Genomic DNA, 72,089 nt, shown 5'->3' with positions numbered 1-72,089 from the left:
TCACATCCCTGCTCTTATATTCTATACTTCTAAAAATGAATACCAACATTGTATTCGCCATCTTCACCACTGACTCAACCTGGAAGTTAACCTTTAGGGTATCCTGCTGTGTTCACCAGCAACTTTGATGTGTGTTGCAAGGATTCCCATGCCCATTTGCATCTCTGCATTTTGAATTCTCTCCCCATCTAAATAATAGTCTGCCCATTTATTTCTTCCACCAAACTGCACGACTTTACACTTTCCAACTTTGTATTTCACTCTTTGCCCATTCCCCTGAACTATCTAAGTCTCTCTGCAAGATCTCTGTTTCCTCAACACTACTCGCTCCTCCACCTATCTTTGTATCATCGGCAAATTTAGCCACAAATCCATTAATCCCATAGTCCAAATCATTGACGTACATCGTAAAAAACTGCATTCCCAAAACTGACCCCTGTGGTACTCCACTGGTAACCGGCAGCAGTTAGAATAGGATCCCTTTACTCCCACTCTCTGTTTTCTGCCAAACAGCCAATGCTCCACCTGTAACTTCCCTGTAATTCCATGGGCTCTTATCTTGATAAGCAGCCTCATGTGCGGCACCTTGTCAAAGGCCTTCTGAAAATCCAAGTACACCACATCTACTGCATCTCCTTTGTCTACCCAGCTTGGAATTTCCTCAAAAATTTGCAGTAGGTTAGTTAGGCAGGATTTTCCTTTCAGGAAACTATGCTGGCTTTGGCCTATCTTGTCAAGTGCCTCCTGGTACTCCGTCACCTCATCCCTAACAATCGATTCCAACAACTTCCCAACCACTGATATCAGGCTAACAGGTCTATAGTTTCCTTTCTGCTGCCTCCCACCCTTCTTAAATAGCGGAGTAACATTTGCAATTTTGCAGATGTCCAGTACAATGCCAGAATCTATTGATTCATGAAAGATCATTATTAATGCCTCCGCAATCTCTCCAGCTACTTCCTTCAGAACCCCAGGGTGCATTCCATCAGCTCCAAGAGACTTATCCGCCCTCAGACAATTCAGCTTCACACGCACCTTCTCAGTCGTAAATTTCACTGCACATAATTCACTTCCCTGACACTCTAGAATGTCTGATACACTGCAGATGTCTTCCACTGTGAAGACTGATGCAAAATACACATTCAGTTCCTCTGCTATTTCTGCGTCTCTCATTACAATATCTTCAGCTTCATTTTCTATTGGTCTTATATTTACCCTCAACTCTCTTTTACCATTTACATACATAAAAAAGCTTTTTGTATCTTCTTTGATATTAGTCTCCAGGTTCCTTTCATAATTCATCTTTTCCTTCCCAATGACCTTCTTAGTTTCTTTCTGCATGTTTTTATAAGCTTCCCAATCCTCTATCTTCCCACCAGCTTTGGCTTCCTTGTATGCCCTCTCTCGTGCTTTAACTTTGGCTCAGACTACAGCCACCACAGTGTTCTTCTTCCATTAGAAAACTTCTTCCTATTTGGAATATATCTGTCTTGCACTTCCTTCATTTTTCACAGAAACTCCAGCCATTGCTGCTCTGCTGTCCTTCCTGCAAATGTCCCTTTCCAGTCAACTTCGGCCAGTTCCTCTTTCATGCCATTGTAATTTCCTTTATTCCACTGAAATAACGACACATTAGAACATAGTTTCTCCTTCTCAGATTTCAAAGTGAACTCGATCATATTGTGATCACTGTTCCCTAAGGGTTCCTTAACCTTGAACTAGCTTATCATATCCGGATCATTACACAACACCCAGTCCAGCACAGCTGATCCCCTAGTGGGCTCGACAACAAGCCGTTCTAAAAAGCCATCACTTAGACGTTCTACAAATTCTCTCTTTTGAGGTTCAGTAGTGGCCTGGTTTTCCCAGTCTACTATCATGTTAAAACCTGTAACGATTATCATGGCATTGCCCTTCTGACACGCCTTTTCTATCTCCTGCTGTAATCTGTAATCCATATCCCGGCTGCTGTTTGGAGGCCTGTATACAACTACCATTATGGTACTTTTACCCTTGCCGTTTCTTAACTCAACCCATAGAGACTCTGGACCTTCGGATCCTATGTCATCCCTTTCTAATGATTTAATATCATTTTTTATACACAAGACTACAACCCCCCTCCCCCACTGCTTATTAACCTGTCTTTCCGATGCACCGTATATCCTTGGGCATTCAGCTCTCAATGGCAGCCATCCTTTAGCCAAGTTTCACAGACGGCCACAATGTCATACTTGCCAATCTGTAGCTGAATTCCAAGATTGTCCATTTTATTCCTTATGCTGCCTGCATTCAAATACAGCACTCTCAGTCCAGTATTTGTTGCTTTCTGTTTTCATTGCACCACACCTCTATTGCCCTGTAACTCATGCCACTGGATTTGATTAAGCCTCATCTCTTGCCCGTTCTTTCTATAATCTGTTGCACGCTATATTTGATTTATTTCTGTTTTCCCCTTCCTCAACTCTATCACTCTGGTTCCCATCCCCCCTGCCAAATTCGTTTCAACCCTCACTAACAGCTTTATTAAATGTGCCCGCTGGGATATTGGACCGCTTTGGGTTCAGGTGTAACCCGTCCTTTTTGTACTGGTCGTACCTCCCCTGGAAGAGGCTCTAGTGATTCTGGAATCTGAAGCCCTGCCCCCTACACAAGTCTCCTAGGCACACATTAATACGTCTGATCATGCTGTTCTTTCATCGCTAGCACGTGGCGCAGGCAGCAATCCTGAGATTACTACCCCAGAGATCCACAGGGGTCTGTTTTGGCAACGTTTCTTTTTATGTTCTATGTCAATGCATCGAATGACAGTATTGACGGCCCTGTGGCAAAATTTATGCATGAAGTCGAATATTTAAAGGACTGGATAGAGAGGTTGTGGAGGGCTATAGTATCTGGTTATCACAATGCCATAAATACAACTTAAATATACAAATGATAGGCTTGCTCCACAGCTTGAGATTCTAAATTGGAGAATGGCGCTTTATTCACAAACTTCTCATAGCCCACAGTGACTGTGCACTGATTCCAGTAATGGAACTCGCCACTGCAGCCCCACAGTGCACTATGTACTGATTGCAAAGCTATGAAATTGCATGTGAATAGCCTCCTCACCCCCAACTCCACTATTTCTGTATCATCAGCAGACTGGGACATCTCACATCTTGCTGCCTCCACCAGGCCATTAAACTGTGAACAACTGTGGTGAAGGACTGATCTCTGGAGTACTCCAAATGCTACCTACTTCCACTCTGCACTCATCCAGCCACACACTACCAGCAGTTTATTGATCTCCAACGAAAAAGCCTAATCAGCTACTCTTGAGGTTCAATACCATTGCTAACTCTGGGTTTACCACAGTCAAATGCCAAGAGGATATAATAATCAGAAAGTCTCTGGTCGCAGCCGTGTAAGTAAGATGTGAGCTTAGTAGGTGTGTGGCGCACGTTCAGAATGTGAAGGAGTCAGACAAACTGAGCGAAGTCACAGGCTGATGAAGGGTAGGTGTAGTGTTCTCATGCAGTGTGTTGAAACTGTGACCAAACACCAAGTTAAACCGGAGCCAATGAAAACAGAGTCGTAGTAAGGTTAACCATTTACTGTGCACTCTTCCACATTAACATCGTATGGTGAAAACGGTTGATAGAAAATACAAACATATACAGCGTCTGTTTCATTCTGGAGACCAGGCGTGCTGTCTCCTTTTAGCGAGTGTCTCCAGCCGCCCCGAGTAGCGGGCGAGGGGGTCGCGTCAAACCGCCATCGGGCTCGAGCCCACCCCGCGTTTGAAATTGAAAAGCCGGCACGCGCGCCGCCCCAACCGCCGCTTCCTTAACAGAAACCGCGTTAATATTTTTACTTCAAATACATTCCTATGAACTTACGGCGTTGCTTCTATAATGTTTCTTTGTGGGTAGAAACGGAGCTCTTCACGATCATGCCGCACACATGGCATCCACCTTCACACCTTCTCCGAACCAGACAAGACGCGGCGAAACCGGAGATGACGTCATCACATGCCTGCACCGTAGACAATGAATTTACCTTTGTTAAACTGTAACTTAATTATCAACCTTTAACTTTAACGAGAAAATTTACAAACAAATCATTTAAAGCGTAGACCCAACAAAGTCAAATAAATGCCTTAAGGGCAACACAGTAGGATTAATCCATTTTGATACAGAGAGGGAAACGGAGAGTTTGATATTGTCCCTGATGCCGGAACTGTAGCCAGTTAGAAGATGAAGTCTTGTTCCCACTAATTGTTTTGAGCTGTGACAGTGTTTTTATCAGAAGGCACCATGGAGACTAAAATTATCTGAGTTGAAATGTTGTCCTTCACCCACTGACGTGTTCTGTAAACTTTTAACAGTGTAGAAAAGTCAAAGGATCTGTGTATGGGAATCTCAAACACAACATCACGTTAGTTCCGCTGTATCTGTCAGTTCACCAGCGCTTGAATGCTGCCGATGCTTGAATATGGAGGTGGAGATGCTGGAGAAGACAGCGTCCCACTCTCTACAAGGAGAGCCCGAACACATGTCCGTGGCCGTGATCTGATTGGATACATTGCCGTGATGTTGATAGCAGTGAGATGTCATTCACTGGCTCTCATTTTGGAAGCGATTCAGTCGGCCATCGCACATACATCAACAGCTTTGCACTGGGAAGCGGCTGTTCACCTGCTCCGTGTGTGCAAAGAGACTCATTCAGTTAACCTACCTTGTGATGCTCCGATGAGTTCACGGTAAGTAGAGGCCACATTTCCGTCTGGAGTTAGCAAAGAGTTTTACTCAATCATCCCAGCTGCTGCAGCACCAGAAACTTCACAGCAGGGAGGAAGTTCAAATCAGCTCTGTGTTAAATGTTTAACCATCATGGTGACTGAAGGCAGCTGCAGGATCATGAGGGACTGTTACTGTCAGATTTTTGAAGTTCTTGCGGCTGCTCATTGCACCCAGGACCGAACCCTGGTCACTGAGCATTGGAGGAGTCTGGTCTGCTGATGTTAGCTTTAAACTAGACTGGTGTTTACTATTGTGGATCTGTGAAAGATCCATCAGTTCTGTATCAAATGCCATGTCGCAGGTACTCACTGTCTCTACCACACTCACAGTGTACACTAGTCCATCCGGTCCCTGCCCAGTCTCTGTTCCATATCAGTATTTTACAATCTATCCCTGCCATTCCCCTCTCACTCTCCCTATGATGACGAGTTGCAACTAGTTATACTCCGGGGGAGAAGATATTTCCCTTGACTTTCATAGAATATGTCATGTGACTGGCAACAATGAATATACTAATGAGTCAGGTTCTATAAACAAATAAACATTTATTAAATTGAGCTCAAAATTAGTAAAATGATAAACAAACGAAAAACCTCAACCGGAAGTAAACTGCTATGCGGCCATTTAACAAACCACCACTCAGTACTAGTTCTTAAAGCGGTAAATGCTAAAACAGTCCTAAACTGGTAAATTCAAACACAGTTCTTCGAATGGTAAATTTGAAAGTCTGAGAGATTTATACAGTCAATTAGGAGAGACTTTCCTGAAGTAAAGAAATCCTCGAATTCACGATGTTATTGCTGATCCCAGCCAGAACCTGCCTTGTCCACAGGATTCACGACGACGGAAATAAAATGGTTTAAAGGCACTGACCTTTTTCTCTGTAGAATAGACTAGATACTGCACAGCCTTTTCTGCTTCTTTTGGCAGAGGTTATCTCATGCAGATCACTCTTACTCGAACGAATTCAATAATGGTCGATCCTCTCCAAAACCGCCAAATGACTCCTTCAAGTCCTGTCTTCACTCTCCAATATTACTGAAAAGGTACATCAACAAATCTGGCAGCTATTGGTGAAACTGCCAGCCCAACACTTCTGAACCTGATGATAGGCAGTAAAACTCTGTTTTAAAATTAAACTGCGTCATAAGATTAATACGCAGCATAGCGGAGTATCTGACTGATGACCTAACTGAAAACTAACTGCGTCACCAGGGGTCTACACTTATACTCCTGGTGAGAACAGGTCATCATGTGACCTCAGATCAGCGGGAAAATTACACCATGTGACCTCCGCAAGACCATTACATCATCCTCATAAGACAATCACAAGATCCATGAAGTATGTAACACCATCCTCCAAAAAAATTTGGTCTTTTTAGAACAAAATTTTAACAATTAACCATTTACAAAAAAAATCAAATGTGTAAAATTTACAACATACACAGTATACACAGTATTATCATACAGCATTTTGCAAACTAATATACAGTAGGAGTGTTACAAGTATTAAAAGACCACTCCATAAAAATCTTTACATTGTACATTTAACATCTAGATAGACAATCAGCGATCACATTATCTTTACCTTTAATATGAGTTATCAAAATATTATACTCCTGTAACATCAAACTTTATTGCTAAATTGGAGTTTGATTTATTTCCTTAACCATTTTCTTTAACTGAGCCCGGACCTACATCATAACCAAGGTGAGTCACAGTGGCATGACCAAATTCACTTTTAGCTAAGTTAACAGTTAAGTTAGCTTTTGAAAGTCTCTCAAATAGTTTCTCTACCGCAGTAATATGTGCTTTCCAAGTATTGTTTCCTGTCACTAAATCATCAATATAGGCATCTGTATCTTTTAACCCATGAATCACACTAATAATCATCCTCTGGAAAGTACCTGGTACATTCTTCATCCCAAAGGGAAGGACATCATATTCATATAACCCAGATGGGGTTATAAATGCAGAAATCTCTCTACCTCTATCCGTCAATGGAACACACCAATAACCTTTTAACAAATCAATCTTTGTAAGGAACTTTGCTTGTCCAACTTTATCCACACAATCATCTACCCTAGGGATTGGATATGCACCAGTTTTTGACACAGCATTCACCTTCCTGTAATCTGTATAAAACCTAATACTATTGTCTGGCTTAGGCACCATAACACAAAATGAACTCCAATTCGAATTAGAAGCTCTAATAATACTATTCTCTAACATATACTTAATTTCTTGTTCAGCAAGTTCACATTTTCCCAGTTCATCCGATACGGATGTTGTTTTATGGGTTTTGCATCTCCAACATCTACATCGTGTGAAGCTACGGTAGTTCTTCTCGGAACGTCTGGAAATAAATCCCTATCTTTAAAAATTAACTGTTTCATCTGCTCTCTCTGCTCTGGCTGTAAATGAGCTAATATTTTCCAGAATTGTTGAATTTGGTAACCTGGCTGAAATAATGTTGGGTTTAAAATGAGTTTCAGATGAATCATCCATTAAGTTTTTATAAAGATCAGACTCATTATTGACCACAACAGTCATAGTAGCAGCCTCTTTCTCATAATACGGTTTTATCATATCTATATGACACAGCTGTGTTGGCTTTCTTCCATCTGGGGTCTTTATCACGTAATCCACATCATTTACTTCAGATTTAATCTCATAAGGACCATGAAATTTATCTTGTAATGGGTTCGTTTGTACCGGGAAAAGAACCAACACCTTATCTCCAGGCTTAAGTTACCTCATTCTAGCTTCCTTATACAGAAGTTTTCATCTTCTCCTGAGCCAATTTTAAATTTTCCTTGGCCAGGCTACAATCTTTATGTAATCTTTCCTTGAATTTTAAAATACAATCCAGTAAATTAGTGTGTATCTCTTTATTAATCCACTGTTCTTTCAACAAGGCCAAAGGTCCTCGAACTCTATGCCCAAACACAAGTTCAAAAGGACTAAAACCTAATGATTCCTGTACTGCCTCTCGTACTGCAAAAAGTGGTAAATGTACACCTTCATCCCAGTCCTTTTCATTTTCCACACAATACATCCTAATCATAGTTTTGAGGGTAGAATGAAATCTCTCCAAGTCTCCTTGCAATTCTGGATGATATGCAGATGAGGTAATCTGTTTTGCTCCCAGTTTACAAACTATCTGCTGAAACAATCCAGACATAAAATTACTACCTTGATCCAATTGTACTTCCTTAGGCAACCCAAAATAAGTGAAGAATTTTATAAGAGCCTTCGTCACAGTTTTGGCTGTTCCTAAGAGGTATTGCCTCTGGAAACCTAGACACTGTGCACATAATGGTCAGCAAATATTGTTGTCCAGTTTTAATTTTTGGCAATGGGCCTACACAATCTATAATAATTTTGGAAAACGGCTCACCAAATGCTGGAATCGGTTGCAGTGGGGCCACTGGAGTAACTTTATTAGGTTTACCCACAATTTGACAAATATGACACGCCCTGCAAAATGTCACCACATCTTTTCTTAAACCAGGCCAGTAAAAATGTTTAAAAACCTTGTTCATAGTTTTCTTTACACCTAGATGGCCACTCAAAGGCATACTATGAGCCATAGTTAAAATCTCATTTTGATAAACTTTAGGAACTACTACCTGGTGATTAACTTCCAGGTATATAAGTGTAGACCCTTGGTGACACAGTTAGTTTTCAGTTAGATCGTCAGTCAGATACTCCGCTATGCTGCGTATTTGTCTTATGACACAGCTTAATTTTAAAACTGAGTTTTACTGTCTATTGTAAGGTACAGAGTTGTTGGGCTGGCAGTTTCACCAAAAGCTGCCAGATTTGTTGATGTATCTTTTCAGTAATATTGGAGAGTGAAGACGGGAACCTGAAAACTCCTTTTTCTCCTGCTCTTTTCAACCTTTTGGTTCATTTTGACTAATTTCAAAAGACTGTGCCTCAGACAACTGGGTCGTTGCAATGCACAGCAGACTAGGTAGGAAGTGAATCTTTGATGGAGCAGATTCTGAAGCCAAAGAGTTGCCAGCATGAGTCAGGGCCTTGGGGCTCCAGAAAGAGATAAAGCCTAGAGTTTACAAGGAGGAGGAAGAATCAGACCAACAAGATATGGCTACAAATGAAAGATCAGAAACATTTGGAAATCGGTTGATTGAAAATGGGTGGTTAATTTCTGCAAAATACTGCAGGAAATCAGTAGATCAGGCAGCAAATGAAGAGAGGAAAAAATAGACAACTGTTGGGCAGAGCCTCTTCAACATGCCCAGACTGGGTACTCCTCTTTTTAGTTGCTGCCTGAACTGCAGAGTTCCTCCAGCATTTTGTGCGTATGCGTCCACATTTCCAGCAACAGCAGAATCTCTTGTGTTTTATATCTGCATTTGTAAGAAGGTTTTACTTTGGCATTAAACACGCGGAAAGTTTGCTGATATTAAGTGCTTTGTTTATGGAAGCTGCATTCTGCGTTAAAAGCTTTCTAAACAAAAACAAACTGTGGTATGTACTTGAACCGGTGGTTGCAGAGACTTTTAATGGCACCGTGATTACCCAGAAAACTCTGCGTGGCAATTTTCGCTGTCGCTGAAGCACCGATCGAATGCGCAGGCGTCAGGGTCGCGAATGTTCTCGAATATCGCGCATGCGCGCAGTACTCAAAGGCCTCGGAAGGATCGGTAAAGGTGAGAGTTGAATTCCGGGTGTGAGTTTTCAACACCGACTGATGGAAAATTGCAAACTCGGGACAGGCTGGGTCTTTTCCCTCTCTCTTAGCACCGTCCACGGGCCGCGGGGAGCTTCAAGCTGATGAGGGAATGGGAAATGATGGATCTTTCAGACAGAGCTGAGCTCCAGCTGTCTAAATGCAAGGATTAGGAACTCGGAGAAAGGGAACAAAATCTTTTACATCAGCTGTTAAGAAAATCACCTTTGTTGTACCAATCACAAACGAGAAAATCTGCAGATGTTGGAAATCCAAGCAACATACACAAAATGCTGGAGGAACTCAGCATTAGTATTCTTTTCCATAGATACTGCCTGGCCTGCTGAGTTCCTCCAGCATTTTGTGTGCGTGGGTTGTTCCACCCCCTCCTGTTCTGATTTTTTCTATCTGTGAGAACATGTTTTGTCCCATTCTCTCTGGGTACATACACCTTTGCCCTGGGCAACAGGTAGTTTTCACATCACAAATGTGCCAGACTCCAATAAGACAGACTACTGCCCTTCCGTTCATATTCATTGGCATTGCCATCAATGAGTTCACCACCATCAGTCACCTGGGGGAGGGTTCAGGGGAAATATTTGTGTACAATACCTGTTACCTGTGTGTATTGTGGCAATGCGAAAGTTGCTGGAGAGGTTGCAAGTGGGAGTGGGAAGAAGTGGAGTAACATTTGGAAATTTGACTTTTTAAAGCGTCATTTAGCAAGCAAATCAGACATGGATGGTGTACAAATGCTCTGGCGAGAAACTCCTTCATTATCTGCATCAGGCCTGCTACATAGGTTGTGTGAGAGTGTAGATGAACTCGATCAAACCCAGAGGAGATAAAAGTTCTTATTGACAGTGGTTTGCTAGCTGTTAAAGTGAATACCTCTCTATATAAAATACAGTGTGCACATGTTGTCACTGGGTCAGAATTGCACAGCACAAGATTTTTGCACACACTGGTCATTACAAATTAAAGGGGACATTGGTGGGAAGGTGGGGAGACTTCTAGTGTCCCTGACACCCTCACCTACAAGATGTGCATCCAGCTGCAGCTTGTAACCCTTCGCTTTAAGGAGTTGGAGCTGGAAATGGATGAAATCCGGATCAGCCAGGAGTCGGAGGGGGTGATAGATATGACATGAAGAGAGGCGAGTTACACCCAAGGTACAGGACACAGGAAACAGGGTGAGAGTCAGGAAGGGGAATGAGGTTCAATAGCCATTGCAGAGTACTCTTGTGGCCGTCCCACACAACAACGGGTAGTCCACTTTAGAAACTGTTGGGGAGAATTAGCTGGCAGTGGAAAGTGAAAGGGGTGATACAGTATTTGTCGGTTAGGGGAACAGAACTAGAAGGGGACTAATATTCTCGTGGTAAGGCTTGCTAGTGGGAGGGGGAGGGGGTTAAACTAAATTTTCGGGGGGGGGGGGATGGACCACAATGCCAGAACAGATAGTGGAGAGGGTGAATTTAATTGAATTAACTTTATTACTTATATTCTTCATATATGTGAGGAGTAATAATCTTTACGTTACATCTCCATCTAAATGTGCATTGTGCAATTTATAGTAATTATAAACTGTATGTACAACAGCACAGTCAATATAACATTGAAATATAATTGTTTCAGCGTTGAATTAATCAGTCTGATGGACTGGTGGAAGAAGCTGTCCCCGAGAGGTTGTTTTATTGACACCAGACAGATGTTGTTCAGACCTCAGACAAAATCAGCAATCAAAAGGTTGAGCATGGTGTGACGACTGTTGTGAGCTGTGTATATCACAATGTAAGAAGGTTTGTAGGAAAACCAGATAAGCTCAGGACAGGGAATTAAGATATTGTAGCCATTACTGGGACTTGGTTGCAGCCAACAGTGAGGGATTGAGAGGAACAAATTGTAGAGAGATTGCAGACTATGTCAAGAAATAAAGGTTATTGTTGTAAGTGATTTTAAGTTTCCAGCTATTGACTGGGACTCCCATACTGTAAAAGGACGAGATGGGGTAGAGTTTGTCAAACGTGCCCTTAATCAGTACATAGAATTCCTGATGTAGAAGAGTGCAATAAGCTATCAGGAAATGATCCAGGGCTGGTGACAGAAATTAGTGTATGGGAACACTTTGTATCTAGTGATCATAATGCCATGAAATTCCAAGTAAATTTGGAAAAAGAGAGGTCAGGACCATGGGTTGAGATTCTAAGTTGGAGAAAGGTCAATTTTGATGGTATCAGAAAGGATCTGACGTGTGGATTGGGACAGGCTGTTTTCTGGCAAAGGAGTGCTTGGTAACTGGGAGGCCTTCAGAAGTGAAGTTTTGAGGGTGTAGAGTTTGTATGTGCTTGTCAAAATAAAAGTTGAAATGTAACTGGTGCAGGGAACCTGGGTTTTCAAGAGATATTGAGGCCCCGGATATTTTGTTCCTCTAAATGCCTCAGACTGTTGGGTGCTACCAAGACTCATTAATAACTACAATATCATAATTTCACACCCTGAGCTCATCTGACTTCTTTATAGTCATCTTCTGTTGGTTTCTAAAAGCTTCCCAATAGTTTTCGCTCTTTTGTTTGCCCTCTCGTTGGCTTTTATGTTGGCTTTGGCTTCTCATTTCAGCCATGGTTGTGTCCTCCTGCCTTTCCAATGCTTCCACTTCTTTGGGATGTATCTATCACTCAGCTCCCAAATTGCTCTCAGAAACTCCAGCCACTGCCACTCTATTGTCACTCCTACCAGTTTTCCCTTCCAAACAAGTTTGTCCAGCTTCCTTGTCATAGAAATATGGAGAAGTTCAGTTCGGAAACAGGCTATTTGGCCCATCTAGTCAATGTTGAACAAACATTTAATCTGTCTAATGCAACTACCTGCACCGAGACCATTGCCCTCCATACTCCTACCATCCAGGCTCCCATCCAAACTTCTTTGAAATGGTGAAACTGTGCTCATATTCACCACTTTTGCTGACATCTCATTCCACACTCTCATGACCATTTCAGTAAAGAGCTTTTCCACATGTTCCCATTGAATTTTCACATTCCCCACTTACCCATGACCTCTGGTTGTCATCCCACCCAACCTCAGTGGAAAAAGCTGCTTGCATTTACCCTATCTATACCCTCATAATTTTGTATACTTCTAACAAATCCTCAAAGCAATGTGTAATTTCCTTGTTTATGTTTAGAGCCGTTTTAGGTATATAAGATGATGAGGGGCATTGATCATTTGGATAGCCAGAGGTTTTTTTCCCAGGCTGAAATGGCTAACATAAGGGGGCATAGTTTTAAGGTGCTTGGAAATAGATACCAAGGGGATGTCGGGGTAAGTTTTTCTACACAGAGAGTGGTGGGTGCGTGGAATGCACTGCCAGCTATTTCAGTGAAAGTGTGTCAGTTACTGTGGGGCCAGGAACCCATGCAGCTCAGTGGGAACAGGGAATAATAGCAATGCAGAGAGTCAGACTGAGCCAGGTCACAGATTGGAGATGGCAGAAATGCCCCATTCTTATAGAAACGGGAAGAGCATCAGAGAATTTGATGGTCATTCCAGATACCAGCACTGTGCCCAGTTAGAAACGCAAACACCAGGAAATCTGCAGATGCTGGAATTTCAAGCACACACACAAAAAATGCTGGTGAACGCAGCAGGCCAGGCAGCATCTATAGGAAGAGGTACAGTCGACGTTTCGGGCTGAGACCCTTCGTTAGTCCTGACGAAGGGTCTCGGCCCGAAACGTCAACTGTACCTCTTCCTGTAGATGCTGCCTGTCCTGCTGTGTTCACCAGCATTTTTTGTGTGTGGTGCCAAGTTAGAAGATGATTTCTCTCTCCAACTTGGGTTGAACTTCGCTGTAACAGTGTGATGCCGGATCACACCTTGACAACTCAAGTGATCTCTTCTGAAATGTTGTCCTACACATGGATTTTGTAAATCTTTTTACAGGTTAAAAATGACAAGCAATTTGTCTACGGGAATCTGGAGAACAACACGCCAGGTTTGCTGTCTCTGTGCAGATATTTAAGAAGTGGAGCAAGGGATTCATTCGATCATCCTTCCTGCTCAGACTGTGGGAATGGTTCACTCGGTCATTTTAACTGAAGGTACGTCAGCAAGTTCCCACTGGAAGAAAGTCATTCACCTGTTCTGTGTGTGAGAAAGGATTCAGTCGGTCTTCCCATCTGTGGACACTCCAGTCAGTTCACACTGAGTGGAGGCTGATCACCTGCTGAATTTATGGGGAAGAATTCACTTGGTCATCTGACCTAATGGCTCATGAGCGAGTTCGCACTGGGGAGCGGCCTTTCACCTGCTCGGACTGTGGGAAGGGATTCACTTGCTCATCTAAACTGAAGGTACATCAGCGAGTTCACACTGGAGAGAGGCCATTCACCTGCTCGGACTGTGGGAAGGGATTCACTCAGGCATCTCACCTACTGAAACATCAGTCAGTTCACACTGCAGAGAGGGATTTCACTTGCTCAGATTGTGGGAAGAGATTCCCTCACTCTTCCAGCCTACAGAGACACCAGTCAGTTCACACTGGGGAGAGGCCATTCACCTGCTCAGTCTGTGGGAAGACATTCACTCAGTCATCCCACCTACAGAGTCACCAACGCATTCACACTGGGGAGAAGCCGTTCACCTGCTCAGACTGTGGGAAGGGATTCACTCGGTCATCTCAACTGAAGGTACATCAGAGAGTTCACACTGGGGAGAAGCCATTTACCTGCTCAGTCTGTGAGAAGACATTCACTCAGTCATCCCACCTACAGAGTCACCAACGAGTTCACACTGGGGAGAAGCCGTTCACCTGCTTGGACTTTGGGAAGGGATTCACTTGCTCATCTCAACTGAAGGTACATCAGGGAGTTCACACCGGGGAGTGGCCGTTCACCTGCTCAGACTGTGGGAAGGGATTCACTTGTTCATCTAAGCTGAAAGAACATCAGCGAGTTCACACTGGGGAGAAGCCGTTCACCTTCTTAGACTGCGGGAAAGGATTCACTCAGTCATCCCACCTACAAGCACACCAGTCAGTTCACACTAGGGAGAGGCCGTTCACCTGCTCAGACTGTGGGAAGAGATTCACTCAGTCATCCACCTTAATGGCTCACCAGCGAGTTCACATCGGGGAGTGGCCATTCACCTGCTCAGACTGTGGGAGGGGATTCACTTGCTCATCTAAACTGAAGGTACATCAGCGAGTTCACACAGGGGAGCAGCCGTTCACCTGCTCAGACTGCGGGAAGTGCTTTGCTCAGTTATACACCCTAGTGGCTCACCAGCGAGTTCACACTGGGGAGAGGCCATTCACCTGCTCAGTCTGTGGGAAGGGATTCACTCGGGCATCTCAACTGAAGGTACATCAGCGAGTTCACACTGGGGAGAGGCCGTTCACCTGCTCAGTCTGTGGGAAGGGATTCACTTTGTCATCCCAGCTACTGAGTCACCAGTCAGTTCACACCGGGGAGTGGCCATTCACCTGCTCAGACTGTGGGAAGGGATTCACTTGCTCATCTAAACTGAAGGTACATCAGCGAGTTCACACCGGGGAGAAGCCGTTCACCTGCTCAGAGTGTGGGAAAGGATTCACTCAATCATCCACCCTAATTGCACACGGGTCAGTTCACACTGGCGTGTGGCCGTTCATCTGCTCAGTGTGTGGGAAGGGATTTGCTCGGTCATCTCAACTACAGAGACATCAGTGTTATTTACCAGCAGCAATAGATCACAACCGGAGTCAGGTTTTAATGTTAAAACCACTATTTTTATTAGTGTCTATTCAAAATATAAAAGATTAAACGAATAAACAGGGTGTTAACAGTGTTGTGCGTGTGCGTGCCCCTAACCGTCAAGCTTAGGAACACTTCTTAAGGTCTTAAGGTTGTAAAGTAGAAAGGCCCAGTAATCCACAGAATAGGTGAGCGAGGGGAGAGATTTGTAAATTCATGTTAATATGTAGAGAGAAGGCGATTACGAAGACTTTCACAGAGTCCACCCTGAAATGATGTAACAGTCGCTGAAGATCATATCTGTCGAGTCGTCCCAAAATCCACACAGAAACATCACAAAGTGACAGTCACTGGAATATTCATCAGCACGAGTGGTTACCACATAATACTTTCTTTTTAAATCTTTATTAATTATTATTGGAAATCAACAACAGAGAAAAATACATCAAAATAATCAAGATAAAATATCCATATATAGAGTAAAAGTTAAACTATCAACCAGGCTAAACAGTCTATCAATAATAATCAAAAAACAAAGTATTAAAGCTTTTTTTATGGAAAAAAAGAAAGAAGGAAAAAAAAGAACCCCAACTAACTAAAACGGAGAAAACCGCCTAATAACTAAAAAGAAAAAGGGGGAAAAAAACCCATTTGGAGCACAAACCCGGAGCTATGTGCCATACAAGCTTCCATGAAAAAAAGACATCAAACCGCCAACCAAATTCATATAACCAAGCATCAGAAATGGACCATCTTAATTAACTCAAGTCAAATGATAATAACAGGCAAAGGAGCCCCACCTTTTCTGAAAGTCAAATTTAGGATCAAAAGTTCGACTTCTAATTTTTTCCAGACTAAGACATAACATCACCTGAGAGAACCATTGTATCAAAGTGGGAGCAGAGGCATCTTTCCATTTTAATAAAATAGCCCTTCTGGCCAATAATGTGACAAATGCAATTACATATTGGTCAGATATAGAAATACCGTGAATATGTTGAGGAATTATACCGAACAAAACTGTCAATTTATTAGGTTGTAAATTGATTCTTAAAGCTTTAGAGATTATAGAAAAAATAGATTTCCAAAATTGTTTCAATACAGAACGTGACCAAAACATGTGTCAATGTAGCTATCTCAGTTTTGCATCTATCACACTGATTATTTACATTAGGAAATATTTTAGATAATCTCTCCTTTGTCGAATAATAACGATGTACAATTTAAAATTGAATTAGAGAATGACTGGCACAAATTGAAGAAGAGTTAACCAGCTTCAAAATTCGCAACTAATCCTCTGTTATCAAGGTCATATTAAGCTCTCTTTCCCAATCTTACGTGATCTTAAGTAAAGGATAATTGTCCTGTTGTAATAGTAAATTATAAATTTTCCCAATAAAGCCTTTCACTGAAGGGTTCATTTTTAAAATGATGTCTAACAGGTCAGAATCTTGTATATATGGAAAATTACTTAAATATTCTTGTAAAAAATGTCTGACCTGAAGATATTGCAAAAAATGTGAATATGAGACAGAGTATTTAGTTACTAATTTCTCAAAGGACATCAATCGACCTTCTTGAAACAAGTCCATAAAGGAAAAAATTCCTTTATTCCTCCAAAGAGAAAAGGTAGGATCATTAAGTGAAGGTTTAAATAAATAGTTTCGATAAATTAAACTAAGAAGGTTAATTTTTTTAAGATTTAAAAACTTATGAAACTGATACCAAATTCGTAATGATTGATTAATCATAGGATTTATATTTAGAATAGAAACTTTGGCTAATTGTACAGGTAAAGGAGCTCCTAATAACGAAGCTAAATGAAATTGTTTCACAGTTTTCAATTCCAAGTCAACCCAAGATGGTCGTTCCTTTTTATCGGTCCAATACGACCAAGAACATGCATAACATATATTAACCGCCCAATAATACATTCTTAAATTAGGCAAAGTAAGACCTCCATCGTTTTTTAACTTTTGTAAATGACATTTTCCAATTCTTGGTCTTTTATTATTCCAAACAAAAGATGAAATAATAGAGTGAACTTGATCAAAAAACTTCTTAGTTAGAAAAATAGGAATGTTTTGAAATACATATAAAAATTTTGGTAAAATCATCATTTTAACTGCATGAATTCAACCTACGAAGGAAAGTGTAAGTGGATTCCATCTAGAAAAAAATTGCTTCATAAAATCCACTAAGGGAACTAAATTAGCTCTATAAAGGTCTTCATAATTTTTAGTGATGATAATACCTAAATATTTAAAAGAATCCATAACTTTTAAAGGAATGTTGTCATATATAGAAGCGGAATCATTTAAAGGAAATAATTCACTTTTATGCAGGTTTAATTTATATCCTGAAAACAATCCAAATTCATTTAATAATTTCAATAAGCTAGGAATAGATCCTTCGGGATTCGAAATATAAACCAAAAGATCATCTGCATAAAGGGAGATCTTATGAATAGTCCCATTTTTAGAAATTCCTTGAATATTTTTAGCTTCATGAAGTGCAATAGCCAAGGGTTCCAACATCAAGTTAAATAACAGAGGACTTAACGGACATCCTTGTCTCGTACCCTGAGAAAGTTGGAAAAAGGGGGATCTACAGTTATTAGTGATAACAGTGGCAATAGGGCTTTTATATATCAATCTAATCCATTTATTAAAATTAGTACCAAAGCCAAATTTCTCTAAAACTTTAAATAGATATTTCCATTCAACTGCCTTTTCAGCATCTAGAGAAACAACACATTGGGGAGTCTTAGAGAGGGATGAGTATATAATATTTAACAATCTCCGAGTATTAGAAAAAGAATAACGGCCTTTTATAAAACCCATTTGATCCTGAGAGATAATTTTAGCTAGTATTTTCTCCATCCGATTAGCCATTATTTTTGAAAGAATTTTGGCATCCACATTTAATAATGAAATGGGTCTATATGAAGCACAATCAGTAGGATCTTTATCTTGCTTAAGGATTAAGGAAATAGAAGCTTCATAAAATGTGGAAGGTAACTCTCCTGTCATAAAAGAACCTTTAAGCATTTCCAACATATAAGGAGTAAGCAAATGTTCAAATTTTTTATAAAATCTTACAGTAAAACCATCCAATCCAGGAGCTTTACCAGATTGCATTGAAAGAATAGCTTTCTGAATTTCTCTTTTAGTAAAAGGAGCATCAAGAATTTGCTGATCTTCAACAGATATTCTAGGAAAATCAATCTTTTGTAAAAAGGCATACATATTGGAAGGGTCAGCTGGAAACTGAGATTTATAGAGTTCACTGTAATGGTCTTGAAAAATTTTATTAATATGTTTATAATTACAAGCTAAACTACCATCTCTCTTACAAATTTTTAAAATTTGTCTTTTAGCTCTAACTGCTTTAAGTTGAGATGCTAATAGCTTGTTACTTTTATCTCCAGATGTATAAAATCGACTTTTTAATTTAAGCAAATTTCTTTCAATCTGATAAGTTAATAGTAAATTATATTGAAATTGAAGTTCAACCTTTTGTTTAAATAGATCAACATTAGGAGAAACTGCATAAGTATTATCTAGATCTTTAATTAGTTTGAAAATTCTATCTAATTCTATTCTTGTCTGTTTCTTAAGTTTAGCCAAATAAGATATTATCTGATCTCGCAAATATGCTTTGAGTGTATCCCATATAATCAATTTCGAAACATCTCCCGTATTATTAAAAGGAAAGGAATCTTTTATCTGAATCTCTATAAATTTAACGAAGTCTGAACTTTGTAATAAATTTTCTGGAAAGCGCCAAGGCAAGTTTACATTACTAACATCATTTAACTCAAAAGTTAAACTTAAAGGCGCATGATCCGAGACTGCAAAAGCATCATATTCACATTTCTGAACTTTGGACAAAAATCGGAAATCAGCTATAAAATAATCAATTCTCGAATACTTATTATGAACGTGTGAATAAAAAGAATAATCTCTGTCATTAGGATGTAAATTTCTCCAGATTTCTATCAAACCATAATCAGTTAATTAATAAGTGTTGCCGAACGACTCAGAAGCTGCTGATTGGCTGAACTTTTGTCAATCAAAGGATTTAAGCAACAGTTGAAGTCACCTCCCATCAGCAGCATATATTCATTTAAATCTGGTAATAAACCAAATACATTTTTAAAAAAAAGAAGGATCATCTACAGTAGGTCCATATAGATTAACCAGGACAATTTTTCTATTATAAATAGTTCCTTTAATAATTAAAAATCTACCATTATTATTTGAAACAATGTCTTCTTGAATAAATAAAATATTAGATTTAATAAAAATAGATACTCCCTTTGTTTTATTATGACAAGTAGCATGATATTGAAGGCCCTTCCATGTTTTAAAAAATCTATTTTGATTGCCCGTTCTGATATGCATTTCTTGAGCAAAAATTATATCGGGCTGGAATCGATTAATAACTTTAAATGTCTTTCTTCGCTTAATAGGGTGATTCCAGCCACGTACATTCCAACTAATAATGTTTGTCTGTTTAAGTACCATTGGATATTATTCTGAACACGGCAATACACGCATACCATCGCGGGCTAATCAAAGATGACGGTGATGAACATAACCAAATAGAAAATGCGCATGCTCTGGAACTCCATAATGGGGAAAAATACAAAAAGTGTGGGGTGTGAAACAAAAATCCCACAATAAACCCCAAGATACAAAAATACCCCCAAACATCCCACCATCCCCAAGGAAGAAAATCCGGCGAAAGAAAGAAAAAGCCGGAACGCATCCCCAAGAAAAAAGACATAAGAACGGGGTTCCGCGTGCTGCTCAGTTTAACTAATGATTAAAAGTTTTTTCTCCCAATTCCCCCCTCCCCCTTACAAGGAAAATACATAACCTTAAGATAAAAAAAAGCCCAGCAAAGAAAAAAAAATGTTTATACTTAATCAATAAACATAAACTAAAGGAATGCAACGACAGTCTCCAAAGGCGCCAAAACAATACTGTTAACCCAAACAGTTTAATCTCTAAAGAGAGAAAAGCCGCGCCATTATTCTTTAACTTACTACCTTATTTAACAAAAGAATTAAAGCTAATTATCTATTACTAAACACTCCAAAAAATAAAAAAAGATCTATATAAACTGCAAGCAACTTATCACTTAATTAATAAAGAAAAGGAAAAGCAGAAACAGATATTCAAACCAGTTCACAATCTATCCATTGTATTAATTCACTCCGTGTACTAAACAGTCTTCAAAAAAAAGTCATTCTTTAATTAAACCAAGAAGACCACCTCTTCTTTAAGTAATCCATCGATCAAAAGATATCTTCAGCATACCAAGATCTTCAAAACCCTATTTTCTTTCGGAGAATTATTCAGAGACTCTAATATCCTTCATACATCAGACGATTCCACGATAGAATTGACAAAATCCAATGCCGCTTGGGGATCCAAGAAGACAGGAGGAGTTAGAGTCTTTAGGGAATAGTTTAATCTCGCTGGGTATCTCAGGGATGGAAACAGAGTTTTTTCGTAAGCAATCTTCATGACCGGTATGAATTTAATCCATTGTTGCATAACTTCCCAAGGATAATCTTCATAAAAACGGATCTTGGAACCGTTAAATTTAAAAACTTTCTGTTTTCTTGCACATTTTATAATTTGGTCTTTAACTTTAAAGCGAAGAAAATTGACTAAAATTGGTCGAGATTTACCTGATGCAGTAGAAGTTCTGTGAGCTCTTTCAATATCGGGAGGCTGAGATAGAATATCCAGGAACAGAGATTGAAACATATTGGCAAAATAATCCAATAGATCTTCTGATTCTGAACCTTCCGGAAGATCTAAAATGCAAATGTTGTTTCTTCGAGACTTTGCCTCTAAATTGACAATTTTGCGTTGAGCCTGTTCCAGTCGGGTTGAAATATCCGCAATCTGACATTTCGATTCTTTAAGCTCAGTGTTCAGGGAAAGAATATTTTCCTCAATAGTCTGTAAATTCTGCCGGAATGACTTCAACTCAGAAGTGTTATTATCCATTTTATTATAGAGATCCATCAACATACGTTCCAAACGCTCAGCCCAGACAGGCATGTCTTCTGATTTTTCTTTCGAAGTTTTCCCCTTTCCATTACTGGGTTCAAAAGACTGTTTTCCACTTCTTAAAGGATACAACATTATAACCGCTATTTCCCTCCAAGATCCAGAAATAGAAGTTGAATAATTCAAGGATTAAACTGGGGAAAAGGAGGAACTAAAGGCAACCACAAATCCATGGAAGGGTTAACGAAAGTGGTCACCCACAGGATACTCCAGCAAAATCCACGAAGGATCAAAGTGACAGTCAAACATTCTATGTGCACAGTGCCGTTGATCAATCCAAAACCCGTAGGGACATAACACTTTCCCCCAAAAAAGGAAAATTTTGATCTGTAAGAGCAAAATTTTTACTGCAAGCTAGAGCATGTGAAACAATACATATACCGTTATCATATAGCATACTACAGACTAATACAACATCTCGCAGGAACGTATAGAAATAGTAAATTCCACTCCACTAATATAAAAAAATACATTGCAAGCTTAACATCTAGAAAGACAATCAGCAATTATATTATCCTTGCCTTTAATGTGAGTTATCATGAAATCATACTCCTGCAAAATCAAACTCCAATTTAATATCTATTTTTGGTTTTCAGCCTACTCAAGAACACCAACGGATTATGATCTGTATAAACCACAAGTGGTTTCTGAGCTGTGCAAGCATAAACATCGAAATGCTGCGAAGCTAAAATAAGTGATAGTTCTTTCTCTATGGTGGAATAATTTCTCTGGTGCTCATTGAACTTCTTTGAAAAGTAAGCCACAGGATGGTTAATGTCATCATAATCATCCCTTTGTAGCAACACTGCTCCTGCAGCTTCATCACTAGTATCCACGGCTATAGAGAATGTCTTTCCAAAGTTAGGTGACCTGAGCACAGGTTGATGACATAAGATGGCTTTCAATTTATCAAATGCCTCCTAACAAGGCTCTGTCCAAACAAACTTTTCACCCTTCTTCAGGAGATTAGTCAATGGGAGAGCAACATCAGCAAAGTTCTTATAGGACTTGCAATAATATCCAATCATTCCCAAGAATCTTCTAAGTGTCTTTTTACCAGTTGGAATGGGAACCTCAGAAATTGCCTGAACAGGAGCCAACCTGCCTTGACCTACAACGTAACCAAGATAGATCACAGTAGCATGGCCAAATTCACTCTTAGCTAAATTAACTGTAAGGTTGGCCTTGGAAAGCCTTTCAAACAGTTTTTCCACTGCAGAGATATGGACTTTGCAAGTGTCATTCCCCGTGACCAAATCATCAATATAGGCATCTGTGTGTTCTAACCCTTGAATTACGGAATTAATCCTCTGAAATGTTCCTGGAGCATTTTTCATTCCAAATGGCAGAACATTGTATTCATACAACTCAGAAGGTGTTACAAATGCAGAGATTTCTCTACCTCTATCCGTTAATGGAACACACCAATACCTTTTTAACAAATCGATTTTTGTGAGAAATTTAGCTTTTCCAACCTTATCTATACAGTCATCCACTAAAGGGACTGGGTAAGCATCTGTTTTTCTTACAGCATTCACCTTTCTTTAGTCAGTGTAAAACCTGATACTACCGTTTGGTTTAGGTACCATGACACAAGGTGAATTCCAATCTGAAGTAGAGTGCTGCTTAATACTATTTTCTAACATATACTCAATTTCTTGTTCAGCAAGTTTACATTTCTCAATATTCATGTGATACGAATGCTGTTTTATGTTTTTTTTTAGCAGCACCAACATCTACATCATGCGAGGCTACTGTGGTTCTTTTTGGAACATCAGGGAACAAATCCCTAAATTTCATAATTAACTGCTTCATTTGCTGCCGCTGCTGGGGCTGTAAGTGAGCCAACTTCTCATCAAGGTTTTCCAAAATAGTTGAATTTGTCAATATAGTCAAAACAATGTTTGTTTTAAAATGAGCTTCAGATGGATCAGCTAATACATTCTCAGAAAGGTCAACTTCATTATTATTGACAACAGTCACAGCTGCTGTTTGCTTTTCAAAATATGGCTCAAGCATGTTTATATGACAAAGCTGGGTTGACCTTCGTCTGTCTGGTGTTTTGACTATATATCCACATCATTGATTTTAGACACAACCTCATAAGGACCATGGAACCGAGCTTGTGTGGGAAACAACACAAGCACTTTATCTCCCACCTGGTATGATCTCATTCTAGCCTGTTTATCATAACAAATTTTCATTTTTTCCTGGGCTGAATTTAAATTTTCTCTTGCTAAGTTGCAAGCGCTTCTCAATCTGTCCTTGAATTTTAAAACATAGTCCGACAAATTAATATGCAGTTCTTTGTTAATCCACTGCTCTTTTAACAATGCCAAAGGTCCTCGGACCTGGTGTCCAAACACAAGTTCAAAGGGGCTAAAGCCTATAGGGACTCTTGCATTGACTCCCTTACTGCAAATAAAAGCAAGTGAACTCCCTCATCCCAATCCTTTTCATTTTCAATATAGAATGGCTTAATCATAGTTTTGAGGGTAGAATGAAATCTTTCTAAGGCCCCTTGGGATTCTGGATGGTACGCAGACAACATAATCTGTTTGGCTCCCAGCCCATAAACTACCTGCCGGAATAATCCTGACATAAAATTACTTCCTTGATCAGACTGGATTTCTTTAGGCAAACCAAATAGAGTGAAAAACTTTATGAGCACCTTCGACACAATTTTAGCTTTTATATTCCTGGGAGGTATGGCTTCTGGAAATCTAGTTGCTGTATACATGATGGTTAGCAAATACTGATGGCCAGCCTTAGTCTTTGGCAATGGGCCAATACAATCCGCAATAACTTTAGCAAAAGGTTCACCAAATGCAGGAATAGGCTGCAGTGGGGCCACTGGGGTGACCTGATTATATTTACCCAAACCTGACAAGTGTGACAAGTTCGACAAAATGTCACAACATCTTTCCTCAACCCAGGCCAAAAGAGCCACCCATTTTAATTCCAGGTCCCATTCCCATTCTGATATGTCTGTCCACAGCCTCCTCTATACTGTCAAGATGAAGCCACACTCAGGTTGGAGGAACAACACCTTATATTCCGTCTGGGTAGCCTCCAACCTGATGGCATGAACATTGACTTCTCTAACTTCTGTTAATGCCCCATCTCCCCTTCGTACCCCATCCTTTATTTATTTATTTATTTTTATTATTTTAATTTTTTCCCCTTTTTTCTCTCTTTCTTCTCCCTCAGTCCCTCTCACTATAACTCCATGCTCATGCTCTGGGCTCCCCCCCCCCACTTTTCTTTCTCCCTAGTCCTCCCGTCCCATGATCCTCTCCCTTCTCCAGCCTCGTATCCCTATTGCCAATCAACTTTCCAGCTCTTAGCTCCATCCCTCCCCCTCCTGTCTTCTATCATTTCGAATCTCCCCTCCCCCTCCCACTTTAAAATCTCTTTCTATCTCTTCTTTCAGTTAATCCTGATGAAGGGTCTCGGCCCGAAACGTCGACTGTACCTCTTCCTATAGATGCTGCCTGGCCTGCTGTGTTCACCAGCATTTTTTGTGTGTGTTATCAGGATCTTATCCACAGTTTTACTCACACCAAGATGGCCACCCAAGGGCACACTATGAGCCAAAGTTAAAATCTCATACCTATAGACCTTAGGAACCACAACCCAGTGAAAAACTACCCATTCTTCACTTGCAGGAATATCAGGTGGTCTCCACTTCCTCATTAACACTCTATCCCTAATATAATATCCCGCTGGCACTTACACAATCTCATCACCTGGGAGGGCTTTTTCTCTCAAGGCTGCAATCTCAGGGTCTTTGCTCTGTTCTGCTATAAACTCCTTCCTAGACAGAGACAGACCATTATAGTCAGACCTAATACAAGGATCCTGGTCAAATAGTGATGGCATTAAAGTCCCTGACAGTTCATCAAAACTCGAGTCCTGACTTGGGCTATCATGGGTAACAGAACCATCTGCAAACTTCTTCATCATAGCTCGAGTCACTGCGCAGGAGGAATAAACGTTAGAATCTATCTTTGGATCATCAGTAATTGGTATAGTCGTCAACTGCACTGCAGGAACAACCCTGCCACCTTCTAGGTCATTTCCTAACAACAAAGAAACACCTTCCACTGGTAAACTGGGTCATAGCCCTGTCTTAGCAGGTCCTGAAACTAACTCCGACTTCAAAATTACATTGTGCAGAGGTACAGAAACAATGTCTTCTCCAATGTCCTGTAGAAGATTCACTTCACCAGTAGCACTCTCATTACTAAACTCTAGAACATTGTCTAACAGGAGTGACTGAGAAGCCCCAGTATCTTGAAGAATTTTCACTGGCACCAGGGATGACCCCTCCTTCATTGACACAAACCCATCTGACATAAAAGGACTAAATCCTTTCTTAACCGGGTCAGACGCCTTAGCCTTTGACAGAGGTTTTTCAGAATGTCCGGAAAGCTGTGGGTTCACAGGTGTTTCAAACTGCTGAATACAGGCAGCAGGAACTACCTCCTTTTCCTTCTTTTTCTTTAGGATGGAACAATTAGCCATGACATGACCAGGTTTCTTACAATAGTGACAAGTAAGACCAGAATGTTTTTCCTTTAATTCCTTCCCTTCATCCTTACCTTTGTTACTAGTCCCGGATTTGAATTCTGGTCTACCCTGACTATCAATACTATTCTTTTGGAAGGTCTTACTCAGGGTAGACTTAACCTTGTGGGTGAGAGCAAACTCATCTGCTAATTTAGCAGGTTCTTGTAAAGTGACAGCATCCTTTTCATCTAAATATGTCTTTATGTCATTATGAATGCACCTTTTAAACTCTTGAATTAAAATCAACTCTTTCAGTTTGTCAAAATCACCATCTACATTTTTAGATGTGCACCATTGTTCAAAACACACAAACTTTTAATAAGCAAATTCCACATGAGTCTGGATCACAGATTTTCTCAAATTCCTAAACCTTTGCCTATAGGCTTCTGGTACTAGTTGATAGGCTTTAAGCACAGCCTGTTTTACTGTCTCATAATTAGCTGCATCATCAACTGATAGGCCAGAATAAGCCTGCTGAGCCTTACCCTTAATTACACTCTGTAACAAAAGAGACCAATGCTCTTCTGGCCACTTAAGACTCCAAGCAACTTTCTCAAAATGCTGAAAGTATTTATCAAATGCGGCCTCATCAAATAGAGGGACCAATTTAACTTCCCGACTGGCAACAAACCTCTCACCGGAGTCAAACGTTGGACACCTTTGCTGCAGCTTCTCTAACTTCTCTCACTCAAACTGCCTTTGTCTTTCATTTTCTCTTTCAGCAGCCTCTAGCTGTCATCGTTGTTTTTCAGTCTCTAGTCTAAGTTTCTCTAAACTTCTGTGTGTCAGACAGAGTGATCAGCAGCACTGGGGCTCCACAGGGGACTGTCTTGTCTCCCTTTCTCCTTTCTCTTCACCATTTACACCTCGGACTTCAACTACTGCACAGAGTCTTGCCATCTTCAGAAGTTTTCTGATGACTCTGCCATAGTTGGATGCATCAGCAAGGGAGATGAGGCTGAGTACAGGGCTACGGTAGGAAACTTTGTCACATGGTGTGAGCAGAATTATCTGCAGCTTAATGTGAAAAAGACTAAGGAGCTGGTGGTGGACCTGAGGAGAGCTAAGGTACTGGTGACCCCTGTTTCCATCCAGGGGGTCAATGTGGACATGGTGGAGGATTACAATAAACTGGACTGGTCAAAGAACACTGAGGCTGTCTACAAGAAGGGTCAGAGCGGTCTCTATTTCCTGAGGAGACTGAGGTCCTTTAATATCTGTCGGACAATGCTGAGGATGTTCTACGAGTCTGTGGTGGCTAGCGCTATCATGTTTGCTGTTGTGTGCTGGGGCAGCAGGCTGAGGGTAGCAGACACCAACAGAATCAACAAACTCATTCGTAAGGCCAGTGATGTTGTGGAGATGGAACTGGACTCTCTGACGGTGGTGTCTGAAAAGAGGATACTGTCCAAGTTGCATGCCATCTTGGACAATGTCTCCCATCCACTACATAATGTACTGGTTGGGCACAGGAGTACATTCAGCCAGAGACTCATTCCACCTGAGATGCAACACAGAGCGTCATAGGAAGTCATTCCTGCCTGTGGCCATCAAACTTTACAACTCCTCCCTTGGAGGGTCAGACACCCTGAGCCAATAGGCTGGTCCTGGTCTTATTTCCTGGCATAATTTACATCTTACTATTTAATTATTTATGGTTTTATATTTCTATATTTATACTCTATTCTTGGTTGGTGCAACTGTAACGAAACCAAATTCCCCTCGGGATCAATAAAAGTATGACTATGACTACTATCTAACTTCATTTGTTCCAGCTTTACCAGGAGCTCAGGGTTATCTGGTTTACTTCCAGGAAACCATTCTAACACATTCTCTTCAAACTCCATCGTAGATACATAGTACGCAGCTATTCTCCTCTGAATCTCTACCTTCCTCATAGCCTGCCTTACCACAGTAAGTTTCAGCTCTTTAGCAATAGCCACCAAATCATCTTTTCTGGTTTCCACTAATGCCTCAGGGTTTGGCAATGCCAGAAATTCATAGATATCTATTGCTGCTGGTTTCCACACACGTCGATCAAAAGGGAAATAACCAATCAGATCGATAATAGATCAATAAGCTCCATTTGTGTTCATACCTTGGACGAGCCCCCAATTATGTTATGTAGGAGCAGCAATAGATCACAACCGGAGTCAGGTTTTAATGTTAAAACCACTATTTTTATCAGTGTCTACTCAAAATATAAAAAATTAAACGAATAAACAGGTGTTAACAATGTTATGCGTATATATGTGTGTGTGTGTCTCCCAAATTGTCAAGTTTAGGAACAATTCTTAAAGTCTTAAGATTGTGAAGTGGAAAGGTCCAGTAATCCACGGAATAGATGAGCGAGGGGAGAGATTTGTAAATCCACGCTAAGATGTAAAGAGAAGGCGATTATGAAGAATTCCACGCTGAAATGATGTATCAGACGCTGAAGATTGTATCCGTCGAGTTGTCCCGAAATCCACGCAGAATCATTACAAAGTGACAGTCACTGGAATATTCATCAGCACAGGTGGTTACCATATAATACACCCGAATCCATGGGAGGGTTAATGAAAGTGGCCGCCCACAGAATACTCCAGCAAAATCCATGAAGGATCATACAAAGTGACAGTTACACATTCTATGTGTATGGTGCCATTGATCAACCCAAAACTTCGGGCATTACACACACACACACACACACACACTCTCTCTCTGTCTCTCTCTCTCTCTCTCTCTCTCTCTCTCTCTCTCGCTCTCTCTCTCTCTCGTTCTGAAAGTTCCAGCGCAGCTTGAAGTGACACTCACAGTAACTGAATCCCATAGGGACGTAACACCAGTGAGTTCACACTGGGTAGAGGCTGATTACCTGCTTAGAGTTTGGGAAAAGATTCTCTCAGCCAAATCAACCAAATGTGCATCATTGAGTTCACACTGGGGAGAGGCCATTCACCTACTGTGAATGTGGTAAAGGATGCATTCAGTTATCTATCCTTGTGACACGCTACCAGGTTCACACTGGAGAGAGGCTGTTCACCTGCTGTGAAATTGGGAAGTGATTCCCTCAGTCATCTTACCTTATGTAACACTTGGTTCCACTAGCAGCTGAATATAGGGGGTGATAGACCCCCAGTCTGGCCAAAGTTAAGAAATTTCGTTTGGGTGGATGCTGCGCAATGTGTCCCCTATTACAAATCAGTACCCCAAAATAACAAACAGTACACAATATGTGTTTACACAATTGAGGTCCTCTTATTTCCCAGATACTTATATTTTTCTAGAAAGAACAAGCCAAGAAGAAGCTGCTCGTGTGGTTGTGTGGCTCTGTTGGTAAAATATTAAATAAAATCATTAGAAAGAGGTGGCATAGGGTTGGAATGTGTAGAATCTGTGGGTAGAATTAAGGAACAGCAAATGTAAAAAAGAATTCCCTGATGAGAATTGTATAGAGATCTTCAAACAGTAGTAAGTATGTGGTCCACAAATTACAATGGGAGATAGAAAATGTGCACCAAAAGGGCAACGTTACAATAGTCATGGGGGATTGCCATGCAGGTGATTAGGAAAATTAGGATGGTGTTGGTCTCAAGCGGAGGAATTCCGAGAATGCCTACAAGATGGTTTGTTAGAGTAGCTCGTGGTTCAGCCCACTTGGGGATCAGCTACTCTGGATTGGGTGTGGCAATGAACTGGAATTAATTAGGTCACTTAAGTTCAAAGAACCCTTAGGAGCAAGTGATCTTAATATGATCAAATTCACCCTGACATCAGAGAAGGAGAAGCTAAAGTCAGATGTGGAATAAAGCGAATTAGAGAGGTATGAGAGAAAAATTGGTCAGAATTGATTTGAGAAGAATACGGGCAGGGATGAAAATACAGCAGCAATGGCTGGAATTTCTGGAAGCAATTCAGAAGGCACAGGATATGTACATCACAAAGAGGAAGTAGAATTCTAAAGGTAAGGTGACAAAACCGTGGCTGATAAGAGAAACCAAAGACAACATAACCAAAGAGAGGGCATGGAGCAAAAATTACTAGGAAGTTAGAGGGTTGGGAAGCTTTTAAAAACCAACAGAATGCAACTAAAATAATTAAGAAGGAAAAGATGGAATACACAGGTGAGCTAGACAATAATATTAAAGAGGATACCAAATTTTTCTTCAGGTATATATAGTGTAAAAGAGAGGTGGAAGTGGATATTGGACCACTGAAAAATGATGCTGGAGAGGCAGTAATGGGGTGGGGGTGCAAGGTGATGGCAGATGAATTGAATAAGTATTGTACATCACTCTTATCTGTCGAAGGCACTGGCAGGAATATGGAAGTCCCAGATGTCAGTGGTCAGAATGTGTAAAGTTATGTTACTTGGGAGAAGGTTCTTGGGAAACAGAGATGGTCTGAAGGTAAGTAGGTCACCTGGGCCAAATGGTGTACACCCCAGAGATCTGAAAGAGGTGGCTGAAGAGATGTGGAGGCATTAGCAATGATCTTTTGAGAATCGTTAAGGAAATTATATCCTAAGAAGTTTTTTCCTTCACTACTCCCCCTCTCCCAATTTCACCTATCACCTACAACTTCTTCCACCCCTTTCACCCCCACACTTCTTCCTCTGACGTCTCATCTTTTTTCCCCAGTCCTGATGAAGGGTCTCGGCCCGAAACATCGACTGCTTTCTGTTTCCCATATATGCTGCCTGGCCTACTGGGTTCCTCCAGCATTTTGTGTATGTGTTGCTTGGATTTCCAGCATCCACAGATTTTCTCCTGTTTTTGACAAAAGCAAAAGTGGGGTCAGATAATATAGCAAGAAAATAGTGGGAAGTTAGAGGATTGGAAAGCTTTTACATAACCAACAAGAGACAACTAAAAAAAAACAGAGGAAAGACGATGAAAAATTAAGGTAAATGAGCCAATAATATCAAGTATCAAAAGTTGTTCAGATATATAAAGAGTAAAAGAGAGGCAAGAGTTGATATTGTACGGCTGGAAGATGATGCTGGTGACTTAGTAATGGAGCAAAGAAATAGCGGCCGAAAGTAATAAGTATTTTGTGTCAATCTTCACTGTGTAAGACACAAGCAGTATAAGACCATAAGACATAGGACCAGAATTAGGCCATTCAGCCCCATCAAGTCTGCTCTGCCATTCTATCATGTCTGATCCTGGTTCTCACTCAACCTCATGCACCTGCCTCCACAACATATCCTGTAATGACCTGACTGATCAACAAACTATTAGCTTCTGCCTTAAATGTACCCACAGATTTGGCCCCCACCACCATCTGTGTCAGAGAATTCCGCAGATTCACTGCTCTCTGACTAAATAAAATCCTTCTTAACTACTCTAAAAGGTTGCTGCTCAGTTTTGAGACTGGGACCTCTGTTACGGCTACACCCACGATACGAAAAGTCCTCTCCTCATCCACCCTATCTAGGCCTTTCCACATTTGGTGGGTGTCAGTGAGATTTAACACCCACCCCTCCCCACCCGCATTTATTAAATGTAGGTCAGTGCAGGAGTACAGGCCCAAGGCTGGCAAACACTCCTCATATCTCAACCCCTGCATTCCTGGAATCATCTTCTTGAACATCCTCTGGACTCTCTCCAACGACAACACACCTTTTCTGACATATGGGTCCCAAACACTTTAAGTGCGGCCTAGTAGTATTTTATAAAGTATCAGCATTATCTCCTTGCTTATATGTTCTACTTCACTTTGAATTAATGCCAGCATTGCATTTGCCTTCTTTACCACAGACTCAACCTGTAAATTAACCTTCTGGAAGTCTTGCCCGAGGACTTACATTTCCTTCTGTACTTCTGTTGTTTGAACCTTCTCCCCAATCAGATAATAGTTCACTATTGTTCCTTTTGCCATTATCGTACATTTCCCAATATTGTATTCCATCTGCCACTTTTTTGCTCATTCTTCAAATTTGTCTGTGTCCTGCTGCAATCGCTTTGCTTCCTCAGCACTACCAATGCCTCCACCTATCTTTCTATCATCCGCAAACCTTGCCACAAAGCCGTCAGTTCTATTATCCAAATCATTGACAAACAATGTGAAAAGTAGCAGACCAAATACTGACCCCTGAAGACCACTAGTAACCGCTAGCCAACCAGAAAAGGCTCATTTTATTCCCACTCGCTGCCTCTTGGCTGTCAGCCATTCCTCCATCAATACCAGTATTTTTTCTGATTTTTATCCTGTTGAGCAGTCTCATGTGTGACACCTTATAAGATGCCTTCTGAAAATCCAAGTAAATGATATCCACTGCCTCTCGTTTGTCCATCCTGCTTATTACTTCCTCGAAGAACTCTGACAGGCTTGTCAGGCAAGATTTCCCTGTACAGAAGCTATGCTGTCTTTGACTTATTTTATCATTAGTCTCTGAGTACCCCAAAACCTCATCTGTTATAATAGACACAAACGCTTTCCCAGCCACTGAGGTTAGGCTAAATGGACAATAATTTCTTTCTTTTGCCTTCCTCCCTTCTCAAAGAGTGGATTGACATTTGCAATCTTCCTGTTCTCTGGGACTATGCCAGAGTCAACCTCTCTCAGTACTTTGGGATGTAGTCCATCTGGTCCAGGTAGCTTATCCACTTTAAGAACCTGAATTTGACTAGCACATTTTTCTTTGTAATAGCAATGGCACTCACTCCTGCTCCCTGACACTCACAGATCTCTGGCACACTGCTAGTGTCTTCCACAGAGAGGACGGATGCAAAGTACTTATCAAGTTCATCTACCATCTCTTCCCCATTTCTACCTCGTGAATATCATTTTCCAGTGGTCCAATATCAACTCTTGCCTCCCTTTTGCATTTTTTATAATGGTTTATATTATTGTCTAGTTTGCTCTCATATTTCAGCTTTCCCCTTCATATAGCTTTTTTTTTATTTGCCTGTTGTTGGATTTTAAAAGCTACCCAATTATCTAACTTCCTGCTCACTCTTGCTACCTTATAAGCACTTTCCTTGGCTTTTATACAGTCCTTAACTTCCTTTGTCAGCCACAGTAGCCTAGCCCCGCTGTCTGAGAACTACTTCTGGAGGACATATCTATCCTGTACATTATGAACTATTCCCAGAAACGCCAGCCATTTCTTCTCTGGCGTCATTCCCACCAGTATCCTTCTCCAATCCACCTGGGGAATCACCTCTCTCATGTCTCTGTAATTCCCTTTATTCCATTGCGATACTATGCATGTGACCTATGCTTCTCCCTCACATATTGCAGTAGGAATTCAATCAAATTATATTCACTGCCTTCTAATGCTTCCTTTGCATTAACCTCCCTAATAAGATCTGGGTTATTATATGACACCCAATCTCAGATAGCAGTTCCCCGAGTAGGCTCAACCACCAGCTGCTCTAAAAAGCCATTTCGTAAGCATTCATTACATTCCCTCTCTTGTGATCTCACTCCAATCTGACTTTTCCAGTCCTCCTGCAGATTGGAGTCACCCACTACAATTGTGTCATTAAATTTATTACATAAATGCCAAACATTCAGGAGTATCTGGGCAGAAGTGAGGATAAATGTTTTTATCAAGGAGAGAAGGTGTTTTGGAAGCTGAAAGGCCTGACGGTGGATAAGACTCCCGGACCAGAAGGTGAACACCCCAAGGTTCAGAAAGTGGTAGCTGAAGAGATTGTGAAGACATTAGAGTCATAGGACACCAGGTGGCATGGATCTGTGCCTGGAAAGTCTTGCTTCAGTCTATGTTGGTAGAGCAGCGGCTGTAGAGGCCCACACAGGAGTGACAGTCTTGGCTGCAGTGACTGCACTTGAAGGCACTGTCCTCTGGTGTTGTCTTGGTGCTGTTTTTTTGGCAATCATGCTTTTCTTCAGCAGCAAGCCCTAGCTTCTCTTTTTAGACCTCTGCGTAGTTCCAGCCTCCAGCAAGAGTGATCGCTTACAATGTCCTCCCACCTCTCGACGTTCATGTTCAGTGACTTCATGTCTCTCTTGCAGAAATCTTGGAAACGAAGTTAGGGCTGTCCTTGTGCTCTCTTGCCGGAGGCCAGTTCCCTGTACAGCAGGTCTTTCAGGATCCTCCTGTCTGACATGTAGTGTACGTAGCGCAGCCAGCGGAGACAGCATTGTTGGAGCAGGGTGAAGAGGCTGGGTATCTGGGCATGGGCCAGGACCTCATTGTTGGTGACTCGGTCAGTCCACTGATGTCCAGGATGCGTCTCAGGCTGCGAAGGTGGAAGGAGTTGAGATGCTGTTCTTGTCTGGAGTAGAGGCTCCAGGTCTTGGTGCCGTAAAGCAGTGTGCTGAGGATGTTGGAAAAAGAACGTTAAGCTGGAATGAGTGTAGTGGAGATTTACGGGAATGGTGCCGGTACTCAAGGCACTGAGTTCTGGAGAGAGGTTGGGCAGGTTGGGACTTCACACCTTGAAGTGCAGGAGATTGAGGGTGACATTACGCAGGTGTTCCAAACTCTGAAAGTACAGAAACGGGGAATGTGCAGTGTCCTTTTCCCCACTTTTGTGGAATCAACAACCAGAGGACATCGCTTTAAGGTGGGAGAGGTTTGATTTTATAGGAATGCCAGGGGAAAATTATTAATCCACTCTCTGTTCTGGTTCATGTATAACTAACACGGTGAGTGCACTCTCAGGTTGGAGGAGCAACAACTCATATTACATCCGGGTAGTTTACAACTCGATGGCATGAACATCGTTATCTTTAACTTCTACCTCCACCTTTTCTTTTCATCGACCCACACGCCCGTCTCCTCCATTCTGTCTCTCCACTTCTCTCTCCTCCACTGCGGATCGTCTTCCTCTGGCTCCTCTTTTACTTCCTTTTTTCCTCATGATCCCCTCTCCTATCTGATCTGATTCCTCCTTTTCAGTCCTTTGTATTTTCCACCTACCACCTCACAGCGTCTCACTTCATCTCCCTCCTCCCCCACCCACTCACCTTCACTCTAATCTGGCTTCCAGCTTGGACTCTTTCCACTCCCCGCACTAACTTATTCCGGCTTCTCCCCACTTCCAGTCCCGATGGAAGGTCTCGGTAGGAAATCTCTGTTTTGCTTTATTCCCCTCTATAGAAGCTACCTGACCTCCTGACTTCCTGCAACATTTTGTGTATGTTACTCTGCATCTCCTATATCTGCAGAATCCCATCAAGACAGACTGCAGAATGCAGACACTACATCAGATCTCACTAATGTCGAGGAGGCCACACCTGGAAAACTGGAAACAGTAGATGACTCCAACAGGCACGACGTTGAAGCATTGCCTCATATGGAAGGAGTGTTTGGGACGCTGACTATTGGTGAGGAGAGTGGTTTGGGGCAGGTCTGGCACTTCATCCACTTGCAGTTGGCTTCCAGCCCGCTACACCCCTCCTCATCGCTGTAAACCTCTCCCTTTTGTGGACAACACTGCCAATTGGTGGTGATTTGCCACAATAACAGGGCCCCCTGATTTGTGGACTCCATTGTCACCAGGTGGTGCTGTGCCACAGTAACGCTGAGAGACAGAAATGTGACGCAGCAGCCTGCTGAAATGTTTATTCAAGATTCAGGGTTGTTTAATTCCATTTCCAGCAGACAACTGTAAATGAGGTTGAAATAATTATTAGTCCGGCTGCAATGCAACACAAAAGCACAACAGCAAAAACATATACCCACAGCTTATATACTGTGCACGGATTGATTGTATGTCCATAAAGTGACGCTCGGCAAAGGATGTCTGCATGTAAGATGACAGACAGGAAATTATAAACTAGAGGTGTTTGGTGGTGTGGAAGGGTGGGTTAGTGGGAAGAGATATTTATCAGCCTTACTGCTTGGGAGAAGTAGCTGTTCTGTAGTCCTGGTGAGGATGCTGCGTAGTCTACCCCTGATGGGAGTGGGACAAACAGTCCATGAGTGGGATAGGTGGAGGTAGATTTTGAAAATCAGGTTGGTGCTTAATTTCAAGAGAGGGAATTTGGAAAATACCAATGAGATGCCTTTTAGAACAGTTTGTAATTGTGCCCACTTCTCAGTCGTAATTTTCACTGAACAAACTTCACTTTCTTGACACTCTTGAATGTCCGGTATATTGCAGATGTCTTCCGCTGTGAATACTGATGCAAATTACGTATTCAGTTCCTTTGCCATCTCTGTATCTCTCATTATAATATCTCCAGCGTCATTTTGTATTGCCCGATATCTACTCTCGACTCTCTTCTACCCTTTATATACTTAAAAAAACGTTTAGTATCTTCTTTGATATGAGTCACCAGAGTCCTCTCATAATTCATCTTTTCCTTCCGAATGACCTTCTTAGTTTCCTTCTGCAAGTTTCTAAAAGCAGCCTAATCCTCTATCTTCCCATTAGCTCTGGCTTCCTTGTACTGTGTGTCCTCTATTTTGCTTTTACTTTGGCTCTGACTTCACTAGTCAGCCATGGTAGTGTCCTTGCTCCCTTTGAAAATTTCTTCTTATTTGGAATATACCTGTCTTGCACTTCCCTCATTTTTCGCAGAAACTCCAGCCTTTGCTGCTCTGTCGACCTTCCTGCAAATGTCCCTTTCCAGTCAACTTCGGCCAGTTCCCCTCTCATGCCATTGTAATTTCCTTTATTCCACTGAAATAACGACACATTGGAATTTATTTTCTCCTTCTAAAATTTCAAAGTGAACTCGATCATATTGTGATCACTGTTCCCTAAGGTTTCCTTAACCTGAAACTTTCTTATCACCTCCAGATGATTGCACAACACCCAATCCAGCACAGCCGATCCCCTAGCGGGCTTGACAACAAGCTGTTCTAAACAGCCATCCTTAAGACATTCTACAAATTCTCTCTTTTGAGGTCCAGTAGTGGCTTGTCTTTCCTTATCCACTATCATGTTGAAATCTCCAACGATTATCATGATGTTGCCCTTCTGACACGCCTTTTCTATCTCCTGCTGTAATTTGTAATCCACATCCCAGCTGCTGTTTGGAGGCCTGTATACCTGTGGTCCCCAACCATATATGTCGGCTCAGATCAGAGGCGATGCAATCGACAATCGCCTCTGATCTGGGCTGACTTTTACGTGCCGGGCGGCACTTAATTAATTAGCTTGTTTATTTCGGCCTTTTTCTTAAAGGTGTGCCAGGTGCGTTCCGGCCACAGCTGCATTCTTCGCTGCAGTGTATCGGTCTGTGGCCCAGGGTTGGGGACCACTGTTATAATTGACTTATCACTGTATTCATGTGAGGAAAATATGTGCTGTGTGTTTAATATTAAATTTGTTAGATAAACCCTTTCAGAAATGAAATTGAGTGTATTAGCCACTTATAAGTGACTTATAGTTATATAATCATATAACCATATAACAATTAAAGCACGGAAACAGGCCATCTCGGCCCTTCTAGTCCGTGTCGAACGCTTACTCTCACCTAGTCCCACCGACCTGCACTCAGCCCATAACCCTCCATTCCTTTCCTGTCCATATAGCTGTCCAATTTAACTTTAAATGACAACATCGAACCTGCCTCAACCACTTCTGCTGGAAGCTCGTTCCACACAGCTACCACCCTCTGAGTAAAGAAGTTCCCCCTCATGTTACCCCTAAACTTTTGCCCTTTGACTCTCAACTCATGTCCTCTTGTTTGAATCTCCCCCACTCTCAATGGAAAAAGCCTATCCACGTCAACTCTATCTATCCCCCTCATAGTTTTAAATACCTCTATCAAGTCCCCCCTCAACCTTCTATGCTCCAAAGAATAAAGACCCAACTTGTTCAACCTTTCTCTGTAACTTAGGTCATGAAACCCAGGTAACATTCTCGTAAATCTTCTCTGTACTCTCTCTATTTTGTTGACATCTTTCCTATAATTCGGTAACCAGAACTGTACACAATACTCCAAATCTGGCCTTGTACAATTTCAACATTACATCCCAACTCCTGTACTCAATGCTCTGATTTTTAAAGGCCAGCATACCAAAAGCTTTCTTCACCACCCTACCCACATGAGATTCCACCTTCAGGGAACTATGCACCATTATTCCTAGATCCCTCCGTTCTACTGCATTCTTCATTGCCCTACCATTTACCATGTATGTCCTATTTTGATTAGTCCTATGAAAAATGTAGCACCTCACATTTATCAGCATTAAACTCCATCTGCCATCTTTCAGCCCACTCTTCTAACTAGCCTAATTCTCTCTGCAAGCTTTGAAAACCTGCTTCATTATCCACAACACCACCTATCTTAGTATCATCTGCATACTTACTGATCCAAATTACCACCCGATCATTCAGATCATTAATGTATATGACAAACAACATTGGACTCAGTACAGATCCCTGAGGTACACCACTAGTCACCGGCCTCCAACCTGACAAACAGTTATCCACCACTACTCTCTGGCATCTCCCATCCAGCCACTGTTGAATCCATTTTACTACTTCCATATTAATACCTAATGATTGAACCTTCCCAACTAACTTTCCGTGTGGAACCTTGTCAAAGGCCTCACCGAAGTCCGTATAGACACCATCCACTGCTTTACCCTTATCAACTTTCCTAGTAACCTCTTCAAAAAATTCAATAAGATTTGTCAAACATGACCTTCCACACACAAATCCATGTTGACTGTTCCTGATCAGACCCTGTCTATCCAAATAAGTATATATACCATCTCTAAGAACACTTTTCATCAATTTATCCACCACTGACGTCAAACGTACAGGCCGATAATTGCTAGGTTTACTCTTAGAATCCTTTTATACAGTGGAATAACATGAGCAATTCGCCAATCCTCCAGCACCATCCCTATTGCTAATGACATTTGAAATATTTCTGTCAGAACCCCTGCTATTTCTACACTAACTTCCCTCAAGGTCCAAGGGAATATCCTGTCAGGACCCGGAGACTTATCTGCTTTTATATTCCTTAAAAGCGCCAGTACTTCCTCTTCTTTAATCATCGTAGTTTCCATAATGTTCCTACTTGTTTCCCTTACCTTGCACAATTCAATATCCTTCTCCTTAGTGAAGACCGAAGAAAGTAAATTGTTCAAAATCTCCCCCGTCTCTTTTGGCTTCACACATAGCTGTCCACTCTGATTCTCTAAGGGACCAATTTTATCCCTCACTATCCTTTTGCTGTTAATGTAACTGTAGAAACCTTTTGGATTTATTTTCACCTTACTTGCCAAAGCAACCTCGTATCTCCTTTTAGCTTTTCTAATTTCTTTCTTAAGAGTCTTTCTACATTCTTTATATTCCTCGAGTACCTCAGTTACTCCATGCTGCCTATATTTATTGTAGCTATCTCTCCTTTTCCGAACCAAGTTTCCGATATCCCTTGAAAACCATAGCTCTCTCAAACTTTTATCCTTTCCTTTCAACCTAACAGGAACATAAAGATTCTGTACCCTCGAAATTTCACCTTTAAATGACATCCATTTCTCTATCACACCCTTCCCATAAAACAAATTGTCCCAATCCACTCATTCTAAATCCTTTTGCATCTCCTCAAAGTTAGCCCTTCTCCAATCAAAAATCTCAACCCTGGGTCCAGACCTATCCTTCTCCATAATTATATTGAAACTAATGGCATTGTGATCACTGGACCTGAAGTGCTCCCCAAAACATACCTCCATCACCTGACCTATCTCATTCCCTAACAGGAGATCCAACACTGGCCCTTCTCTAGTTGGTACCTCTAAGCAGTGAATATGTTTACTGAGCATATAAACATGTACCATAGCATGTCTGTAGGGTTAGTACTTTGCTCTGGGTGTAAGATGTGGGAATCCTGGGAATCTTTCAGTCTCCCAGATGGCCTTATCTGCACCAAGTGCACTGAGGTGCAGCTTATAAGAGAACGTTTTAGGGATCTGGATTCGCGGCTTGATGACCTATAGCTTATAATGGAACGTGAGGGGGAAATAGATAGGAGCTACAAGGAGTTAGTCACTCTGAGGCTGCAGGAGTTAGATAAGTGGTTGACTGTCAGGGTACGGGTGGGAAGAGCTCAGATAGTAGAGACCACCCCTGTGGCCATCCCCCTCAGTAATCATTATCTCGTTTTGGATGCTGTTGAGGGGGATGACCTTGCAGAGGACGACCACAGCGATCCAGTCTCTGGCACTGAGTCTGGTTCCGTGGAGCAGAAGGGAAAGAGGAAGATGAGGAATGTGGTATTCATAGGGGATCCCATAGTGAGGGGAACAGACAGGAGGTTCTCTCAGCCTGATAGAGATACCTGCTTGGTGTATTGCCTCCCAGGTGCCAGGGTACAGGATGTCTCAGATCGGGTGCAGAGTATTCTGAAGGGACAGGGTGAACAGCCAGAAGTCTTGGTACACGTCAGTACCAATGACATAGGTAGAAAAAGAGAGGAGGTCCTGAAGAGAGAATTTAGGAGTTAAGTTGAAAGCTGAAAAGCAGGACCTCCAGGGTAGTAATCTCAGGATTGCTGCCTGTGCCACCTGATCAGGCATATTATTGTGTGACTGAGAGACTGGAGTAGGGGGCAAGGTTTCGGGTTCCTGGATCCTTGGGGCATCTTAGGGGGAGATACGGCCTGTACAAAAAGGACGGATTACAGCTGAACCTAAAGCGGTCCAAAATCCTAGCAGGGAGCTTTAATAGATCTATTAGGGAGGGTTTAAAGTAATTTGACAGGGTGATGGGATCCGAAGTGATAGGACTGAGGAAGTGGAAAACAGAAATAAATCAGAGATAGCATGCGACAGAGATGATAGAAAGGAAAGGCAGGAGATGAGGCTTAATCACAGCCAGTGGGATGAGTTACAGGGTAATAGAGGTGTGGTGCAGTTAATACAGTAAATACTGGACTGAAAATGTTGCATTTGAATGCTTGCAGCAGGAGAAATAAAATGAATGATCTTGAAATTCAGCTACAGATTGGCAAGTATGATGTTGTGGCCATCTCTGAAACTTGGCTAAAAGATGCCTGCCATTGAGAGCTGAATGCCCAAGGATATATGGTGTATGGGAAAGATAGGTTAGTAGGCAGAGTAGGTGGTGTAGCCCTGTGTATAAGAAATGATATTAAATCATTAGAAAGGGATGATATAGGATCGGAAGGTTTAGAGCCTCTTTGGATTGCATTTAGAAATGGCAAGAGTAAAAGTACCCTAATGGCAGTTGTATACAGGCCTCCAAACAGCAGCCGGGATGTGGATACAAATTACAGCAAGAGATAGAAAAAGTGTGTCAGAAGGGCAACGTCATGATAATTGTTGGAGATTTTAACATGATTGTGGATTGGGAAAACAAGCCATTACTGGACCGCAGAAGGGAGAATTTGTGGAATGTCTAAAGGATGGCTGTTTAGAACGGCTAGTTGTTGAGTCCACTAGGGGATCGGCTGTGCTGGATTGGGTGTTGTGCAATCATCTGGAGGTGATAAGAAAGTTTCAGGTTAAGGAAACCTTAGGGAACAGTGATCACAATATGATCGAGTTCACTTTCAAATTTTAGAAGGAGAAACTAAATTCCAACGTGTCTTTATTTCAGTGGAATAAAGGAAATTACAATGGCATGAGAGGGGAACTGGCCGAAGTTGACTGGAAAGGGACATTTGCAGGAAGGTTGACAGAGCAGCAAAGGCTGGAGTTTCTGTGAAAAATGAGGGAAGTGCAAGACAGGTATATTCCAATAAGAAGAAATTTTCAAAGGGAGGAAGGGCACTACCATGGCTGACAAGTGAAGTCAGAGCCAAAGTAAAAGCAAAATAGAGGACACACAGTACAAGGAAGCCAGAGCTAGTGGGAATATAGAGGATTAGGGTGCTTTTAAAAACTTGCAGAAGGAAACTAAAAAGGTCATTCGGAACGAAAAGATGAATTATGAGGGGAAGCTGGTGACTAATATCAAATAAGATACAAAGTTTTTTTAAGTATATAAAGGGTAAAAGAGAGTCGAGGGTAGATATAAGACAATACAAAATGATGCTGGAGATATTATAATGAGAGATACAGAGATAGCAGAGGAACTGAATATGTATTTTGCATCGATCTTCAAAGTGGAAGTCATCTGCAATATACCAGACATTCAAGAGTGTCAAGGAAGTGAAGTTTGTTAAGTGAAAATTATGACTGAGAAGGTGCTCAGGAAGCTTAATGGTCTGAGGGTGGATGAATCTCCTGGACCTGATGGAATGCACCTTGGGGTTCTGAAGATGTAGCTGGAGAGATTGCGGAGGCATTAACAATGATCTCTCAAGAATCGATTGATTCTGGCATTGTACCGGATGACTGGCGTATGGAAATGTTACCCCGCTATTTCAGAAGGCTGGGAGTTAGCAGAAAAGAAACTATAGACCTGTTAGCCTGACATCAGTGGTCGGGATGTTGTTGGAATTGCTTGTTAGGAATGAGATTACGGAGTACCTGGAGGCACATAGCAAGATAGGCCAAAGCCAGCATGGTTTCCTGAAAGGAAAATTCTGCCTGACAAACCAACTGCAATTTTTTGAGGAAATTAGAAGTAGGGTAGACAAAGGAGATGCAGTAAACGTGGTGTACTTGGATTTTCAGAAGGCCTTTGACAAGGTGCCGCACATGAGGTTGCTTAGCAAGATAAGAGCCCATGGAATTACAGGGAAGTTGCTAGCGTAGGTGGAGCATTGGCTGGTTGGCAGAAGACATTGCTAGCTGGTGTGGTTTTCTTTCAGCCAGATGGCAGAGCAGAAAACAACAATCAACCAACGTCAGTCAGAGTCAGAATGGAAACAGGTATGCTCACTGGGCTCTTTCGCCTTGAAGCTCTGTCCTTATGGTACACGTGCAGTCAAATCATCAATAGTTCAGAGGAATAAACTTGGGCGATAAAGGGGCAGAGATAAAGTGCCATCAAACGGGGTCATTAATCCTCCTGGTAAAGCGACCTTGAGCAATGGAACAATTCACCCGGTCCAGCACAGGGACCTAACAACGGGAATGATTGAATCACTCTGCTCACCATGCAGATCTTCACCTGAGTGAAAGGAGAAGGAGCTCCTGAATACGGTGGATGTGGGCGAATCTCAGACAGGAATACAGTAGCGGGCAATATTACAGTCCAGGGAACAGACAGAATTTCTGTCAGTATTTCATACATCCTGACATGGGAAATGCCTCCATCAGCCGGTGAGAGAAACAGATGTTTTCTCTTTTGCAAGGCCAGTGGTGAATGCTCACTCTGAACAGAAATGTGGCCTCCACTTATTGTGAACTCACTGGAGCATCACAAGGTGGGTTAACTGAATGAGTCTCCTGGCACACATGGAGCAGGTTATTTTTTTTCCAGATCTGTTGGAAAATTGCATGCAACACATTTACAGCATCACCTTTTAAAGTTTTAAACAATTCAACTGGACTCCTGTCACATCCTGCAGCCTTATTATTGGCAATGTTTTCTATTGCCCATTTGAATTCACTTTCCAGAATGTCTGGCTCTAGATTGACGAGGGAGTCTTCACTGTTGGGATCGTTCTGCAATTCTTCTGTGTGGTCCTGCCAACTCCTTTTGATGTCTTCTGTTTCTGTAAGGTGTGAGGGGATCCTGAAGTACCCCTATTAACTGTGTTTTGGAAAAGAGAGAGAGAGAGAGAGAGACAAAGATTAACAGTTGGAATGTCACTTTAAGGCACTGGAAGGAACTTTGGATTTCTACTGAGTTTGGAGTTGGAGACAGCACCGAGCAGCTCGTAAGTTGCTATGGTGACCGAAGGCGGTGTTATTTAATGGACACTCGATGTTAATGATTTTTGGCAGGTTGTTGATACATCTTCAAGGATTTTTGCATGCTTGTGCATTTCTTCACAGACAATGGAAGGAGGGAGTATTTGAGTGACAGTTGATGCTCAGTACGGTGAGATAAATAGGAGGTCAGATGATACAGACCTCAGACACATGATCTGGACACTAAATGAGCATTGTTGTGCCTGCAGAAAAGGTGGGTTTTGGAGGATCGATCAGGCGGATCGATCCAATCGTTCTTGCAGTGGAAGGAGGGAAAAGGGGTTGACCGATGGGGAGTTGTCCACATGTCCACCCTCGCCTGGGGGATAGCTCCACCACAGAAAACCGGTCCCCTTTGTTAAAGTCACAGTTGGTGACTTTGAAAGTATTTCGGAGGACGACGAGAAGATCAACGGCATCAGCTCACCTGAAGACTCAAATCTCTCCCTCTCTCTCTCTCTCACTCCATCACTACTCAACTCAATATCATGAACTGAACTGAACTTTACCTATCATCGTAAGACTGTATCTTTTTACCCCTAAACTTATAGAAGCTTGGTTTTTCATACATATATTTCCACACTGACTGATATACTTATGTATATGATCATTGCTAACTTGTTTGATTTATCTACATTTATATTACTGTATTGTGTAGTTACTAATAAATATTATTAGTTTATAGCAATACTGGACTCCAAAGTGTTTTCCATCTCTGCTGGTTCTTTATTCTCGTCATGGGGTACGTGACAAAGGTCCTTCCCTTCTTTGTCTTTTCCTATACTCATTTACATGAAATGTTCCTTTGATTTCAACAATCTTCTTCAACTGAACTCTTGTTTTTTTTCCAATTCTGTTGGCTTCTTCAGCTTCAATGCATTGCTCCTTCGTGAACATTGCGTTCAGTTGAAGATATTTGTTCCAATCTCCATTTACTCCCTGGAATGTAGGAGAGTAAGCAGTGACCTCACAAAAGTGGTTTAAGTTATGACGTATCACTCTTTTATTGACGTAGTGGGAAATTGTGTACAAGGCAAGTTACAGCAGTGGTTTGCCATTGCCTTCTGCCAGCTGAGTTTGTTTTTTTTAAAAAAAGAGATCACCAGCTCTTAACCAGGGGAGCCGGTTGGATTTGAACTCGGGACGTCCTGCCCCACAGTCCAGCACTGATGCCACTACGCCACCAGCTGGGTCTATGCCAGTATATCTACAACACATTACATACCCTTCGGCCCACAATGTTGTGCCAACCATGTAACCCACTCTAGAAACTGCCTAGAATTACCCAACCACATAGCCCTCTATTTTTCTAGGCTCCATGTACCAAGCTAAGAATCTGTTAGAATACCCTATTGTATTCGCCTCTACCACCGTCACTGGCAGTGCATTCTACACATCCACCACTCTTTGTGTAAAAAAAACTTACCTCTGACATCTCCCATGCAACGACTTCCGAGCACTTTAGAACCATGCCACCTCGTGTTAGCCATTTCCGTCCTGGGAAAGAGCCTGTGACTATCCACACAACCAATTACTCTCATCATCTTATACACCTGATGAATTCCCTGCATGATTTTCTCCAGGCTGAATAGCATGATGAGCTCACTGTGGTTTTGACATTCCCCAGGGATCTGGACTAAGGTGGTTGAAGTCCTTCTTCCCTGCTCTTTTCAATGTTTTGGGTCATTTTCACTAATTTAAAAGGACGGTGCCTCAGACAGCTGGGTTGTTGCAATGCACTTCTAAGGTCTGGCAGCAGACTAGCGAGTGAATCTTTGATGGAGCAGAGTCAGAAACCAAAGAGTTGCCAGCCTGAGTCAGGGCTATGGGGCTCCAGAAAGAGATGGGGCCTAGAGTTTACAAGGAGGAGAATGAGGAATCAGACCAGCAGGATGTGGCTACAAGTGAAAGATTAGAAGCATTTGGAAACTGGATGATCGAAAAAGAATTTGGTTAATTTCTGCAAAATACTGTTGGAAATCAACAGACCAGGCGGCAAATGTGAAGAGGAATAAATGGACAACGTTTAGGCCAAGCCCCTTCAGCATGCCTGGACTGTGTACTCCTCTGCTTAGTTGCTGCCTGAACTGCAGAGTTCCTTCAGCATTTTGTGTGCATGTATCTACATTTCCAGCAACAGCAGAATCCCTTGTGTTTTATATCTGCATTGGTAAAAAGGTTCTACTTTGGCATTAGACACGCGGAAAGTTTGCTGATATTAAGTGTATTGTTTATGGGAGCTGCTTTCTACATTAAAAGAGCTGCTGAGTTTTCTAGACCAAAAAACTGAGGTACGGACATGAAACCTTCTTGTTTTACGGCGGTTGATATCCAGCTTAATGGTGCATTACCGCAATGGACATGGAACCAATGGTTGCAGGAACTTTTAATGGCACCTTAATTACCCAGAAAGCTCTGCGCAACAATTATCGCCATCGCAGAAGCAGCGATCGAATGCGCAGGCGTCAGGGTTGCGATGTGCTCGAATAACGCGCATGCGCGAAGTACTCAAAGGCCTCGAGAAATTGGCTCCAGGTAAGAGATGGTTTGCGGGCGGACTTTTTCAACACCGAATTCGGGACAATTGCTGCGAGCTCCGAACAGCATAGCCCGTAATCCCGGGACAGACCTGTTCTCCTCCCTCTCTCTCAGCCCCACGATCCGTACACGGCCCCGGGGAGCTTCAGGCTGATGAGGGAATGGGAAATGATGGATCTTTCAGACAGAGCTGAGCGCCAGCTGTCTAACTACAAGGATTAGGAACTCGGAGAAAGGGAACAAAATCTTTTACATCAGCTGTTAAGAAAATCACCTTTGTTGTACCAATCACAAACGAGAAAATCTGCAGATGTTGGAAATCCAAGCAACATACACAAAATGCTGGAGGAACTCAGCATTAGTGCTCTTTTTCCATAGATCATTAGCACGAAGGGAGACCAATCTGTATGCTCTCTCTGTCACTCTCTCGCTACGTCTGTCGACCCTCCCTCCCTCCCACCCTCTCCCTCTCCAAAAAGTCGATTTCCGGGATATTGTATATAATTTGCAGCCATCAGGGAGTCACTATCAATATGCGGGAGACTCCCAGAACTTCAGGGAGAGGTGGGATGTCTGACTTAATGATATCAAACACCTTTGTCCTGGGCAACAAGTAGTGTGCACATCACAAATGTGCCGGACTCCAATGAGACAGACTACTGCCCTTCCCTTCATATTCATTGGCATTGCCATCACTGCCAGTCACCTGGGGGAGGGTTCAGGGGGAATATTTATGTACAATACAGAAACCTGTGTGTATTGTGGCAATGAAAAAGTTGCTGGAGAATTTGCAAGTGGGAGGAAGTGGAGTGATATTTGGAAATCTGACTTTAAAGCATCATTTAGCAAGCAGATCAGATATAGTCAGTGTGCAAAAGCTGGAGTGAGAAAATCCTTCATAACCCTCTACAGGCCTGCTACATAGGTTGTGTGAGCGTGCAGTTGAATGATCAAACCCAGAGAATATCAAAGTTCTTATCAACAGTGATTTGCTAGCTGTTAAAATAAGTACCTCTCTCTTTAAAATTCATGTGCACGTTGTTGTCATTGGGTAAAAATTGCACAGCACAAGATTTTTCGGCACACCCGTCATTACAAATTGGAGGGGATATTGGTGGGAAAGTGGGGAGACTTCCAGTGTCTCTGACACCCTAACCTACAAGATGTGCATCCAGCTGCAGCTTGTAATCCTGCACATTAGGGAGTTGGAGCTGGAAATGGATGAATTCCAGATCATTTGGGAGTCAAAGGGGGTGATAGATATGACATGAAGAGAGGTGAGTTGCACCCAAGGTGCAGGACACAGGAAATGGTGAGAGTCAGGAAGGGGAATGAGGTTAAATAGCCATCGCAGAGTACTCCTGTAGCTATCCCACACAACAACAGCTAGACCACTTTAGAAACTGTTAGCGAGGTTATCTAGCAGAGGAATGTCAAAGGGCCGATAGGGGATGTGTTAGGGAATTAAAACTAGCAGAGGTCTGATATCCTCGTGGTAAGGCTTTCTAGTGCTGGTGTGCGGTGGGGGCGGGGGGAGGTGTGGAGGTGGTTAAACTAAAGTTGCAGGAGGGATTGGAGTCAGAATACCAGAACAGATAGTGGAGAGGGTGAATTGAAATGACTTGTATCCTTCATATACATGAGGAATAGAAATCTTTACATTACTTCTCCATCTAAATATGCAATGTGTAATTTCTAGTAGATTTATAATAAATAGTACATAGGAAGGTCATTATAACATAGAAGAACAATTGTATCAGCATGAATTAATCAATCTGATGGGCTGGTGGAAGAAGCTGTCCAGGAGCCTGTTGGTCCTGGTTTTTATGCTGTGGTACCGCTTCCCGGATGGTAGCAGCTGGAACAGTTTGTGGTTGGGGTGACTCGGGTCCCCAATGATCCTTTGGGCCTTTTTTCGCACCTGTCTTTGTGAATGTCCTGAATAGTGGGAAGTTCACATCTACAGATGGGTTGGGCTGTCCGCACCACTCTCTGCAGAGTCTTGCGATTGAGGGAAGTACAGTTCCCATACCAGGCAGTGATGCAGCCGGTCAGGATGCTCTCAATTGTGCCCCTGTAGAAAGTTCTTAGGATTTGGGACCCATACCAAACTTCTTCAACCTTCTGAGGTGAAAGAGGCGCATAGCCACGTGAGTTCCTCGGTGATGTTTATGCCGAGAAACTTAAAGCTGTTCACTCTCTCAACCCCAGGTCCATTGGTGTCAATAGGGATTAGCCTGTCTCCAATCCTTCAGTAGTCCACAACCAGTTCCCTTGTTTTTGTGACATTGAGGGAGAGGTTGCTTTCTTGACACCCAGTCAGATGTTGATCAGACAAAGTCAGCAATCTGAAGGTTGAGCATGGTGCGATGAATGTGCTGAGCTGTGTATATCACAATGCAGGAAGCATCATAGAAAAGCCAGATGAGCTCAGGGCATGGAATCATGATATTCTCACCATTACTGGGACTTGGTTGCACCCAACAGTCTGAGGGATTTAGAGGAACAAATTTGTAGAGAGATTGCAGACTATGCCAAGAAACAAATGTTGATATAGTAAGTGATTTTAACTTTGCAAATATTGACTGGGTCTCCCATACTGTAAAAGGACTAGCTGGGGTAGAGTCTGTCAAATGTGTCCTTAATCAGCATGTAGAATTCCCAATGTAGAAGTGTGCAGTAAGAGATTAGGAAACGATCCAGGACTAGTGACAGAAATTAGTGTATGGGAACACTTTGTATCCAGTGATCATAATGCCATAAGATTCAAACTGAATATGGAAAGAGAGAGGTCTGGAACAGAGGTTGAGATTCTAACTTGGAGAAAGGTCGATTTTGATGTTATCAGAAAGGATTTGACAAGCGTGAATTGGGACAGGATGTTTTCTAGCAAAGGAGTACTTGGTAAATGGGTGTCCTTCAGAAGTGTAATTTTGAGTGTGTAGAGTTCGTATGAGCCTGCCAAAATAAAAGTTGAAAGGTAACTGGTGCAGGGAACCTTGGTTTTCAAGAGATATTGAGGCCCCGGATATTTTGTTCCAACAAACGCCTCAGACTGTTGGGTGCAACCAAGACTCATTAATGACTACAAATCATAATTCAATGCCCTGAGCATATCTGATTATTTTTTTTAGAAACATAGAAAACTTACAGCACAACACAGGCCCTTCAGCCCACAAAGTTGTGCTGAACATGTCCCTGCCTTATAAGTTATTAGACCCACCCCACATAGCCCTCAATTTTTCTAAGTTCCATGTACCTATACAGAAGTCTCTTAAAAGACCCTATTGTATCTGCCTCCACCACTGGTGCCGGCAGCCCATTCCATACACTCACCACTCTCTGAGTAAAAAACTTACCCCTGACATCACCTCTGTACCGACTCCCAAGCACCTTAAACCTGTGCCCTCTTGTGGCAACCATTTTAGTCCTGGGAAGAAGCCTCCGACTATCCATGCGACCAATGCCTCTTATCATCTTATATGCCTCTATCAGGTCACATCTCATCCTCTGTCACTCCAAGGAGAAAAGGTCAAGTTCACTCCACCTGTTTTCATAAGGCATGCTCCCCAATCCAGGCAACATCCTTGTAAATCTCCTCTGCACCCTTTCTATGGCTTCCACATCCTTCCTGTAGTGAGGCGACCAGAACTGAGCACAGTACTCCGAGTGGGGTCTGACCACGGTCCTCTAAAGCTGCAACATTACCTCTCGGCTCCTAAGTTCAATTCCACGATTAACGAAGGCCAATACACCGCATGCCTTCTTAACCACAGCGTCAACCTGTGCCACTGCTTTGTGCGTCCTATGGACTCGGACTCCACACTGCCAAGAGTCTTACCATTAATACTATATTCTACCATCATATTTGTCCTACCAAAATGAACTACTTCACACTTATCTGGGTTGAACTCCATCTGCCACTTACTCAGCCCAGTTTTGCATCTTATCAATGTCCCTCTGTGACCTCTGACAGCCCTCCACACTATTCACAACACCTCCAACCTTTGTGTCATCAGCAAACATACTGACCCATCCCTCCACTTCCTCATCCAGGTCATTTATAAAAATCACGAAGAGTAAGGGTCCCAGAAAGATCCCTGAGGCACACCACTGTTCACCGACCTCCATGCAGAATATGACCAGTCTACAACCACTCTTTGCCTTCTGTGGGCAAGCCACAAAGCAATGTCCCCTTGGATCCCATGCCTCTGTACTTTCTCAATAGGCCTTGCATGGGGTACCTTATGAAATGCCTTGCTAAGATCCATACACACTACATCTACTGCTCTTCCTTCATCAATGTGTTTAGTCACATCCTCAAAAAATTCAGTCAGGCTCATAAGGCACGACCTGCCTTTGACAAAGCCATGCTGAATATTCCTAATCATATTATACCTCTCCAAATGTTCATAAATCCTGCCTCTCAGGGTCTTCTCCATCAACTTACCAACCACTGAAGTAAGATTCACTGGTCTATAATTTCCTGGGCTATCCCTACTCCCTCCCTTGAATAAAAGAACAACATCCGCAACCCTCCAATCCTCTGGAACCTCTCCCATCCCCACTAATGATTCAAAGATCATCGCCAGAGGCTCAGCAATCTCCTCCCTCGCCTCCCACAGTAGCCTGGGGTACATCTCATCCGGTCCCGGCGACTTATCCAACGTGATAGTTTCCAAAAGCTCCAGCACATCCTCTTTCGTAATATGTACATGCTCAAGCTTTTCAGTCTGCTGCAAATTTGCACTACAATCTCCGAGATCCTTTTCCATAGTGAATACTGAAGTAAAGTATTCATTAAGTACCCATGCTATTTCCTCCAGTTCCATACACACTTTCCCACTGTCATATTTGATAGGTCCTATCCTTTCACATCTTATCCTCGTGCTCTTCACATACTTGTAGAATGCCTTGGGGTTTTCCTTATTCCTGCCCGCCAAGGCCTTCTTATGGCCCCTTCTGGCTCTCCTAATTTCCTTCTTAAGCTCCTTCCTATTAGCCTTATAATTCTCTAAATCCCTAACATTACCTAACTCTCTGAACCTTTTGACTAGATTTATTACAGCCTTTGTACACCACGGTTCCTGTACCCTACCATAACTTCCCTGTCTCATTGGAACATACCTATGCAGAACTCCTCACAAATATCCCCTGTACATTTGCCACATTTCTTCCGTACTTTTCCCTGAGGACATCTGTTCCCAATTTAAGCTTCCAATTTCCTGCCTGATAGCCTCATATTTCCCCTTACTCCAATTAAACGCTTTTCTAACTTGTCTGTTCCTATCTCTCTCCAATGCTATTGTAAAGGAGCTAGAATTATGATCATTATCTCCAAAATGCTCCCCCACTGTGGGATCTGACACCTGATCAGGTTCATTTCCCAATACCAAATCAAGTACAGCCTCTCCTCTTGTAGGCTTATCTACATATTGTGTTAAGAAACCTTCCTGAATACACCTAACAAACTCCACCCCATCTAAACCCCTTGCTGTAGGGAGATGCCAATCGATATTTGGGAAATTAAAATCTCCCATCACGACAACTGTTATTATTACACCTTTCCAGGATCTGTTTCCCTATCTGCTCCTCGATATCCCTGTTACTATTGGGTGACCTATAAAGAACACCCAGTAAAGTTATTGACCCCTTCCTGTTCCTAACCTCCACCCACAGAGATTCCGTAGACAATCCCTCCATGACGTCCACCTTTTCTGCAGCCGTGACACTATCTCTGATTAACAGTGCCGCGCCCCTACGTCTGTTGCCTCCCTCCCTGACCTTTCTAAAACATCGAAAACCCGGCACTTGAAGTAACCAGTCCGGTCCCTGAGCCATCCAAGTCTCTGTACTGGCCACCACATCATACCTCCAAGGACATGGCAGACCAATTGAATAACTACTTTGGTTCTGTCTTCACTAAGGAGGACATAAATAATCTTCCGGAAATAGTAAGGGACAGAGGGTCTAATGAGATGGAGGAACTGAAGAAAATACATGTTAGTAGGGAAGTGGTGTTAGGTAAATTGAAGGGATTAAAGACAGATAAATCCCCAGGGCCAGATGGTCTGCATCCCAGAGTGCTTAAGGAAGTAGCCCAAGAAATAGTGGATGCATTAGTGATAATTTTTCAAAACTCTTTAGATTCTGGACTAGTTCCTGAGGATTGGAGAGTGGCTAATGTAACCCCACTTTTTAAAAAAGGAGGGAGAGAGAAACCGGGGAATTATAGACCAGTTAGCCTAACATCAGTGGTGGGGAAAATGCTAGGGTCAGTTATCAAAGATGTGATAACAGCACATTTGGAAAGCGGTGAGATGATCGGACAAAGCATGGATTTGTGAAAGGAAAATCATGTCTGACGAATCTCATAGAATTTTTTGAGGATGTAACTAGTAGAGTGGATATGGGAGAACCAGTGGATGTGGTATATTTGGATTTTCAGAAGGCTTTTGACAAGGTCCCACACAGGAGATTAGTGTGCAAACTTAAGGCACACAGTATTGGGGGTAAGGTATTGATGTGGATAGAGAATTGGTTGGCAGACAGGAAGCAAAGAGTGGGAATAAACGGGACCTTTTCAGAATGGCAGGCAGTGACTACTGGGGTACCACAAGGCTCAGTGCTGGGACCCCAGTTGTTTACAATATATATTAATGACTTAGATGAGGGAATTAAATGTAGCATCTCCAAGTTGGCAGATGACACGAAGCTGGGCGGCAGTGTTAGCTGTGAGGAGGATGCTAAGAGGATGCAGGGTGACTTGGATAGGTTAGGTGAGTGGGCAAATTCATAGCAGATGCAATTTAACGTGGATAAATGTGAAGTTATCCACTTTGGTGGCAAAAACAGGAAAACAGATTATTATCTGAATGGTGGCTGATTAGGAAAAGGGGAGGTGCAACAAGACCTGGGTGTCATTATACACCAGTCATTGAAAGTGGGCATGCAGGTACAGCAGGCAGTGAAAAAGGCAAATGGTATGCTGGCATTCATAGCAAAAGGATTTGAGTACAGGAGCAGGGAGGTACTACTGCAGTTGTACAAGGCCTTGGTGAGACCACACCTGGAGTATTGTGTGCAGTTTTGGTTCCCTAATCTGAGGAAAGGCTTTCTTGCCATAGAGCGAGTACAAAGAAGGTTTACCAGATTGATTCCTGGGATGGCAGAACTTTCATATGAGGAAAGACTGGATCGACTAGGCTTATACTCATTGGAATTTATAAGATTGAGGGGGATCTTATTGAAACGTATAAAATCCTAAAGGGATTGGACAGGCTAGATGCAGGAAGATTGTTCCCGATATTGGGGAAGTTCAGAACAAGGGGTCACAGTTTGAGGATAAAGGGGAAGCCTTTTAGGACCGAGATGAGGAAAAACTTCTTCACACAGAGAGTGGTGAATCTGTGGAATTCTCTGCTACAGGAAACAGTTGAGGCCAGTTCATTGGCTATATATAAGAGGGAGTTAGATATGGCCCTTGTGGCTAAAGGGATCGGGGATACGGAGGGAAGGCTGGTACAGGGTTCTGAGTTGGATGATCAGCCATGATCATACTGAATGGAGGTGCAGGCTTGAAGGGCCGAATGGCCTACTCCTGCATCTCTTTTCTATGTTTCTACTGATCCACGCTCTAAGCTCATCCGCTTTGTTCACAATACTCCTTGCGTTAATATAGACACATCTCAAACTGTCTGGCTGAGCGTGTCCCTCCTCTATCACTTGCCTATCCTCCCTCACACACTGACTCCAAAGTTTTCTGTATTTGTGAGCCAACCGCCTCTTCCCCAGTCTCTTCAGTTCGGTTCCCAACCCCAACAATTTCAGTTTAAACTCTTCCCCCGTAGCCTTAGCAAACCTCCCCGCCAGGATGTTGGTCCCCCTGGGATTCAAGTGCAACCCGTCCTTTTTGTACAGGTCACACCTGCCCCAAAAGAGGTCCCAGTGATCCAGAAATCTGAATCCCTGCTCCCTGCTCCAATCCCTCAGCCACACATTTATCCTCCACCTCATTCTATTCCTATACTGACTGTCACGTGGCACAGGCAGTAATTCCAAGATTACTACCTTTGCGGTCCTGCTTGTCAGATTCCTTCCTAACTCCCTGTAGTCTTGTTTCAGGACCTCTTCCCTTTTCCTACCTATGTCATTGGTACCAATATGTACCACGACCCCTGGCTGTTCTCCCTCCCACTGAAGGATATCACGGACGCGATCTGAAACATCCCGGACCCTAGCACCTGGGAGGCAAACTACTATCCGAGTTTCTTTCCTGCATCCACAGAATCGCCTGTCTGACCCCCTAACTACAGAGTTCCCTATCACTGTTGCCATCCTCTTCCTTTCCCTACCCTTCTGGGCCTCAGGGCCAGACTCTGTGCCAGAGGCGCGGCCACTGTTGCTTCCCCCAGGTAGGTCGTGCCCCCCTCCACTCATACTCAAACAGGAGTACTTATTGTCGAGGGGTACTCTCAAGTACCTGACTCTTCCCCTTCCCTCTCCAGACTGTGACCCACTGGTCTGTCTCCCGTGGCCCCGGTGTGACCACCTGCCTAAAACTCCTTTCTATCACCTCCTTGCTCTCCGTGACCAAACGAAGGTCATCAAGCTGCATCTCCAGTTCCCTAACTGGGTCCCTTAGGAGCTGCAGCTTGACACACTGGGTGCAGATATGGCTGTACGGGAGGCTGGGAAACTCCAGGACTTCCCACATCTGACACCGAGCACAGAAAACCGGCCTCATAAGCATACTACTTCCTTTCCTCAATAAACACAAATAAACCTACCTCATCTCGTTACAGCATAAGCCCGTTGAGCCAAAGCCCTATCACTCCGCTGCCCACTGGATATGGCAGTCTTTTTAAACTTTTCCTGCTGTACTGGCTGAGATCACACGCCTGAGCAGTCTTGCCCCTCTTTTACCCCGAGTAGTTAAACTGCCTTCACTCCAAAATTCCTTAGTCTTTCATCCACAGCCTTCTTGCTCCGAATCTGTTGTCTCCAGTTAGTTTCTAAAAACTTTCCAATAGTTTTTGTTCTATTATTTGCCCTCTCTTTGGCTTTTATGTTCGCTTTGACTTCTCATTTCAGCCATGGTTGTGTCCTCCTGCCTTTCCAATGCTTCCACTTCTTTGGGATGTATCTATCACTCACCTCCTGAATTGCTCCCAGAAACTCCAGCCATTGATGTTCCATCGTCATTCCTACCAGTCTCCCCTCCCAATCAAGTTTGGCCAGCTTCTCTGTCATAGGGACATGGAGAAGTTCCATGAAACAGGCCATTCAGCCCATCTAGACAAGGCCGAAAATATTTAAACTCTCTAATGCAACGTCCTGCACTGGGACCACAGCCCTCCATACCCCTACCGTCCAGGTACCTATCCAGACTTCTCTTAAATGGTGAAATTGAGCTGGTTTGAACCACTTGTGCTGGCATCTCATTCCACACTGTCACGACCATTTCAGTGAAGAGTTTCTCCGCATGTTCCCCTTAAATTTTCACCTTCCCCACTTACTCATGCCCTCTGGTTGTCGTCCCACCCCACCTCAGTGGAAAAAGCCTGCTTGCATTTACCCTATCTATAGCCTCATAATTGTATATACTTCAAACAAATCCTCAAAGCAATGTATAATTTCCTTGTTTATGCTTAGAGCCTTTTTTAGGTGTATAAGATGATGAGGGGCATTGATCATTTGGATAGCCAGAGGCTTTTTCCCAGGGCTGAAATGGCTAACACGAGGGGGCACAGTTTTAAGGTGCTTGAAAATGTGTCCCAAGGGGATATCAGGGGTAAGTTTTTCACACAGAGAGAGGTGGATGCATGGAATGGACTGCCAGCGGCAGTGGTAGAGGCAAATACAATAGGGTCTTTTAAGAGAATCTTAGGTACATGGAGCTTAGAAAAATAGAGGGCTATGTGTTAAGGAAATTCTAGGCAGTTTCTAGAGTAGGTTACATGGTTGGCACAATTTTGTGGGCTGAAGGGCCTGTAATACGTTGTGGGTTTCTATGTTCTATGTTAAACAGCGAAATAACATTGGGTGTTCTCCGATCCTTTGGTACCTCCCTTGTCGCCAAGGATGATTGAATTATCTCTGCTAGGGGCCCGACAATTTCTGCACTTACCTCCCGTAGGGTCCGAGGCAGCACCTAGTCATGCCCTGGAGATTTATCCACCCTACTCTGCTTCAGGATAGCAAACATCTCCTCTTTTTTAATCTGTACACAGTCCACGATGTTAATGCCGCTTTTCCACACTCCCATAGACCCCCTGTCCATCTCCTGTGTAAGTAGAGATGAAAAAAGTATTTAAGGCCTTCCCTGTCTGCTTTGGTTCCAAACATGGATTACCATTCTGGTCTTCCAGAGGACCAACTTCATGCTTGACAATACTTTTGCTCTTAATCTATCTCTAGAATTCCTTCATCATTTCTGTGAGGGCAATCATGCCTTCGTTTAGCCATCCTGATTTATTTCTTGTGTGTTCTCTTGCATTTCTTATACTCCATAAGAACCTGCCTGCCTATCCCTGTTACACAACTCAGTTTTGTGCTTCACCAGGGTCTCAATATCTCTTGAAAACCAAGGTTCCCTACAGTTTCTATCTTTACCTTTCATTCTGACAAGCACGTACCCGCTTTGTACTTACAAAATTTCACTTTGAATGCCTCCCATTTACCAAGCACACCTTTGCCATAAAGCAGCCTGTCCAATCCACAGTTGGCAGAGCGTAGTATCTTAATTCCAGGTGTTGATCCATGCCTCATGAACACATCTGCCTTTCCTACGCTGCGCCTTGTATTGAAGTATACAGGGCTCAGCATATTCACTGCACCATGCTCCACTTTTTCATTCCTGACTTTGAGGACTGAACAACAACTGTCTCCACCACCCCTCCACTATCTGTTCTGTTATTCAGGTTCTCTGACTGGAGGCCTGTGACTAGTGGTGTGCCACAGGGATCAGTGCTGGATCTGTTGTTGTGTGTCATCTATATCAGTAATCTGGATGACAGTGTGGTTAACTGGATCAGCAAATTTGTGGCTGACACCAAGACTGGGGGTGTAGTGGACAGTGAGGAAGACTATCATGGCTTGCAGTGCGATCTGGACCGGCTGGGAAAATGGTTTGAGAAATGGAAAATGGAATTTAATGCAGACAAGTGTGAGTTGTTGAACTTTGGTATGACCGACCAAGGGAGGTTTTTCACAGTGACTGGTCGGGTACGGAGGAGTGTTGTAAAAAGAAAGGGACCTGGGAGTTCAGTCCTTAATTCACTGAAAGTGGTATCACAGTTAGACAGGGACGGAAAGAAAGATTTCAGCCCATTGGCCTTCATGAACCAAAATACTGACAACAATAGATGGATGTTTTGTTGACTTGTAGAAGACATTGGCGAGGCCTAATTTTGAGCTTTGTGTGCAGTTGTGGTCACCTACCTACAAGAAAGATGTAAAAGAGGTTGGAAGAGTTCAGAGAAAATTCAGAAGGATGTTGGCAGGTCTGGAGGGATTGGGTTATAAGGAACGATTGAACAGGTCAGGACTTTATTCCTTGGAATGTAGAAGATTGAGGGGCGATTTCAGAATGGCAGGCAGTGACTAGTGGGGTACCGCAAGGCTCAGTGCGGGGACCCCAGTTGTTTACAATATATATTAATGACTTGGGTGAGGGAATTAAATGCAACATCTCCAAGTTTGCAGATGACACGAAGCTGGACGGCAGTGTTAGCTGTGAGGAGGATGCTAAGAGGATGCAGGGTGACTTGGATAGGTTGGGTGAGTGGGCAAGTTCATGGCAGATGCAATTTAATGTGGATAAATGTGAAGTTATCCACTTTGGTGGCAAAAATAGGAAAACAGATTATTATCTGAATGGTGGCCGATTAGGAAAAGGGGAGGTGCAACAAGACCTGGGTGTCATTATACACCAGTCATTGACAGTGGGCATGCAGGTACAGCAGGTGGTGAAAAAGGTAAATGGTATGCTGGCATTTATAGCAAGAGGATTCGAGTACAGGAGCAGGGAGGTACTACTGCAGTTGTACAAGGCCTTGGTGAGACCACACCTGGAGTATTGTGTGCAGTTTTGGTCCCCTAATTTGAGGAAAGACATCCTTGCCATAGAGGGAGTACAAAGAAGATTCACCAGATTGATTCCTGGGATGGCAGGACTTTCATATGAAGAAAGACTGGATGAACTAGGCTTGTACTCATTGGAATTTAGAAGATTGAGGGGGGATCTGATTGAAATGTATAAAATCCTAAAGGGATTGGACAGGCTAGATGCAGGAAGATTGTTGCCGATGTTGGGGAAGTCCAGAACGAGGGGCCACAGTTTGAGGATAAAGGGGAAGCCTTTTAGGACTGAGATTAGGGAAAACTTCTTCACACAGAGAGGGGTGAATCTGTGGAATTCTCTGCCACAGGAAACAGTTGAGGCCAGTTCATTGGCTATGTTTAAGAGGGAGTTAGATATGGCCCTCGTGGCTACGGGGATCAGGGGGTATGGAGGGAAGGCTGGTGCAGGGTTCTGAGTTGGATGATCAGCCATGATCATAATAAATGGCGGTGCAGGCTCGAAGGGCCGAATGGCCTACTCCTGCACCTATTTTCTATGTTTCTATGATTTGATTGTGATAGAGGGGCATAGATAAGTTAAATGCAAGCTGGCTTTCTCCACTGAGATTGGGTGGGACTACAACCAGAGGCCATGGGTTAAGGATGAAAGGTGAAACGTTAAGGGGAACATGAGGGGAAACTTCTTCACACAGACTGTCATCCAGGTGTGGAATGAGCAGCCAGCACAAATGGTGCATGCGAACTCGATTTCAACATTTAAAGGTTTGTAAAGGTACCTGGATGGTAGGGGTATGGGAGTGGGCAGTTTAAATAGTTCAGCACAAACTAGATGGCCCAAAGGGCCTCTTTCTGTGTTGTAATTTTCTATAACTGTGACAAGAACCTGAAATAATACAAAAATTCAAAAATAATACAAAGAAGTCCTTTTAACAGCTGTGCGGAGCAACCATTCATCTCAGCAGGAATTTTTTATATAGCGTTAAACTGTGGCACTTTAAGTTAATTATACATAAAAGAAAATCACAGCTGCACATCAAGAAACACTATTTGTGTGAGATTGTTTCAGTCACTGTGGGACCAAGCTCCCATGCTGCTCAGTAGGAACAGAGAATAATACCAATGGAGAGAGTCAAACTGAACCAGGGCACAAATTGGAGACAGCAGAAATGCCCCATTCTTATAGAGACAGGAAAAGCATCAGGGAATTGATGGTCATTCCAAATACCAGCACTGTGCCCAGTTACAAGATGATTTCTCTCTCCAACTTGGGTTGAACCTCACTGTAACAGTGTGATGCCACATCAAACCATGGCAACTCAAGTAATCTCATCTGAAATGTTGTCCTACACCCCTTGATGGATTTTGTAAATCTTTTTACAGGTTAAAAACGAGAAGGAATTTGTCTCCAGGAATCTCAAACACCGCACGCCAGTTTTGCTGCCTCTGTCTAGATATTTAAGTGGAGCAAAGGATTTAATCGACCATCCTGTGGACACACCAGTCACACTGGGCAGAGGCTGGTCACCTGCTGAATTTCTAGGAAAGGATTCACTCAGTCATCTGACCTAATGGCTCACCAGCGAGTTCACACTAGGAAGCGGCCATTCACCTGCTCGGACTGTGGGAAGGGATTCACTCGGTCATCCGACTTACAGAGTCATCAGCGAGTTCACACTGGGGAGAAGCCATTCACCTGCTCAGTCTGTGGGAAGAGATTCACTCAGTCATCCACCCTACAGAGTCATCAGCGAGTTCACACTGGGGAGAAGCCGTTCACCTGTTCTGTCTGTGGGAAGGGATTCACTCAGTCATCCACCCTACAGAGTCATCAGCGAGTTCACACTGGGGAGAAGCCATTCACCTGCTCAGAATGTGGGAAGGGATTCACAGTGTCATCCAACCTACAGAGTCACCAGCGAGTTCACACTGGGGAGAGGCCGTTCACCTGCTCAGACTGTGGGAAGGGATTCACTTGCTCATCTAATCTTAAGGTACATCAGCGAGTTCACACTGGAGAGAGGCCATTCACCTGCTCAGACTGTGGGAAAGGATTCACAGTGTCATCTGACCTACTGACCCACCAGCAAGTTCACACTGGGGAGAAGCCGTTCACCTGCTCGGTCTGTGGGAAGGGATTCACTCGGTCATCTGACCTACAGAGTCATCAGCGAGTTCACACTGGGGAGAAGCCGTTCAGCTGCTCAGTCTGTGGGAAGGGATTCACTCAGTCATCCAACCTACAGAGTCATCAGCGAGTTCACACTGGGGAGAAGCCGTTTACCTGCCCAGTCTGTGGGAAGGGATTCACTCAGTTATCCAACCTACAGAGCCATCAGCGAGTTCACACTGGGGAGAAGCCATTTACCTGCTCGGAATGTGGGAAGGGATTCACTCGATCAGACACCCTACAGAGGCACCAGCGACTTCACACTGGGGAGAGGCCATTCACCTGCTCAGACTGTGGGAAGGGATTCACTTGCTCATCTAAGCTTAAGGTACATCAGCGAGATCACACTGGAGAGAGGCCATTCACCTGCTCAGACTGTGGGAAGGGATTCAGTCAGTCATCTCAACTACTGACCCACCAGCGAGTTCACACTGGGGAGAAGTTGTTCTCCTGCTCAGAATGTGGGAAGGGATTCACTCAGTCATCCGACCTACGGAGTCATCAGCGAATTCACACTGGGGAGAAGCCATTCACCTGCTCAGTCTGTGGAAAGAGATTCACTCAATCATCCGCCCTACAGAGTCATCAGCGAGTTCACACTGGAGAGAGGCCGTTCACCTGCTCAGAATGTGGGAAAGGATTCACTCAGTCATCCCAACTACTGGCACACCAGTCAGTTCACAGTGGTGAGTGGCCGTTCACCTGCTCAGAATGTGGGAAAGGATTCACTAAGTCATCCCAACTACTGGCACACCAGTCAGTTCACAGTGGGGAGTGGCCGTTCACCTGCTCAGAATGTGGGAAAGGATTCGCTAAGTCATCCCAACTACTGACACACCAGTCAGTTCACACCGGGGAGAGGCCGTTCACCTGCTCAGACTGTGGGAAGGGATTCTCTCAGTTATCCCACCTGCAGAGTCATCAGCGAATTCACACTGGGGAGAAGCCTTTCTCCTGCTCAGAATGTGGGAAGAGATTCACTCAGTCATCCAACCTACAGAGTCATCAGCGAGTTCACACTGGGGAGAAGCCGTTCACCTGCTCAGAATGTGGGAAAGGATTCACTCAGTCATCTCAACTACTGGCACACCAGTCAGTTCACACAGGGAAGAGGCCGTTCAGCTGCTCAGTCTGTGAGAAGAAGTTCACTCAGTCATCCCACCTGCAGAGTCATCAGCGAGTTCACACTGGGGAGAAGCCATTCACCTGCTCAGAATGTGGGAAGAGATTCACTCGATCATCCACCCTACGGAGTCATCAGCGAGCTCACACTAGGGAGAAGCCATTCACCTGTTCGGAATGTGGGAAAGGATTCACTCAGTCATCCGACCTACGGAGTCATCAGCGAGTTCACACTTTGGAGAAGCCGTACACCTGCTCAGAGTGTGGGAAAGGATTTACTCAGTCATCCCAACTACTGGCACACCAGTCAGTTCACACCAGTCAATCATTATGAATCTCTAGGTTTCGTTTGCTGTGGACTGTCATTTTAAGAGAGAGATTAAGAAGGCGAATCAGTCTGACTGGCAGCTTGTTTACATCGCTCGCAGCTTGTTTAGTTTTAACCGAGGACACAGACACTCAGAGTCAGACAGAGATGAAAGAGGAAAAATGGAAGGATCGAAACAAGGGAACTGGTGGCCAAGAATCTATGTTTAGAACTTTCCTATGCCCACAAGGGTGGGTTACTTACCGATTCAGCATACATCGAATGTGTAGTTATCACCTCGTTTGATCCATAGGAGTGGATTGGATTTGGGGTATCCTGTGAAGACCACTTATGTGTTAACCCTTGCCTGGGTGTGGTGTGGTAATTCACTTGAAGACGATACCCGTTGTGACAAGGCACTTTCGGTGATAATTCGTATGTGGATTTGGAACGACGACGGACAAAATCTACAGTGACTGTTCTCTCATTTTACCACCATGGAACCAGTGGAATTCGACATAATTGCCTTCTCTCAACATTTACCCTGGATTACAAGTATCTCTCTCATCGCCTATTCTGTGGATGAACTGAACTTTCATACTTTACCATCTCAATACTCTTGCCTTATTTCCCCTGAGCTCAATAGTTTGGGAGTTATATTTACACACATATATATATACACGTAGCACTGTTAACTTTTGTTTATCTTGCTTAAATTACTATATTATAAGTAGATACTAATAAAGATAGTGGTTTTAACATCAAAACCAGACTTCAGGTGTAGACTATTGCTGCTGGTTCGTTTCTAAAGCGTTACGGTTCGTAACAAAATTGGGGCCTGCGCCCAGGATATGAACAAATTTGGGGGCACATTGATTAACTATCGATTTCATTGGGGAAATCATTTTTGATTTATTTATGTGTGGAAAATCAGTAGCAATGGATGTTGATAGATTTCTGGAAGCGCCAACCTCTGAGGCATTAGGGGACGCCAGAAGGATCGAGTTGTTGAGTATTGCTAAAAGGTTAAAACTTGCTAAGGTGAAAACGACAATGAGGAAGGCACAGATGCAGAGAATAATAGCTGAGCATTATGTATCTGAGGGTGTGTTTAAAGTGAAGGAGTTGGAGGTGTTTCCTGAAAGTAAACCTAGTGAGCTTGAGCTCCCGTACAAGTTAGAAAAATTAAAGATGGAGGCTGCGGAAAGGCAGAGGCAGTTTGAGGCTAGAGAGGCAGAAGCAGAGAGAAGAGGCAGAAAAACAGGAGGAAGCAGAAAGACAGAGGCTGTTCGAGCTGGAAAAGAAAGAGAGGTTGCAGCAAAGGGGTCTAGCGTTAGACTCTGGTGATAAGTTTGAGGCCAGTCAGGAAGTTAAATTGGTACCTCCATTTGGCGAGGCAGAGGGTGATAAATACTTACAGCATTTTGAGAAGTTTGCTCAGAGTTTAAAGTGGCCAAAAGAGGGTTGGTCTATTCTCTTACAAAGTGTAATTAAGGGGAAGGCTTAGCAAGCCCATTCTGCTTTGACAGTTGATGAAGCAGCTGATTATGACATAGTGAAACAGGTTGTGCTCAAAGCTTATGAGTTGGTCCCAGAAGCATACAGGCAAAAGTTTAGAAATTTAAAAATCTGTGAACCATACTTATATGGAATGATTCTCTTGGGGCACTAGATGGAGTAAGTCACAATTTGGCTTTGCTCTGTTCATTTTTCAATCTTTTTACTACCCTTTTACTATCTGTATTAAAGTGTTTATAACACTTTTATATGTTTGAACTTTGATTTTTAATCGCTGGAAATGAGTACCAGAGGGAAAAGGCATTAGCCGAAGGCAAGGAAGCTGGTAATGAAAATGGAAGGAGAGAAGGTGACTCTCAACAGCCTAAGTCTCAACTCACCTTGGAGGCTATGTCAAAGCTCCTGGATGATAAATTCGATACAAGATTTTCTAATTTGGAAGTATTGTTAAAGGAGATCGAAAAGTAGATTGGGAGCACTGCAGCAGGAGTGTGACAAACAACAACGGCAAACTTACAAACTTGATGAAGCTGGTAGACAGAGAGACCGCAAGCTAGATTTGCTGGAAAAGAAATTAACTTCGACCACTCAAACACTGCAACAATATAAAGCTAAGATTATCGAACCTGGTAAATCACAGTCGTAGAAAAAATTTGAGAATAATAGGACTCAGTGAAGACGTTGAGAGTGGTGACCTTACTGAATTTTTTTCTCAATTTTTAATGACGTGTTCGGCTCTGAAGTTTTTTCTACTTCCCCTATACTTGTTCGCACCCACCGGGCTTTAAGAGCAAAACCCGCTAAAGAACTGAAACCTTGACCTGTTATACTACAGTTCCACTATGCGCATAGCAAGGAGCATTTAATTCAAATTGCCCGTCAGAAAGGGGTTATTGAACACGGAGACCTCAAGTTTCGTTTGGTTGAAGATTACAGTCCTGAGGTAATGCAAGAAAGATTGCTTTTTAAACCGGTGATGTCCGAGCTCTATCAAAGAAAGTTCCAACCAGCCCTGGTATTTCCAGCTTGCCTAAGGGTTGTTCTGCCCGATGAATCACGTAGATGGTTTAAATCTATGGACGAAACACATCAATTCCTTGAGAATCAACGTTTGATCTCAGCTGTCTAATAAATTTACTGTCTTTTCATGTCTATTCATTTGCATTATAAGTTAATAACCAGTTCATAGATTTGGACTTTTAAAGTTTGAAGAATTTTGCCCTTGGTTTGATAATGCTCGTACTTTGTTTTGGAGTATGGATATTTATCATGCTTTTATGTTAAAGTTTCTTTTTTTTTTCTCCCTTTATTATTTTATTTTATTTTCAATTGTTTTTGAAAATAATTAAAAGTCTGATTTGGTGATAGATTTTTTTCTTGAAATATTAATAAGATTGTGTTCTGTTTCACTTTACAAGATCTTGCCTTTCAAAATGTTTTACAAATGGCTTTTTTTAAAAACTTTTTTTTGGTGTCTTTTTATGGCATTCTTTTCCCAATGTTTTGACTGTGGGTGGTGTTTTACATTCTCTTCAATTTTGGAGACTTCCCTTCAAGAGAGATGGGGGTAGGGAAGTGTCTAGATAGCCTTCTGACTGTCTATTGGCCAGTTTTTGGGCTTTTGTGGTTGGGGGGGTGGGGCTATTTTTAGTTTAGTTTTTTCCATCTGGGCTGATCTGAAACTACAAATATGTCTGAATTGTCATGACTTCCAGTTCCTCTTTAAACCTTTTTCCCTCTTCCTGATTCATGAGTTTCCTATGCAGTAAGGTTAACCCTTTACACACCATATGGTTTTTTCAAGTAGAATCGATGATATTATTAACTTTGTTTCATGGAATACGAATGGTTTGAATCATCTGATTAAATGAAGAAGATTGTTAAAGTTTTTCATAGATTGCTTAGATTATCTTTGCCCAGGAAACTCATGTAAGGAAGGAGGATAATGAGTGTTTTTTTTAAGGTTTTGGAAGGGTTAACATTTTCACTCCAATTCACAGGCTAAGGTGAAAGGAATGTCTATTTTCCTCGATTTCATTTGTTCACTATGAAACAATTTCAGACCCGAATGGTAGATTTCTGATAATTACTGGTTTACTTTATAACCAAAAAGTTGTTATGGTTAATATCTATGCACCAAATGCCAATTGTCCTGAATTCTTTAAGCATTTATTTGCATCTCTTCCTAATTTAAATGAATATACGTTGATAATGGGCGGAGATTTTAACTGTTGCCTGAATCCCTCAATGGACAGGTCTGTGCCCAGTCAAGTACTTCCAAATAAATCTCCTGTATTTATTAATTCCTTTTTAGTTGACTCCGGAATTTTATAAGTTTGGAGGTTTTTATATCCTAATGATAAAGAGTTCTCATTCTTTTCTCATGTATATCACAATTACTCTAGAATTGATTACTTTTTTATTAAATCTCGATTAGTTTCATATGTGCCTGCCTGTAAGTACGATGTAATTGCCGTCTCTGATCATGCACCCCTGATACTATCAATCAAAGTAACTGATGTAACTTTCAGTGCTTGTCAATGGCAGTTCAATTCTACTCTGCTTCAGGACTTAAATTTTGTTAACTTTATTTAAGAACAGATTGCCTTTTTCTTCTCAACTAATTTTACAGAAGAAATTTCCAGTGGGATATGATGGGACACTTTTAAAGTATATATCCTTGGGCAAATTATTTCATATTCTGCTGGACTGAAAAAACAAATAAATAATGAAATACATATATTGGTTGATAAGATTAAAGAAATTGATAAAAAATATTCTGCTGCTCCTAATTTGGAGCTATACAAAAAAAGAGTTGAACTTCAGATGCAACACAGTTTGTTATTAACATCCCCAATTGAAAATCAATTACTTAAAACTAAGAGTCAATTTTATGTACATGGTGATAAATCGGGTAAGTTGCTGGCCAACCAATTGAAAGCTGCTTCAGCTAAATGTCAGATTATTAAAGTTCTTAAATGGGATGGTACTTTGATGGCTGAGCACAAGGAAATTAATAAATCTTCTCAAGAATTCTATACCTCTTTATACCAATAAGAATTTCCTGATGATTCTACCATAATGCATGAATTTTTAAGAAAATTGAATATTCCAAAATTACCACTTAATGAATGTTCAACATTAGATGCATCCATTACAGAAGAAGAAGTAAAGCAATTTTCTTGATGAATTCCAGTAAAGCACCCGGCCTGGATGGGTATACAGTAGAATTTCAAAAATCTTTTTCAAGTCTACCTTCTCCTTGGTTATGTAGAATTTTTAAGGATGCCTTATCTGTAGGTAAATTACCACAATCTTTTTATGAAGTATCTATTTCTTTAATTCCTAAAAACGATAAAGACCACACTGAATGTGCATCATATAGACCTATATCCTTGTCAAATGTGGACTCCAAAATTTTTTCCAAAATATTAGCAATTAGATTGGAAAATGTATTGCCACAAATTGTCTCTGACAACCAGACAGGATTTATTAAAAATTGATATTCGTATTTTAATGTTAGGAGGTTGATGAACATTGTATATACTTCTCCATCCAAAACTCCAGATTGTGTTATTTCACTTGATGCCATGAAGGCGTTTAATGGAGTAGAATGGGAATATTTATTTAACATAGTTGAGAAATTTAATTTTAGCCCAAAATTCATATCTTGGATTAAATTAATATATCATATACCTTTGGCTTCTGTACTTACTAATAATCAGAGATCCCCCTTTTTTAGGCTTTTTCAAAGTACTAGACAGGGCTGTCCTTTAAGCCCTTTACTATTTGACAATGCCTTGGAGCCCTTGGCAACCGCTGTTTGTGATTCACCCAATATATTTGGCATTATTCCTGGGAATGAGACTCATAAGGTATCATTATATGCAGATGATCTGTTACTATATATCTCTAATCCAGAGAAATCCATCCCTGCAGTAATATTATTTCTTGCTCAGTTTAGTAGTTTTTCTGGTTATAAATTGAATCTTAATAAGAGTGAGCTTTTTCCATTAAATATGCAAGTTCCAATCTATAGACAATCACCATTTAGACTGGTTACTGATTATTTTACTTATTTGGGTGTTAAAATTACTAAGAAGTGTAAGGATCTATTTAAAGTTAACTTTTTACCCTTAATTGATCATGTTAAACAACTGCTTACTATATGGTCCCCATTGTCCCTAACATTGATTGGTCGATTCAATGCTATTAAGATGACTTTTTACCTAAATTTCTCTATCTATTTCAGATGGTACCAATCTTCATGCCTAAATCCCTTTTTGATATTATTGGTTCTAAAATGTGTTCATATATATGGCAGAATAAAAATACTAGATTAAGTAAGAAATATTTACAGAAATTAAAAAAAGATGGCGGTTTGGCATTGCCAAACTTTAGATTCTATTATTGGGCAAATAATATTCAATTTCTTATGTTCTGGACACAAGATTTGGATGAAATTCAATGTCCACAACAGGTGAACCTCGAGTGTGAGTCTGTACAGGGGTTCTCATTGGCTTCTATTTTAGGGGCTTCGCTTCCCTTTGCACTTACTAAACTGAACAAAATGATTACTCCAATAATTAAACATACAATACGAATATGATTTCAATTTCGTAAATTTTCTGGATTGAATAAATTTATCCTATCAAGTCTTATTATATCCGATTTTTTTCTTCCAACCATCCAGAACAGATCAAGCTTTTCTTTTATGGAAAATGAAAGGAATAATGTGTTTCTGTGATTTATTCAAGGATAATTGTCTCATGTCCTTTGAACGGTTGTCTAATAAATATAATTTGTCTAGATCACATTTTTTCAGATGCTTACAGTTTAGAAACTTTTTGAAGGTTATTTTACCTACTTTTCTATCGCATCAAACTGAAATTACAGAAAATATTTTAGGTTTAAACCCTGTCAGAAGAGTTTAATAGCAATTGTTTATGATTTAGTTATGAAAACACATTTAGGTATGTCTGATAAGATTAAGAATGAATGGGAAAGAGAACTTCAGGTACCTTTACCCATAGAGAAATGGGAGAAAATTTTCCAACTAGTTAACATTTCTTCAATGTGTGCTAGACACGCTTTGATACAATTAAGGTGGTTCATAGGGCCCATATGTCCAAGGATAAGTTAGCTCATTTTTATGGTCATATAAATCCTGTCTGTCACAGATGTAATTCTGAGGTAGCTTCCTTGACACATATGTTCTGGTCTCGCCCTCTCTTGGAAAAATATTGGAAAGACATTTTTGAGATTATTTCAGTAGTTTTGTGTATTGATTTAGAACCTCATCCTATTACTGCAATTTTTGGACTACCAATGATTTACTTTATTCATTTATCCCCTTCAGCTTGTTCTTTGATTGCATTTGTTACATTAATAGCCAGAAGATCCATTTTATTTAAATGGAAAGATTCTAATCCCCCTACTACATTTCAATAGTTTTCCCAAATTATAACATGTTTAAACTTGTAAAAAATTAGGAGTGGTACCACTGATCCTTCGGTTAAATATGAAGAAATTTGGAGGCCATTTATTCAACATTTTCATATGATGCAAGCTGACCTTTCCTGAATCCTTTTTAGTAACTTTTTGTGTGTAGAGGAGCGGAGTTAATGACAAATAATGATCTTAACCGATGAAATATGGCAGCCCAGTCTTCGTTTTGTTTTTTTTAGTGTAGGGGGTAAAAACTTTTAAAATCTTTTTCATGTTCAGTTATTAAGACATTGGGAGGTTTAAATTAAATATGTTACTCGGAGTCTGTGTCTGTATACGTTAACCATTAGTAATGTAATCCCAATCTCTTTGTATCATTATCATTATGTTTATCAATTTGAAACTCAATAAAAGAAATTGAAAAAGACTTGTATGGAATTTGCTTATGAGAAGTTTGTGTGTTTTGACCGCTGGTGCACATCTAAAAATATAAATGATGATTTTAACAGCTTGAAAGAGTTGGTTTTAATTGAAGAATTCAAAAGGTACGTCCCTGGTGACATAAAGACGTATTTAGATGAAAAGGATGCTGCCACTTTGCAGGAGTCTGCTAGATTAGCAGATGAGTTTGCTTTAACTCATAAGGTTAAGTTTACCCCAAATAAGAGCTTCCAAAGGAGTAGCAGGGATAACCAGGGTAAACCAGAAATTAAAGCTGGGACTAGTAACGAAAGTAAGGATGAAGGGAAGCAGTTGAAGGAGAAATATTCTGGTCTTACTTGTTACTGTTATAAGAAAGCTGGTCATATGATGGCTAATTGTTTCATCCTGAAGAAGAAAAAGGAAAAGGAGGCAGTCCCAAATGCCTGTGATCAGTATGTTGAAGCACCTATAAACCCACAGGGTTTCAAACATTCTTCTGAGGCTCAGTTAAGGCTGAGAGGGCTGACCGAGTTAAGAAGGGATTTGATCATTTTATGCCAGATGGGTTTGTATTAGTAAAGGAAGGGTCAACCCCGGTACCAGTGAAAAATTTTTCAAGGTACTGGGGCTTCTCAGTCACTTACATTAGACAGCATTCTAAAGTTTGGTGATGAGACTAACATTGGTGAGGTAAATCTTATTAAAGGCATTGGGGGCAGCATGGTTTCTGTGCCGCTGCACAAGGTAACTTTACAGTCAGGGTTAGTTTCAGGACCTGTTAAAATTGGATTATGTTCCAGTTTACTGGTGGAAGATGTTATTTTGCTGTTAGGTAATGACCTGGCAGATGGTAAAGTTGTTCCTGCAGTGCAGTTGACAACTAAGCCAACCACTGACGACACACAGATGGCTTTTAACATTTATCCTTCCTGGGTAGTAACCTGAAGTATTGCTAAAAAGTCTGCCAGTGCAGACGGTTCTGTGCAGCATGACTCTGATACCCATGGTAGCCAAAATTGGGATTCAGATTATGATGACTAGTCAGGGACTTTTCTGCCTGCATTGTTTCAACAGGATTCAAGTAGTAGGTCAGATGAGAAAGATTTATCCCTGTCCAGAAAGGAGTTTATAGCAGAACAGAACTGAGCCCCTGAGATTGAAGCTTTAAAAGAAACAGCTCTCTCAGATGATGAGATTAAGAAAATGCTAGTAGGGTATTATCTCAAGGTTGGAGTGTTAACGAGGAAGTGGAGGCCACCTGCTATACCTGTGAGTGACGAATGGGCAATTGTTCACCAAGCTGTAGTTCCTAACGTTTATAGGACTGAAATTTTAACTTTGGCCCATAGTATGCCCTTAGGTGGCCATTTTGGAGTGAATAAAACTGTAAACAAGATTATGAAAGAATTTTACTGACCTAATTTGAGGAAAGATGTTGTGACCTTTTGCAGAACCTGTCACACTTGTCAAGTTGTGGGTAAACCTAATCAGGTCACCCCAGTGGCCCCACTCCATATTGGCCCGCAGACAGTGATCCCAACCCCCAGCTCCCTGACCCAGGAGGCGAGGTTCCTTTCCCAATCCTGCAAACGAGTCACTTCAGCACTGAGGGGAAAGGAAAACACCGCTCTCCCAGCGACAGTGAGCATGCGCAAAGTGATTGTTGTGTCATCCGGAGGGTGGGGCCTCGGAAACAGATGCGCAGATGCTGCCCATTGGTTAAATGGGAGGGGCAAATGGGATAACGTGACTGGTGTGGGCGCTCGCTCGCTCTCTATCTCTCTCTTTCTCTCTCTCTCCCTCTCTCCCCCTCCCCCTCCTTCCCTCCGTCATCCTCCTCATTCCCCCCTCCATAAAATGATAACATTAGATTACATTCAACTTTATTGTTATTGTGCCAACTACAGATACAAAGCCAATGAAATGCAGTTAACATCTAACCACAGCTGCAAAAGTAACTGCGAATAAAAAGTGCTACAGCATACAAATATAAAAGTACTGAGACAGTATACAATATGGGTGCAATACTGCTTAGTGCTGTGATGTGATGTTCAGCATGGTCACAGCCTCAAGGAAGAAGCTCTTCCTGAACCTGCTGGTGTGGGAGCAGAGGCTCCTGTAGCGCCTTCTGGATGGGATAAGAGTAAAAAGTTCATGGTTAGGGTGAGATGAATCCTTGATAATGCTTTTTGCCCAGGCAGTGTTTACGGTAGATGTTCTCAATGGTGGGCAATTGCGTGCCGATAATCCGCTGGGCAGTTTTCACCACACGCTGGAATGATTTGCGGTCCGATACGTGACAATTGCCATACCACACTGAGATGAAGTTGGTAAGTATACTCTCAGTGGTACAGTGGTAAACGGCTGTCAGTATCCTGGGACAGAAGTGAGCTTTCTTGATGCTCCACAGGAAATAAAGGCACTGTTGTGCCTTTTTGATCAGGATGGAGGAGTTCAGGGACCAGATAAGATCCTCAGAAATGTGGACACCAAGGAATTTGAAGCTTGATACACGCTCCACTACAGCTCTGTTGATGTAGATGGGGATGTGAGTGTGGCTCCTAGCATGCCTGAAGTCCACAATGATCTCCTTGGTCTTCTGGGTGTTAAGGGCCAGGTTGTTGTCGGTACACCACGCGGCCTGGTGCTGAACCTTGTCCCTGTAGGCCGTCCCGTCATCCCCTCTGATCAGGCTAACCACCGTGGTGTCATCTGCGAACTTGATTATAGAGTTAGAACCGTGTACAGGAATGCATTCACAAGTGAAAAGGGAGTACAGAAGAGGGCTCAGCACACATCCTTAAGGCACACCAGTGTTCAGGGTGAGAGTGGAGGAGAAGAGGTTGTCTAACTTAACTGATTGGGGTCTGTTAGTCAGAAAGTCCAAGGTCCATTTGCAGAGGGATGAGCTGAT

The 72,089-nt window shown here is 42.1% G+C and overlaps 2 protein-coding genes across 2 annotated transcripts; both read left to right on the top strand.

Annotated features, from left to right (window-relative positions):
• Positions 1 to 9,400: 9,400 nt before the first annotated feature.
• Positions 9,401 to 16,340, top strand: LOC140197238 (uncharacterized). The gene is made up of 2 exons (XM_072257165.1): positions 9,401 to 9,463; positions 13,426 to 16,340. Exon 2 carries the CDS (start codon positions 13,749 to 13,751, stop codon positions 15,282 to 15,284), a length of 1,536 nt encoding a protein of 511 aa, XP_072113266.1. The 5' UTR covers positions 9,401 to 9,463; positions 13,426 to 13,748; the 3' UTR covers positions 15,285 to 16,340.
• A 29,708-nt stretch (positions 16,341 to 46,048) lies between these two features.
• On the top strand, positions 46,049 to 64,553 carry LOC140197237 (uncharacterized). Its single transcript, XM_072257164.1, has 2 exons — positions 46,049 to 46,103; positions 59,571 to 64,553. The coding sequence occupies exon 2, from the start codon at positions 59,759 to 59,761 to the stop codon at positions 61,811 to 61,813; it is 2,055 nt and encodes a 684-aa protein (XP_072113265.1). The 5' UTR covers positions 46,049 to 46,103; positions 59,571 to 59,758; the 3' UTR covers positions 61,814 to 64,553.
• Positions 64,554 to 72,089: the final 7,536 nt, after the last annotated feature.

This window comes from Mobula birostris, chromosome 5, assembly GCF_030028105.1.
Source record: "Mobula birostris isolate sMobBir1 chromosome 5, sMobBir1.hap1, whole genome shotgun sequence".
Taxonomy (NCBI): domain Eukaryota; kingdom Metazoa; phylum Chordata; class Chondrichthyes; order Myliobatiformes; family Myliobatidae; genus Mobula; species Mobula birostris.
Note: the sequence above shows the minus strand (reverse complement) of the source record. Positions and strands in the feature narration are given on the sequence as shown.

What these genes read in the sequence shown, in the direction of transcription:
- LOC140197237 (XM_072257164.1), top strand. Translation starts at nt 59,759, where the DNA reads ATGGCTCACCAGCGAGTTCACACTAGGAAGCGGCCATTCACCTGCTCG.
- LOC140197238 (XM_072257165.1), top strand. Translation starts at nt 13,749, where the DNA reads ATGGCTCATGAGCGAGTTCGCACTGGGGAGCGGCCTTTCACCTGCTCG.